Source organism: Bidens hawaiensis, unplaced genomic scaffold (assembly GCF_021521415.1).
Source record: "Bidens hawaiensis isolate Kalapana, Puna unplaced genomic scaffold, B.hawaiensis_p1.1 tig00028053_1, whole genome shotgun sequence".
NCBI lineage: Eukaryota > Viridiplantae > Streptophyta > Magnoliopsida > Asterales > Asteraceae > Bidens > Bidens hawaiensis.
The window spans coordinates 19,387-91,475 of record NW_027494561.1 but is presented as its reverse complement, the minus strand read 5'-3'; positions in this window follow the sequence as shown (position 1 = coordinate 91,475).

The window sequence follows — 72,089 nt, the reverse complement described above, 5'->3', positions numbered from 1 at the left end:
TTCACCCTTTGAACATGTTAACGAACAAAGCGAATGTCTAATTCAATGAGTTTTGTACGCTGATGTTGTATTGGATTCCCGGACAGACAGGGCACTGACTATCGTAATACACCAAAGTAGCATGGGAGAGTGGTTTGTAAAGCTCTAACAGGAGATTTCACAACCAACAGATTTCAGCCATAACATTTGCTCCGATACCATGAAAGAATATTGTTGGATCCAAAATCATTGCCCTTCTCATAATTAAACATGATCACTTATATAGGGAATGCAAATAAATCTCCTATTGTATTACATGGTCAAGTTATTATACAAAAGGCGAACAAAAATGAGAAGGATGATAAATGTTTATAGCCACACAAAAAACCCCTAAAAAATTTAAAAAATAAATAAATCATAACTCAAAATTTAATAAAAAAACGAAAATAGTAAAAACACAAAAATGTTTTCACCGTCATTCTCGTTTTCATTAAAAAAACACAATGACAAGTGAAAAAAGTCGTCGTATCTTTTTGTTTATCATTGTGTTGTGTTTTTTTCGTCATTGATTTTGTCTTTTTTCCTTGACATTGTGTCTTTTTTCATTATATTGTGTTATATTACATAACATTGTGTTATATTATGTTTGGCATTGTGTTATATCTTGCGATCTATTGTGTCTTTTTTAGTTATAATTGTGTATTTTGTTCATTTTCGTCATTGTGTCTTTTCGTCATTTTTTTTAATATTTTTTTGTATTTTTTTTGAAGGGGAATGATGCCGAAAATATTTTAGGTTTTTAGTTTTTTTCGTTTTTTTATTTATATTTTGAATTATGATTTATTATTATTAATTTTGAATTTATTTTTAAGGGGTTTTTTGTGTAGTCATAAATCATTCTCGCATTTCTCATTTTTGTCTCCGTTTGTATTTTAACTTTACCCTGTATTACAAAGATAATAAGATTATCTAATTAGTATATTTAAGAAATTTGGTGTGACAATATAGTGTCATATGTTTTAGTATATTTTGTGCACTTACACAAAAAATGCATTTAGTTGGATGGTTGTGGTATTTATTTTAGAACATGTGGGATGTTTACCGGTTCGAGGGTCCTCTATTGCATATGTAGATTTTTTTTCCAAATTTTTTAGTCTATGTGTTATTACTTTTCTTTCAACATTATATAGAGGTTGATGATAAAGCTTTGACCATAGACTTCTAAGGCATGTTTTAGTTCCGGTATCGCTCGCAATGAACATGAGAAAAACAACTAAATTCGTGTAGACTCGTTAAGTTTGTTTTAAATCTACTATCTCAACGAACGTAACGACAACCGACCAAAAGTCATTTTTTTGTTTTAATTCCGGTAACGTAACAAACGTGATGGAAACCAACTTAATTTAGGTAGGCTGACCACCACAACGCCTGTGATCCCAACCCTCGAGTTTTATTGATAGACGCCATCACATTGGCCCGTCTTGATTTTTATAATTTTTTTTATTTTATTTTTGGTTTTAGTTCCGGTTCAATAAAGTACGTAACCGAAAATGACCAGATTCATATCGACTTAGCGACTCAACACTTGGGTTTTACAACCACCTGGGTTTTACCGACCTGCCATAAAGCATCGCGCCGGTCAAAACACTAGTTATGATAAAAAATATATTCCTATTTTGTAACCCATTAATCTTTTGTTCTACAGACAAATGTATTCTAATATCACTTATGTTCTTTTCTTGATTTTTAACATCTTTTAGGAGTCTCAGGATCTGAAACCGAACTCTGATGCACCTTTTATGGGTCCCTTTGCGTGCGCTTCATCATCATCGTCGTAGTATTTTAATGGAGTATTTATTGGGCTAAAGAATGGAGGATATATGGGGCTTTTTGGCGTAAATATGATAAGTTCTATAGAGATAGGGTATCAAAAAGACCCAAATACCCTTAAATAACACCCGTGGGTCGTAGAGGAACCCCTCATATACCACTCGCGGGACATATGGATCACCTGCATAACATGGTAGAGGAAGAACATCCTTACACCACACGCGGAAGCATCCAGGCACCCTTAGAATTCATCCGCGGGACAGGACATCTGTCCGCCAAAATGACCGGAAGGCAATGCCAACTGGACAGCTGTCAATAACTATCTGCCCTCTAGAAGAATACCCACGATTGTTACATCAAGAATACGTGACTTGCCATCCAATGAGCGAAGGACACCTGGCCAGGTTGTTATAACCGTGTACATGGCCAGGTAAGATCCGTCCTATCATAAGGCGACGCGTGTCCAGGTTGTTATACCCATGCACATGAGACGTATAGCCCAACCTATCACAAAGGGACACACGTCCAAGCGGTTATCAAGATCTTCTAGAAGAGGACAGTTGGCCCAATCACCTTCCTACATCCTTCAGCTATAAATACCTTGTCAACCTGCATGAGGTATTCATTCACATTCACTCATATATACTCTCACTGTACTTACTCTGTTTACTTAGTACTTTCTCTCAAGAACTGTACTGATTCTCATGCCGGAGAGTGGTTACGAGAAGACCCCCCCTCTTGTCCTTCCCGTAACGAGACTCACGGTGTCTGTTTTGCAGGTTCCGGTCATTGGACTTTGGGAAGTTATACTCATATTGTGTTAGTCGTTATCATATCCTACCATGTGGACTCATTTAGATCTAGGACTCGTATAAGGGAACGGATCGGTGTTTCTTCATTGGCGCCATCCATTTTGGAGTTAGAACAACACAAATTTTCGTTGGTTTTTCGGTTCGTTTAGTATGAGTAAACTTCCTAAGGGGCCGACGGGAACTCCTGCACCTACTTCACGTGTTATTAACATAGAAATACCTGAAGGTTTCACTTCAAGTGTTTTCGCGCGTATCACGGCTTCTGGTTCACGAACCACCGGTACAACACAGGGTGGTCATACCCTTGAGCGTGTCACGGCTCCTGGTTCACAAAACAATGACATAACTCCTGAAGGTTTTTCCTTAGAGCATTTTACAGCACCAACCGGTCTTCCTCCCACTGATTTGGGATGCATTACTGCACCAGAAGGTTCTAATCTGGGTGACCTCGGATGAATTATGAGAGAAACCCGCCAAAATCGATCAGTATTGGATCTGGAAGATGATTCAGGTGATTCTGACATGGCGAGGTCTCATTGACATAATTCCAAATCTAGAGGACCGTTATCTCCAGAGGAGTGGCTTCGCATACAACAAGAAAGTTTAGCAGCTGAATATGAGCGTAGAGTGCGCAACGAACGTCTTTCTGCCCGCGCTCTGACTTATGAAGAATCTCTCCAGAGATCTCTTTCTCCTCCAATAAGTGGGAGTCAGATCCGTCACAGTCAACATCCGGAACAGGAGTTTGGCGAAGTACAGAGGTTGCGTCCTCATCCTCATATGGACATGCGGATGCCGTCTTACCTAGACGAGTATGATAGTTATGATTCAACTTATCATTCGGGAGACTACAGTTTCTATACGGGTGACAGTATAATGAGTTCGAGGGAAAGAAGTAGTCGTCCGCGAGACGTAGTCCGCCACACTGAGTATCATAGCGATGCAGAGGAGGATTTCACTAAACCATACTGTCCGGCAGCCTTTGCCGAGAAATCGAAGTTTATAGCAAGCATTGCTACAACACCTTTTCCCGTCAATGCTAAGATACCTACATCGGTGGGTAAATACAATGGCATGACTGATCCGAGCGATCATCTCCAAAACTTCGTGGCGGTAGGTGGTGTGAGCGGATGGACGCTTCCTTATTGGTGTTACATGTTCGCATTGAAACTAACAGGGGAAACGAGAGAATGGTTTGAAAGGTTACCTGACGGTCAAATCTCTAGCTGGGATGATCTTGTGAAGAAATTTTCACAACAGTTCAGCCAGCAGAAGAAGCACACGCGTGACCAGTCAGAAATTCTGGATGTTATTCGCCGTGATAACGAATCCATATAAGATTTTATTACCAGGTTCAACGGCGAAAGTCTGAACATTGGTGGAATCATCAAGGACATGCTTCGCGGTGCCTTCCGCAAAAATGTCAAGTGTGACGCTGTCACACCCCGACTTACGGCTTAGGCGTGTGACCAACAGTTGGTTCCTGTTTTGTAAATATATCAGAGTTTAGTGGAAGTCTTTAAAAAGTATTAATATATATTTTTTGAAATATAGTAACATATCTCTTAAAACATTTTATTTACAAATCTTTATTTTGTAATAATATTCAAATTTATTTAAAAAGCTTTTCGGATAATAAATATCCGAGTCTTTTTATTTATAAACCTCGTTTTATTTTACAAATCATATAGTTTATATTCTTTTAATAATTATAAAAAATGAGCCATCTCTACCTTGCGAACATCCACTTCATGAATGACTCTAATTCTTAATGCTGAACTTTTCCTGAAATGTTAAAAAAACACGTCAGCGATATGCTGATGAATACGTTGACGCTAAAAATATTTTCTTTACTTAATCACCTTTCGGGACTACGTAGGTCCCGACCCAACGTGGCTTAGGAATAATCAAGTTAAAACATACAATTTATAAACTCAAGTCTCTATACTCGGTTCTCCCAGCGAAACACCGCAGCGTTCGACTAGTTGAGTGCCTATACGTATACACAAGGTCAACTCCCCGCATGCGAGCGTAATTGTGACCAAGTGTGATGTGCCCACCACATATGAAAGGATCCAGACAAACGTATACTATAGCCTGAGGCCAGTATTTATTCCTTTGTTTATAAATGTTTAAGAGACACTTAGTCTCATGTAAAGTTTTTCATATAACACGTTTGACTTGTTTGAAAACAAGTTTGTAAAAGTTGGGCGTATTCACCTTTTCGATTTGGATCGGCTTCAATACACCGTCCAAGGGTCTTTCCCGTTACTACCTTGCACCTAAGGGTGGCAAACCCAACCCAAATGGGTTGTTTTGGGTCAAGATGGATAAACTTTAAAAGTAAAATGGGTTAGGACGGATCATAAAAATTCTACAAGTGGGTCAGGATGGGTTGGAAATATACAAGTGAGTTTCATTTATAGGTTAAAATGGGTCAAAACAAAATATCCAAAAAATTTATCTATTTCAAAATACCCAAACTATCATGTGCGAAACAAAACTCATCCGAAACCCAAAAAACGATCAAAACGAAACAAAAACCCCGAACTGACTAAAACAAAACAAAAACGAAACTGAACCGAAATAGAAAAATGACCAAAACGAAAAAAAAACTAAATGAAACCGAAAAACTGACCAAATCGAAACAAAAAATGCGAAATGCAACCGAAAAGCTAACCAAAACTAAACAAAAACACCGAATCGACAAAACTGAAACAAAACTGAATCGAAATAGAAAACTGACCAAAACGAAACAAAAAAATCGATATGAAACCGAAAATTTAACCAAAATAAAAAAAAAAAGCGAAATGCAACTGAAAAGCGGACCAAAACAAAACAAAAACACCGAACCGACCAAAACGAAACTAAAACACCGAATCGACCGAAACAAAACAAAAACACCAAAACGAAACTGAAACAAAATAGAAAAATAACCAAAACGAAACAAAAAAAAGTGAAATGCAACTGAAACCTGACCAAAACAAAACAAAAACACTGAACCGACCAAAGCGAAACAAACAAACCGAAACGAAACCGAAATAGAAAACGACCGAAACGAAACAAAAAACCGAATTGAAACTGAAAAACTGACCAAAAGGAAACATAAAAAAACTAAATGAAATTTAAAAACCGGACCAAAACGAATCAAAAACACCGAACCGACAAACGAAACAAAAAACTGAAACGAAACTAAACCGAAATAGAGAAACGACCAAAACGATAAAAAAAACCGATATGAAACCGAAAAACTGACCATAACGAAACAAAAAAAAGCGAAATGCAATCAAAAGGCTTACCAAAACGAAACAAAAAAACTGAAACGTAGCCGACTAAAATAAAACAAATGAATCAAAACAAAACAAAAAAAAACGAAATAAAACCGAAAAAACTGACTGAAACAAAACTGAAACCGAAAAAACCGAGAAATCGAAATCGAAATCATTGAAACCGAGCAGAACTACTGAAACCGACCGAAATGAAAAAAAAAACAAAACCGAACCGAAAAAAAACCCGAAAAACTCGAAATTGAACCGGAACAAAAAGTGTTTTTTTTATGAACGAGGAGGATGGGGGAATTTTTAGTTATTTTACATTTTGTTTTTTTTATTTATATTTTGAGTTATTATTTTTTTAATTGTTTTTTTTGAATTTTTTTTGAGCGGTTTTTAAAACTTTTGTATGTCAACCTTCACTTGGGTCAAGATGGGTTAGTTTTATCCATCTTGACTCATATCCATCATAACACTCTATTTTAAAAAATCCATCCTGACCCCATATCCATCCTAACCCATACCCATCCTGACCCATTACCCACTCCTATTGCCATCTCTACTTGCACCTATAGTACGAGTATAGCCTTTTCTTTTGGATCAGCTTCAATACACTGTCCGAGGGTCTTTCCCTCTTCTTTGTTATCTCGCACCATGTTTGGCTTATTATTTTCTAGACACTCGGACAAAACTTCGACGCTGGCACGTATATTGAGAATCTTGATCAACACTTCCTTGGCACGCAAATCGAGGCACACCGGTATTCAAGTCTCGTCGGCACGCACTTCGAGGCGGGTCGTCGGGTCGTCCCGGGTTGGCACGTCCTTCGAGGCGGAGTGTCGGGTCGTCAGGTCGTCTCGGGTCGGTGCGTATTTCTAGATGATGTCGTCGGTATATCGGGGTATCGTTTGTTTATTGGTATGGATTACGAGGTGGTCGGTACATGTTTATCGAGGTGATTTTTAGAGAGAGAGAGAGTGTGTATTCTAGAGAGAGAAAGTAGTGTGAGAAAATTATGTGAGAAATGATATGCTTAAAGTTTCTATTTATAGAATTTTCTGGAGAACCGTCGCGATACGCGATGGGCCTAGACATAGCCGTCGCGTATCGCGATATAGTTATGGTGAGTCATGATGTAGGTTTGCCACGTGGCGCCACGTGGTGACATGTAGCGAGTTTTATGCCACGTTGTGACACGTGGCAGGACACGTGTCACAGCGTTATGGCTTTACGCCACGTGGTGACACGTGTCAGCTGGTGTGCCACGTGTTGACACGTGGCATGACACGTGTCTGGTTGTCAGACATCGCCATCGCCATACGCGATGGCGTTGCGCCCAAGTACGTCGCGTATCGAGATCGGCCGCAAATTCAGAATTTTTCATTTTTGATCCTTGGACTTTTAACTTTGATTTTTTTTACCCGATATTTTCGTGATGTTACATCCTCCCCACCTTGAAATAAATCTCGTCCTCGAGATTGCTTCTTTCTAGAACGAGTGAGGGTATTTCTTTTTCACTTCGGATTCGAGTTTCCAAGTATACTTGGGGCCTCTTCGTGAGTCTCACTTTACTTTCACAATCTTTAGACTTCGTCCTTTTACTTTCTTGTTTTCGAATCTTTGAATTTTTAATTGGTTGTTCTAGATATTAAATTTTTATTTATTTCTATATCTTTTAAAAGGTATCGATAAAGATTCACGGTCTAGACATTTATGCAGATTAGAGACGTGGAATACATCATGTATCCTTTTCATTTCTTCGATTAATTTCAAACGGTATGCAATAGTACCGACTTGCTCGAGTATCTCAAGTGAGCTAAGTTTTCTTTTCTTACCAAAGCGAATGACATTTTTCTAAGGCGAAATTTTAATTAACATCTTATCGTATATATTATATTCTAATGGTTTATGATGGACGTATAACTCTTTTGGCGATCTTACGCCACTTGAATCGTTCACAGATTTGTAATACTTTATTCATCGTTTCATAAACTATTTCGGGTCTAGACATTTGGTTATTTCTTGTTTCAGACCAATATACGGATGTTTGGAATGTATGTTCGTATAATGTCTTCATAAGGTGTGGCTCGAATGTTTATATGGAAAATAATTATCCAACTTCCACTTAAACCTTTTATACTTGCGCGGTGCATAACTTTGTACGTCTGGATTATTCTTTTCACTTTGCCCATCTATTTGGGGATGATAGAAAATGCTAACGTTCAATCAAGTTCTTAATGTTTGTTGGAAAGTATCTCATAAATGGGATGTAATTCGATTGTCTTGATTGGATATTATGGATAGTGATATACCGTGTAGGGACATGATGTTGTTCACATAATTTCATGCTAATTTATCCATCGAGTATTACTCGTTAACTGGGAGAAAGATGGGTAAATTTTGTTAGTCTATCAATAATAACCTATCTTGTATTGTATTGGCATGGATTCTTGGGAGGTTTCGTAATACAGTTCATAGTTATCTTTACTCATTTCTACATGGGGAGTTTGGGTTGTTTAAAGTAATCCAAAAGTTTCTTGTGCTTGATTTTGACTTGTAAATGAATTTGATCTTTCATTACGTATGAAGTGATATGTTATTCGTGTTTTCCTATTAATAATTCGATCTAAGGTTTGTGGTATGTTTTATCACTTTTTGAGTGCATCTTGTACTTATGAGCTTTGTTCATTATCGTCTCGTATAGTTTTCCATTATCGGTACAAAATTTTGGTTTTCGAGTATAAGGATTTCGTCATCTCTCTTAACTTTAATAAATCGATTGTATCATAACATTTCTCTACAGAGATTTGATTTTTGTTGATTACTTACTCTTATGTTTTTCTTAGTTTTGTTTTGTCTATGTTTACTTAGAGTTTTAAACTTTTAAAACTCCAATATTCTAATTCTCCAGATCTTCTTATTTTTCCGTTTTTGGGTAACAAAGTCCTCAGACTTATCTTTAGCAACTATTTGGATATATTATCTTAAGTAGATGTTCTAATGCTATACCATCTTGTTTTGCATTCATTCTTTTATGCAATCTTATTTTAAATACATTTCCGCGATCTGAATAGATAACTTCCTTTTATTGTTTGACTTTTTACTAATATTTTTGAGTGTTGTAGTATATCCCTTTCGTTCGTTCTATATCTTTGGATGATATAATAAGTTTATATTTTAGAATGTCGTAAGTAATTGTAAATCGCTAAACACAGTGGCCAATTGTGTTTAATTATTTACCTTACCTTCAGTATTTTAAATATTAGCTAGATATTTCTCGAATTCAATCTATCGAATCTATTTTGCAGAAATCTTCATGACATACTATCCTTTTTAACTTACTAATTCGTGATAGCTTTCAAGATTTTCATACTTGTTTTACGTAATTTCTGTTGGAATTACGTATGCCCGAGACACGTATTTAGATTAATGTGGCTAACTGTGCTTGATCCAAGTCGGGTCATACCCAATAACGAGCTAGATAGACACCGGATTGTATTTGTTTAAGATATGATCTTTAAACGAATACCGAACACAAAGTTTAGGAAATCGGTTTTTCTAAAATTGCACTTGAAAGATTAAAATAAATAATTTGGATTATTTATTTATTTATTTATTTAATTATTTAATTGGTTAAATAATTAAGAAAAGATTATAAAATAGTTTTATAATAGTGTAGGCTAGTTTTATATATGTGATATATATAAATATATAAATCAAAAAAAAAAAAAAAAAAAAAAAAGGAGATGGGTGGCCGGTTTTGGGTGGGACCCATCACCACCCCAACAAGCCAATATGATCAAAGTCTCTTGGTTATATTTTTGGTTAAAATCCCACTAGCCTACACATGCATTGGTGCACCTTTCATTTTTTTTCAAGTGCAAGAAAACTCCCACTCTCCCTCTCTTTTTCCTCTCGGCCGAAACAAGCAAGGAAGGAGGGCTCGGGTGCTCGGTTTTCTAGTGTTCTTGTCCTAACACTCATCCGGTGTTGCTCGTGGGTATCACCTCTTGAGGCATCCTACTCTTGGAGGCTAGTCCATCTTCCTCTTCATATCATCCTACTCTTTTGAGGTAAAAGAGTTATTGTTATTATTAATTTTGTAAGCCTTTTGTTCTTGTAGATTGATCCTATTTCGGGTTTTAGCCTTGTTACATATTGGTATGTTTCATAAAACTAACAATAGGTTGTTGGTATTATCATGCTTCCGTTGCTAGATTAGTAAAAATGTTTCAACTAATACTCTAAAATAGATACTAAAACCCAACAATTGGCATCAAGAGCCGGTTACAAGGACATAGGTTTACTTTTAGTTTTTCCCCTTTGGTTTTATAAAATTAACATGCATGAGATTTTATAAAACCCAAGATCTTAACATATGGATGTTAAAGTTCAAAAAAAAAAAAAAAAAAAAATTTGGTTTTTGGCCAAATGGGCCGAAACCCATTTGGGCCGTGAGGTTAAAATGGGCCGAAGCCCTTTGGGCCGGTTTTTTTTTTTTTAATTGGGCCGAAGCCCAATAACTTTTGTTGGGCCGAAGCCCAATAACCACCGTGAGGGGTTTTTTAGTCTTTAAATATATATTTGGATATGTATTTATTTGTAAGTTAGTCCCTAAACCGAGCCTAGACCGATGTGGATGTTGTGATTGTGTGTTGTGATTTATCTATATTATTACTCATTTGGAATGTAATAGTAATTAGGGCTTGTATTTATTTTTTACAAATGGTTGTAATAGTAAATAGGTTGTTTGTAATTTTCTTTATTTTTAGACCAAATGTATTAGGATATATTTGTTGTAAATTGAAGAATTACAAGGTTTTGGTGGATTGGGCCTATTGGGCTTATTTGGGTTAATTGGGCCTCACAAGCCCAATTTGGGATTCAAAGCCCATTAAAGCCCAAATTCACATTTTGGGCTCAAGGAAGCTTATGGAAGTCCAAGGCCCACTAAGAAGCCCAAGTTGAAATCACAACAAATTAAAGAGGAGACACTTGAAGCATTGGATGCAAGATCAAGTGGGAGCATATCACTCATCCTTGTGTCATGTTTTGTCCCTTAGGATAAGACTAGGACACACACTTGTTTCGGCCAACAAGTGTGGTCCGCTTAGAGGCTCGTGTTTATGGTTGACCTTATGATGTTTGTATGCTTGTATGATTATGTTTGATTGTGTTTGAATGGTAGATATAGGATATCAATCCGTCACATAGATCTTTTAAAACAAACATATAAAATGGGTTCTAATAATTATTGGTAATTGACGTGACACGTAGTATTTATAAAATAATTAAATAGCCGTCTCACGCCTATAATAAAAATGGTTTTATTATAATTAGAACCGGTGAAAATCGTTTTCATATAACCGTGTTACTAAATGCATGTTAGAACATGGTAAATAGTTTCCTAAATCTAGAATATTGGAAAACTTAAAATCCCTTTTTTTCATAATTACCAAGGAAACAAGTCTAACACCATCCTTTTGTAAGACACTTAACGTATTAGGAAAACTTTAAATGGGATAAAGGTCACCTAACCATTTTAGAGCAAACTAATATACTTAAGGTAATATTAACATATTTGTGGGATAAAGGTCACCTAACCACTTGTATGTTAATCTTACACGTTTATACAAGTAGGATGACTTGAATTGGAAACCATGTGATAAAGGTCACCTAAGCATGGGGTCCAATGTGTTGATGGGATAAACATGCCAACACGAAATAAGGATTTCGAATGGTCCCATACCTCTAGAAGTTGCAAAGGGTTGCAATTGTCAAGTTGACTACCTTGTTAAATCAATAACGGGATAAAGGTCACCTAACCGAAATTTGATTTATCGTTGGATTCTAGAATTTAATTATTATTTTAAAATTTGGAATAAAAGGGTATTAATAATTAAATTGTTTATAATACTAAAAGGAACTTTGTTAAATTTTGTAGATGGCCGCTAACAATGCAAACACCTCTACCCATAACACCGTAACCTATCCTTAAGAACCATCCTTGAAAAGGATCGTCTAAACCATAATAACTTTATGGATTGGTATCGCAACTTGAGAATAGTTCTCAAGCAAGAAGAGATATCATATGTCTTAGACGATCCCATTCCCGACGAGCCTAACGTGGAAGATGAGGAGGCTTATAACGATTGGGTCAACTACACCAAAGATTCGGTGCAAGCCTCTTGCCTCATGTTAGCGACTATGATTCCCGAAATTCAAAAGGATTTCGAGCATCATGGGGCATACGACATGATAACTCAATTGAAGGAAATGTTCCTTCAACAAGCTAGAGCGGAACGTTTCGAAACGGTTCGAGCGGTTTCATGCATGTCGTATGGAGGAAACCCAAAGCGTCTCATCTTATGTCCTAAAGATGAAAAGCTACATTGAAAAGCTTCGTAGGTTGAATTGTCCCGTCTCAAATGAGTTGGCTACGGATTTGATCCTCAACTCTTTGACCAAAAGGTTTGAAACCTTTGTCATGAACTATAACATGAACGGGTGGGACAAAAGCATTGGTGAGCTTCACGCAATGCTAAGAACGGCCGAAGCGGGAATGGGGTAAAAGGGTTTACCCGTTCTAACAATCAATGAAGGAAAAAGGGGACATAACTCCAACCCCAAAAGCAAGTGTTGCTAAGGGCAAGGGCCACGTCCAAGGAAAGGGAAAGAGGAAAGCCATCACGCCCACCAAACCGAAGGAAAAGAAGCAAAAGGTTGCGGCGCAAGATCCATGCTTTGAGTGTGGAGAGATAGGTCATTGGAAAAGGAATTGTCCGACCTATCTCAATGCGTTAAAAGATAAGAGGGATGCGGGGCATACCTCAGGTATTATCTTTACTATACATATTGAACTAAATGTTATTTCTTCAAATACATGGGTACTTGATACCGGATGTGGAACTCACATTTGCAATTTGTTGCAGGGGTTCAAAAGAAGTAAACAACTCAACAAAGGGGACATTAGTCTTTTTATGGGCAATGGAGCAAGAGTTGAAGTCCAAGCCCAAGGAGACTACTTGTTAAAGCTTCCAAGTGGTTTGGAAGTAATTTTGAAGAATGTTTTGTATGCTCCTAAGTTAAGGAGAAACATTATTTCCGTGTCTCTTTTAAAACAATGTGGCTTTGATCTTAAATTTATAAATTGTGATATTCATGTTTTGATGAATGGCATGTTTTATTTTAAAGCTATACCCATGAATGGTATATATGAAATAGATCAAAGTGGTATGTCACATAGTAGTTCAATGTACAATGTCAACACCAAAAAACTCAAGAAGGACTTGGGTGATTCCTATCTTTGGCATTGTCGCCTTGGACATATAAACAAGAATCGCATGCAAACTCTTCGCAAGAGTGGTATTCTAGAAACCAATGAGTTTGATTCATTTGATGTATGTGAATCTTGTTTACAAGGCAAAATGACAAAGCAACCCTTTAATAAAACTTTTGAAAGGTCAAAAGAATTATTGGGTATCATACATTCGGATGTATGTGGTCCTTTTAGACCAATGACTAGGAATGGTGAAAGATACTTCATTACCTTTATTGACGATTATAGTCGATATGGTTATGTGTACTTAATGAAACACAAAGATGAAGCTTTTGAAATGTTCAAAGACTTCAAAGCTGAAGTAGAAAGACAACTCAAGACCACAATCAAAGTACTTCGTAGTGATAGAGGAGGTGAATACCTAAGTGGTATTTTTCAAGATCATCTTAAGAGTTGTGGAATTATTTCACAACTTACTCCACCTGGAACACCACAACATAATGGTGTGTCTGAAAGGAGAAATCGTACCCTATTAGATATGGTTCGATCGATGATGGCTAGAAGCACTTTACCTCTATCATTTTGGGGCTATGCTTTACTTTCCGCTGTTCGCATATTGAATATGGCTCCAACCAAGAAAGTGGAGAAGACACCTTTTGAAGTATGGCATGGAAAGGCTCCATCGCTATCATTCTTAAAAGTTTGGGGTTGTGAAGCTTATGTAAAGCAATACACCCCAAACAAATTAGAAGTCCGATCCACTAAGTGTATCTTTATAGGTTATCCTAAAGATGATTTAGGATATTACTTTTACGATCCTAGTGAGCAAAATGTTATTATTGCTCGAAAGGGTAAGTTCTTGGAAACTAAGTTCCTTGAGGAAGGAACTAATAGTAGAACAGTGAAATTTGATGAGGATCAAGAATCACAAGATGATACACAATTGGTTGATACTAGCACTCAACAAGAGGTTGTTGAAAGTGATCAAGTGGTTGATCAAAACACACAAAACGTTCGCAGATCTGGTAGAATTAGCAATCCACCTGAAAAATATGGATTTTTTGTAGAAGGTTGCTACGTGGTAGATTCGGATGAACCGACCACATACCGTGATGCAATGTCCAAGAATGATTGTGACAAATGGCTTGAAGCCATGAACGTTGAGATGCAATCCATGTATGACAACCAAGTTTGGGAATTGGTTGAACCACCACTCAACTCCAAAGCTGTTGGAAGTAAGTGGGTTTTCAAAAGGAAAACTGATATGCATGGAAACTTGGATACTTATAAAGCAACACTTGTAGCTAAAGGTTTCACTCAAACTCAAGGGGTTGATTATGATGAAACTTTTTCGCCTGTGGCAATGCTAAAGTCTATTAGGATATTATTTGCCATAGCTGCACATTATGATTATGAAATCTGGCAAATGGATGTCAAGACCGCTTTCCTAAATGGATATCTTGAGGAAGATGTCTATATGGTTCAGCCTGAAGGTTTTGTCGATCCAAAACATCCTAATAAAGTATGCAAGTTAAAGAAATCAATCTATGGATTGAAACAAGCATCTAGAACTTGGAATCATCGTTTTGATGAAGAAATCAAAAGTTTTGGATTCATCAAGAACGCTGATGAGGCTTGTGTGTATAAGAAAGCTAGTGGGAGTATAATTACCTTCTTAGTATTGTATGTCGATGACATTCTACTATTTGGAAATGACATTCCAACCATGGAAAGCGTTAAGGCTTGGCTTGGAAGTAGATTTTCCATCAAGGATCTAGGTGAAGCTGCCTATATTTTGGGAATAAAGATCTATAGGGATAGGTCAAGGCGCTTGATAGGTTTGAACCAAAGTACATACATTGATAAAATCTTGAAAAGGTTCAAGATGGAAAACTCCAAGAAAGGTTTTGTACCTATTCAAAGAGGGACCATATTGAGTTCAGCTCAATGTCCAAGCTCAAAGGGTGAGCAAGACATGATGAAACAAATCCCATATGCTTCTGCTATAGGATCCATCATGTATGCGATGATATGTACTAGACCGGATGTGTCATGCGCTTTGAGCATGACAAGCAGATACCAACAGAATCCAGGAGACAGTCATTGGATGGCTGTTAAGAGCATATTGAAATACCTTAGGAGAACTAAGGATATGTTTCTGATATATGGATCTGGTGAGGAGGAACTCGCTATAAAAGGTTACACAGATGCGAGCTTCCAAACTGATCGAGATGATTCTCGATCACAATCTGGGTATGTGTTCACTCTTAATGGAGGAGCTGTCTCTTGGAAGAGCTCAAAACAGGAAGTGGTAGCATTGTCCACTACAGAATCAGAATACATCGCCGCTTCATTGGCAGCTCAAGAAGCTGCATGGTTGAAGAAGTTCATTTCTGATCTAGGGGTGGTCTCTTCCATTCAAGACCCCCTAGAAATCTTTTGTGACAACGAGGGTGCGATTGCACAAATCAAGGAACCTCGTTCGCACCAAAAGACAAGGCACATAGAGCGGAGATTCAACTACATAAGGGATGAAGTTGAAAAAGGAAAGATATGTATTCGCAAAGTTGGAACTGATCAAAATCTTGCGGATCCATTCACGAAGCTCCTAGAAAGACCGAAACATGAGCGTCATGCGAGTGGCTTAGGACTTCGATATTCTAGTAATTGGATTTGATCTATTTTGTATTAAAGTTTAAAAGACTTTTGTAATTTAACTCTTTTATATGATTATGGAATCTTGAGTTAAATTCTAATTTTGCATGTTTAATCCATGAATAAGTTATCTTATTCAAAAAGTCCGTAGTCGATCACATTTGTGGGAACAAATATGAAGCAAGACTATTATGAACTAGGATTGGTGGATATTCATAAGGAATGAATATGGAGCATAGGTTTGCTGCCAAAGTTCATAGATATTTGTGGGATACAAATATTGGACTGACCCGCTCTCAATATTACTACATGGAGTCGATTGACTTGATCATTAGTAATTTTGAGTAAAGGAGAATTTCATATTATCCTTAGACCTGAGATGTATACTGGGTCTTGATTTTCACCAAGTATTACACTTTGACTCTCCCCTTTGCTATTCGTAAAAGATGGTACATAAGGATGAGCTCAGGTGGAGTATAAAAGTGATAGTGAGAGGCGTATACAGTCAAGAAGGAATTTGTTCCTCTTATGTGTTGAGAGTTTAGATGTCTAAGGCCTGATAAAGTTGAATTGAAAAGAGAATGATCACCTATGTCTCTTAGATCCAACATGACATCTAGTAACAAAGAGATATAATGATAGATTCACCTAAATCATATCAAGTAAGGGACTTGAAGGGATGATGTTATTGAATGGCACTTCGTCAAACACATTAGGGGTGGTGAACTGTTGTTAGGCGGTATTCACCACTTGCATTAATTTTCTATGTATCTCGTGCAAGTGGGAGATTGTTGGAATTACGTATGCCCGAGACACGTATTTAGATTAATGTGGCTAACTGTGCTTGATCCAAGTCGGGTCATACCCAATAACGAGCTAGATAGACACCGGATTGTATTTGTTTAAGATATGATCTTTAAACGAATACCGAACACAAAGTTTAGGAAATCGGTTTTTCTAAAATTGCACTTGAAAGATTAAAATAAATAATTTGGATTATTTATTTATTTATTTATTTAATTATTTAATTGGTTAAATAATTAAGAAAAGATTATAAAATAGTTTTATAATAGTGTAGGCTAGTTTTATATATGTGATATATATAAATATATAAATCAAAAAAAAAAAAAAAAAAAAAAAAAAGGAGATGGGTGGCCGGTTTTGGGTGGGACCCATCACCACCCCAACAAGCCAATATGATCAAAGTCTCTTGGTTATATTTTTGGTTAAAAATCCCACTAGCCTACACATGCATTGGTGCACCTTTCATTTCATTTTTCAAGTGCAAGAAAACTCCCACTCTCCCTCTCTTTTTCCTCTCGGCCGAAACAAGCAAGGAAGGAGGGCTCGGGTGCTCGGTTTTCTAGTGTTCTTGTCCTAACACTCATCCGGTGTTGCTCGTGGGTATCACCTCTTGAGGCATCCTACTCTTGGAGGCTAGTCCATCTTCCTCTTCATATCATCCTACTCTTTTGAGGTAAAAGAGTTATTGTTATTATTAATTTTGTAAGCCTTTTGTTCTTGTAGATTGATCCTATTTCGGGTTTTAGCCTTGTTACATATTGGTATGTTTCATAAAATTAACAATAGGTTGTTGATATTATCATGCTTCCGTTGCTAGATTAGTAAAAATGTTTCAACTAATACTCTAAAATAGATACTAAAACCCAACATAACTTAGATCTCTCTCTCACTAAATTATGAAGATGAGCCGCCTATTTATAGACCAAAGCTCCATTCGTTAGGTTAGCCTCATTCGTTATATTTTAGTAACAAATGAGACACCATTCGTTATGCCTTCATAACGAATGGTAATAACTTAACGAATAGCCTAGTTAACTAACGAATGGACCCATTCGCTATACAAACCATAGCGAATAACCATTTTACAATAAATATACAATCTAGACTATCTATAACTTATTCGATTACTACAAACACCAAAATCGTGCACTAACAGATCGTCTCATCTCCTGGAAATGCAAGAAACAACAAACGGTGTCCACATCCACCGCCGAGACTGAATATGTTGCTGTGTTAGATTTCTGCTCACAGGTTATCTAGATGCAACATCAACTGCTGGATTACGGTTTGGAATTTCTTGACACCCCTATCTTTTGTGATAATGATGCTGCCATTGCAATTGTTATAAATCCGGTTTAGCACTCAAAAACCAAGCACATTGATATCAAAATTCATTTTATTCGTGACTGTTACGACCGTAAATTGATACATCTTGAACAAGTTCACACTGATAATAATATGGCGGACTTATTTACAAAACTGGTCGGGACAGTCAGATTTAATGTGCTTGTAGGTTTTCTCAAAATGCTTCATTTCGAGGATTGAGTCTCTTTGAAGTAAAATTTGTACATATTCTCTTAATTTGCACAAATTTAGGGGGAGAAATTTTAAAAATTCAAAAAGAGTGCGTGTGTTTGTTAAAAAAAATTATTAAAAGGTTTTTATTCACTGTCACATAAAATTATGCCGGTCGCTCTTGTTGGAAGGATATATACTTGTATATGTTTGGTCCTGTCATCTATTCGTAGACTCACAGGATAGTCATTCACCTAAAGACTGAAAGCATCCGAGGGGATTGTGATGCGGTTGTTTTTTAAATTCTTTTACTTAAAATTATGTTGGTTATTCTAAGTTGGAGGGACATGTATTCTTATATGCGTTTGGTCCTGGTAACCACTTGTGGACATACGGGATAGCCATTCACCTAAAAACTAAGGGTGACCGGGGTGACTGAGTTTTAAATATGTGTCTTCTATAACTCTCTGGGAAGTGATATGATTATTTAGTTAATAGCTTTTTAGAAGCTTTAAAGTATTTTCAAATGAAAATTGATCCAACCTTTGGAAACTGATAGATAAAATGTTTTTGTGTGCCTAACGGGTGAAGTTATTAAGCTTAAAAGGTTCTAGAACAGTCATTGATTTGTATGATAGCTTTTCATGATGCGTAAATGATAAACTGATGTAAATAAAATTTTCTAAACTCACCGTGAAGAGTACTTTTGAAGAAATGTGCATGTCTCTATACACATCTCTCCAAATGATAGGCAGAAAAGTAATTACCCAGTCATACACGAGCCCGTTAGTGTCTTGATCACCAAAAATATTGTGTTGTTTTGTTTATTAAAAAAAATTGTTTATATATATATATATAAATATATATAATATTGAATTGTTAAATCCTTGGTTTTATTATTTAAAAGCTTAAAGGGTCAAACTATAACTACAAAGGTGGGAATTCAAATAAGTCCTAAACACTCTGAATGAAAGACATGTAAGTCTGGATGGCTTGTAAGTCCAACGTTCAACTTTAAAGCTTAAATGTTATCTTGCTTTTTATAAAATTTTTGATCAAGCACTAGGGGGGTGGAGTCAAACTGGGGTGATATGGGGAAAGCCAAATATGCTTTGAAAAGAGATATGAGGCATCACAGGTCCATAAGTGATGTCCGTCTGAGATTTATGCCTAGCTGAACCTAACCCATATCACTGACGCAATGAAAATCATACTAAGTTTATTATGCCTGCTATCCACATGTCTCTTTATGTCATAATAACGCCGAACATGAATCCTTGTGAAAGCACCTTAATCAATAAGATTCCATGTTCGGATCTTTCCATAAAGGCGGCTTTTTATCAAAAACTGAAATTTGATCCCAAATATGCTAAATTACAAGAAGACCGGTGTTTCATGTTATTTTTTTGTGTTTCTTTTAGTTTTCCTTTTATTTTAGCTATTTTGTTTATTATTTTATTTTATTTAACTTTCATCTCAAACGTACTCTCATCGAAATAAGTGCTATAAAAGGGCTATTTTTTATTTTGGTTAAAATGTTTTAGGCCTAAGGTTTGTTTACAGATTGCGTGATAAATTTGATTTGGGCCAAATATCTGGTTTGGGCTTGTCTTATTGGATTTGTTTTATCTGGGTTCTCGGCCCGGATTGCTTTGGGATATAAAAACCACTTTCATTCTCCATTGTTGATATTATTTTCAAAATATCTTCTCTCTCTTGTATCCCTAGCCGAAAACCCTAATCTCTTTGCTAATCTCATCGAATCTGCTCTTGTGTTCTTTGTTCAATAACAGGTAAGGAACATAATGGATGAACCGTTTGATTCTTGATGGTTTAAGTGATATGTGATATCGATACTAGATGGGGTTTTCGTTTGACGACTCAAATAATGAAACTGTATTAAGTTGGACATTTGATTGGGTTGATGCCATTGTTAGATTTAGAATTAGTTGCAGGTTTCTTGGTCCATGGTGATTTCGATTCTTCTAGAGAAGATGACACGAATCACGAAGTAGAACTCAAGGGTTTTCTTTCAGTTAGTTTGACCGAAAACTCTTGGTCAAACCAAGAGTTCTCGGTTGACTCTGTTGACTAAGATCTCTAATTTTTGACCGAGAACTCGTTGTTCTCGGTGGGATTGGACAGAGAACACCTTATGGACCGAGATCTATCAGTGTATACAGAAAACTATCATGTGGACCGAAAACTATTTTAAAAACATTATTATTTTTCATTTATGGTCCATATAATCTGTTTCTGTTTTAATTGGTCCTTGATGTCTTGGGATTTAAATATGTGCCCTCAAAACTTATGTTTGTTGTCTAAAATAAATAAATGATTTCTAACATAACTCGTTTGTTGCAGTAATGACTGATCAAGCACCACTAAAGTTCGTTGATACTCATAACATAACTGGACATCTGTCGGTCTCAACACTTGTAGGATTTCTCACGCTTTACGAGAAACTCATGTCATATGCAAGAAGATGATCACGGAGTTCTGGAATAATGCTTCTATCAACCAACGAGGAATAGGTGGAGCTGTTACTATCGACTCCAAAGTTCAAAAGAAGCCAGTCGTCATCTCTGAGGCCATTATAGGCGAGGTTCTTTTATCGGGAGATTAACCTGACAGTCCAATGGAATATCAAACCGATGCTGTTACGGAAGTTTTAGACGGTATGGGTTGCGAGGGATCCTATCCTCCTGCAATAAAGAAGTTTTTTCATCCTTAATGGAGGTTTTTCATACACACGTTCTTTACTTGCGTATCAGGACGTAAAGGAGGATTTGATGAGATTAGCCACATTCAGATGTCAGGGGTAGTTTATCTGATCATGGACTGGAACTACAACTATTCCAAATTTGTGTTCGATGAGATGATGAGCAACTTAAAGGAAAAGAGAAGGAGATTTTCCTTATGTATCCTCGGTTTCTACATATGATCTTCGATTCACACTATCCTGACCTTGTTAAGTCTATAGAGACGCTGGATGTAGGTTCCCAGCCGGATCTACACGGAAGTATCTCGTACTACGTAGGTGCGGAATCCCTACGTAAGACGATACGAGCGTAGGATGCGATATACGTTAAACCCAAGCACAAATATACGTTACAATACTCAAAAGACACGTTGTATTGCAAATCCTTTAACACGTGATATGCAAATCACAATTACACGTTCTGAAAACTTATTTACAAACAAGTCGTAGCCAAACATATATAGTTATCGACAACTTCGCCTAACAGACTAGGCGAAGTTGTTGATAACTTCGCTTGTCCACAAGTTCGCTTATATCAGGCGAACTTGTGAGACAACTTAACTAAAACATAACAAAACCAACTAACACGATTACAGACACTAGATACTGAACTACTGACATCATGTACCAACAGACTCCCCCTTGGCAGTAGCTTCATATCTAAAACTTCAATCACGTGTCTTGTAATACCAAAAACTGGAGTCACCCATTTTCAAGCATGAACGCCTTCTCTGACACAAACAGAAACTACTCTCTGATATTTCTTGGCTTCAACTTTCCATGCAGGAATATAGAATATCTTTTTCTCGTTCAGCACCTGCAAGTCGGCTTGAGATAAATTCACCAAGTGCATTGGATCATACACTCTCAGCAACTCTTGTTCATCTTCATCCTCCATCACCGCTTCAGCTGTTTCACTATCGACATACCACCATTTCAGATTCTTTAAGACATCCTTGGGCATTTGTTTCATCGGCACTTCTTTTAAGCACCGGATCGGCTTATACTTCATTATCATCCAAGGTTTGCCATCAGCTCTCATACCTATGTCTTTGTCTTCAACGAGCTTTCCTTTCTGCGGTTTTAACAAGTCGAACTTTTTATCTTTTATACTTTCTTTCCAAACGATCTTCCCAATAATCCTAGCCATATTATCATCACTCTTGTTTATCAACCCCAACTTCGCTAAATCCTTCACCTCACACTCCGGCAAGGTATTCAACGATCTCAACAACCACTTGAAATACTGAACTCCGTCAAAACGTTTGATCACAAACAGCCTCAACTGCTCATCATACAACCAGCAAATAATCCCCTTTTTCGATTCAGCATACCCTTTGATGTTGTAACTCTTCTTGAACATAGTAGGAACCGCCAGTTTCTTTGTCTTTACGAACCATTGAGCGTAGCCTTCTTTCCATCTCGGCTGCTCTTCCCATTCAGTCTCATCACTTCCCATATCTTGACCCATATCTGACTTATCAACTTCTGGAATTTCATGCTCAACGTTTTCCTCCACAATCTCTCCCTCTTCAATCTCACTATCAATTACAATGTCAGCTCCTATCTTCTCAACCTCTTCAACCGGTAACACATCGTCGTCACCTACAATATCATCATCCAAACTTTCCACATCATCCACTACCACCACATTATCACCCCCTGATTCACCAGTTGCACCAGTAGACTCCCTCTGAGATGTGGAAGTCCCAATAGCTTGTTCAGTTCTTGGCAACTCACCACCTGCACCTTTCGATGCATTGGAATCATCGTCTCGATCATTCCTCTTCTTCGTCCTCAACTCATCGCCCTTGCAGCTCGTCTCCCCTGAGATGCTAAGAACTGTTGTAAAGCATCAAAAAGTTTACCATGCTCAATCTGGAGGGACGACTGAATTTGATTTTCTGCAACAAGGCGCTGAATAGCATGGGTTTGGATCAGGTTTATTCTTGACTGTTCTGCCACGACCCTCTCAAGAACTGCTATCCTGTCTGAGTCAGATAAAGTTGCATCAAAATCAAACCTCATATGAGAAGTGTCTTGAGCATACGGAGGAGGGATTCCCAAGGTAGCCGGAACATCAGAAATAGGTTGAAATGTAACCACAGGTGGTATTGTAACAGATAAACCTGCAGTGGCAACCAGTGTCGACTCAACGAATCTTGCAACAACCTCCGATGGAGTAAGCGTAGGAGGTGGCAAGGAGACAATTTCTGGAGCCGAAAACTTTAAAGTAGTGGGTGGAATGCCAAAGGAAGATGATGTAGACATAACAGGAACGTCCGAGGTGATTGGTCCTGTCACAGTCATGGATGCAGGGACCATAGTCATACCAGATAAAGCGGGCGGAGAGAAACGAACCACCCTCGAGCTTTCATCAGCTCCCGATCCTTCACCCGTTCTTGCCCTCTTCGATCGACGAACCAACCGATCTAACTCCTCCTCAAAATCAGATTCACTGTCATCTGTATCTTTCTTTCTTTTTCCATGAATCCTTTCTTGAGCGACCAGTATCTGTCTTGCTTCAGCAACATCATCAGTTGAGGAGTCAGAGTCGGTTCATTCAGAATCAGCTACAGACGTAGCTACCATCGACACTTCAACACCAGATACCTCTGCAACTGAGACCTGAACCTCTGCCTCAGGATCAACACGTTCCATATCGAAAAATCCTTGGCCACCAAAAGCAGCTTCAAGGTCTACTTATTCCTCCGGTGCCACAACAGGAGCAGCAGGCAATGCTTGCTGTACCACAGGTGGTGGTTGAGAGACAACAGCCTGTTGCGGTGCCGGATCCCGAAACTCGTCACCACGAGGAGCAACATACTCCTGGTTTATCAAGTACCCAAATAGCGGAGTTTGTCGCGGATGAAGCTCTGGTTTACTTCGAGCACTCGATGATCTGCATTGTGCAAATATCCTCTTGCTGACACTCTCAACATAGCGAATTGGACGGCGCTGAGGTAGCATAGGAGCCACATGATTCAAGATCATTTGTAGAAACCTTGGATACATCAAGAATCTTTCACGAGCCACCGCACGTCGCTGACCGTCTATCTCATAAAACACCATCTGACTGAAGCTGTAAGGCTTGTTGTAAGTCAGTGCTGTCATTGCCGATTGCATCATGGCACCCATACCGTCCGTTCCAGCCTTACGACCCGACATGCATACGATCATCACGTGCATGAGATAACGCCATTGATCCAACAAGAATCCTTTACGTCTCTGAGTGTCACCCAATGGACCAGAATATCCCATTCTTAAAAATGCACCATCTCTGAATGGAGCAACAAAATCTGTAGGATCATCTCTCGTTTCATTCCCAAGCTGCAAAGCGACCCTTATCTGTTCCAATGAGAACTGCACCTCTTGATTGTTAACTGTGGCGCGCATGACTGGGGGCTTGACTCTACAATCGTATTCAACCGTCTGCCAGAAGTCTTCTATGTTCGGCAGAGAAATAGGCAGAGTTGTAGTAATAGCATGGAAGATACGCGAGCGAATAAGAAAGGTGATGATCTCGCGATAATCATCAACACCACTAGCATCCGGGTCCAGTGTGATGTACATATTGTGTCCCGGAAAGAATTGACGGTGGTTATCACCACCTTCATCACCACCAGCACCACCGGCTCCTGCTACAGCTGCCATATCTGCACCACAAACGGTCTAAGTTAAAAAAATCGTCAAAGCAAATCATAACTTCGCCTATTACCATGAGCGAAGTTAAGATAAACTTTAGAGTGCAGGCGAAGTTAGACATAGGGCGAAGTTGAGCACAACTTCGCCTATACAATAACTTAGCCTGACAACAGATTAACTTATAAATAATATGTAAAGCACCAGGCGAAGTTAGGGATAAGGCGAAGTTAAGGATAACTTCGCCTAACCATAACTTCGCCCCTTGAACAACTTCGCCCATGATTAGTTAAAAATTAAAGTAACAGGCTAAGTTAAGCCTTAGGCGAAGTTAAGAATAACTTCGCCTAAACTATAACTTCGCCTGAACTGAAACGGCGACAGTCCAGAAGGCCAAACGAGGGTTTGTTTGTTGAAGTTGATGATTGTGGACACTAAAGAACATGTTATTACAGAGATCTTGACGATCAAGTTGGTTACGAACACGTTAAAAACAAGTTTGAAAAGCGGGTGTATAAGGGTTAGCATGAACAAGGTCCCGAATCGGACCAAAACGACATATGATTAACATGATCGACAAGAATTAAACGTAATATCGACCCTACACACCTTTAACACGGATTAGAAACGAACAAGAATGAGGTTTGATTCGAGGAAATAAGTTCGCCGAGGTTGATAAGTGATAAGTTCGCCTGGGTTGTGAAAATGTGTAAACAGTTGACCAAGTTGACCTTTATATAGGATTAAATATGCACAGGCGAAGTTAAGGTTAACTTCGCTTACCCTTAACTTCGCCTTTTAACAACTTCGCGCAAGCATAACTTCGCTTAGTATTAAACTTTCAAAAACAGGCCCTTATACGTTAGAACAATATGCAATTCTCTTTTAAAACTTCCTTTAAAGATTTAAATGTTAAAGTCAAATAACCAAGTAACCAAGCTTTGAATCGTAAAATGACATATGCAATGAAAATTTTAGAAATAAAATACACGGGATCAAATTTCAGTCTTGACAGGGACTAATATGTTTTAGAAAAGATCCGAACAGGAATCATACTAATTAAATGGCTGTCACATAGATCCATGTTCAGCGGCATTATGACATAAAGAAACAGGTTGTAAGCAGGTAAACAACTTATTATGGTTTTCATCGCTTCTGTGATACGGATTAGATTCAATTAAGCTCAAAATTTAAACGGACAACACATCAGAGATTGTGATGCCTCCCATCTATTCTCAAGGCTTATTTGGCTTTCCCGAAGTCACCCCGAGTTGACCTCGACCCGTAGTGTCTGATTAAACAGTAAGTACATCTTGATCTTTAGAGTCTTTTGTCCGTTCTCTTTCTTGCCTCTTGATTGATAAGTATAATATAATAGGCTTCAGAAGGCTTAATTTTTTTTTTTTTTAATAATAATAAAGATTTACATATCTACAAACCGTAGACTACTGCAAGTCCCGAATCTGGATCACTGTAGGTACTTGACACACTATCTTCTCGGACATCAAAACACTCACGGGCTCGTGTATGACTGGGTAATTGCTTTTCTGCCTATCATTCGGAAAGATGTATATGGAGACATACACAACTCTTAATGAGTCTTCCCTTTAAATCGAGAAGATTTAGTTAGTATCACTTTAACTTTTACGCACCATAAAAAGCTACCATAACATACAATGACTGTTCTAGAGTCTTTTAGGCCTAATAACTTCACTAGTTAAGCACACAGAAATAGTTTGTGTATCACTTTCCATGGTTGGATCAATTTTCTTAGAAACATTGTATAGAGACTTCTTTCGAAGTTGTAGACTTGAAAAATTATATCATCTCCCAAAAAACAATTTTAAATTCTATCGCCCCAATCAAGTCAAAGTCTTCAGGTAAACGGCTATCCTGAAGATCCAATGGATTAGCTGGACCGACCACATACGAATATGTGTCCCTCTGACTAAGTATGAACGACTATTTTTCAGCGAAAGAATAAAACCACATCTTAAACCGCCCCGGTCACTTTCAGTCATCCAGTTAATGGCTATCCTCATAATCTACTGGTAGAAGTGAGGACCAAACACATCCGAAGATATGTCCTTCAAACTGAAGCAACCGACATAATTCTAAGCGATAGTGACGTTTTTTTATTTTTTTTTTTAAGTAAAAACGAAAAATACGGTTACTCGGGATTGATCATCCCATTAAGCTCAACGAGATTTTGAAAATGAGTTCTGTCAAACGCTTTAGTAAAAAGATCAGCGAAATTATCTAACGAATCAACCTTTTCGAGCACAACTAATTTCTTCTCAGCACAATCCCGTATAAAATGATGACGAATGTCAATGTGTTTAGTTTTGCTGTGCTTTACGGGATTGTTAGTTACTGAGATTGCAGCAGTGTTATAAATGCAAATAGGAGTTTGAGTGAAATTCAGACCGTAATCGCGCAATTGCTGTTGTATCCAAAGAACCTGGGAGTAGCAGTTTGATGCTGCCATGTACTCTGCTTCACAGGTAGAAATGGCTACAGAGGTCTGCTTCTTGCACTGCCATGACACCAATCTTCCTCCCAGAAACTGACATCCACCAGTTGTCGATTTCCTGTTCTGATTGCAACCTCCATAGTCAGAATCTGTGTAAACGACCAAATCCAAGTCTCCCCCTTTCGTGTACCACAATCCCAGCTTAGGCTTGCCTTTGAGATACCGCAGTATTCTCTTGACTCCCTTCATGTGAGATTCCTTTGGGCTAGCCTGAAATCGAGCACAGAGACAAACTGCAAACATAATATCAGGTCTAGATGCAGTTAAATACATTAAAGAACCTATGATTGCTCGATATTGGGTGGGGTCCACGTCTGCATCACTGTCTGAAACAGCACCCAGTTTGTGGTTAACACAAACTGGAGTATCAAATGGAGTGTTGTCCTCCATCTTGAAGCGTTTAAGAACATCTTGGACATATTTAGTGTGATGGATGAACATCCCATCTTTCTTCTGATCGACTTGCAATCCTAAAAAGAAAGTTAATTCACCCATTGCACTCATTTCAAACCTCTTTTTCATGACTCCTTCAAAATCCTGACACATGGCGACTTTTGATGCAGCAAAGATGATGTCGTCCACGTAGACTTGAACTAGAAGAAAATCTCCCCCTTTCTCTTGACAAATAGTGTGTTGTCGATCTTTCCTCTTTCAAACCCATTCTCAAGTAAATAATCAGATAAGGTTGGGTACCAGGCACGTGGGGCCTGATGTAGTCCATATAGCGCTTTACTCAGCTTGTACACATGATCAGGAAAGTCAGGGTCAGGAAAACCCGGAGGCTATTCAACGTATACTACCTCATCGACTTTAACATTCAGAAAAGCACTTTTCACGTCTAACTGGAACACCTTCATCTCATTGTGTGCAGCAAATGCCAAAAATAGTCAAATCGCTTCCAATCTAGCCACAGGAGCAAACACTTCATTGTAGTCGATCCCTTCTTGCTGATTAAACCCTTTTACGACCAGCCTTGCCTTGTTCCTTATGATTATCCCTTTCTCATCTCTCTTACATTTGAAAACCCATTTGGTGCCAATTGCATGCACATTCTTTGGTTTTGCAACCAATTTCCATACTTCCATTTTCTCGAACTGGGCTAACTCTTCTTGCATGGCTTCGACCCACGAGCTGTCCTATAGAGCCATTTGATAATTCTTTGGTTCAATCTGGCTGATGAAGCAGGTGTACAAGCATTCATTTATGATACTCGTGTCTTTAATGCTTGCGTAAACACAGGTGTGCTCATTCAAACTTCTTCTAGTTTGAACACCGTCAGACAGATCACCTATCACGTTCTCCAATGGGTGATTTTTGTGAATAGCAGTAGTCTGAACCGGACCGACTTCCAGATTATTTTCCAAATTCGAAGAGAGTTCTTCAATGGGTGATTGATGTTGAGAGTAAAAAGGGTTGTAAATTTCTTCTTCAGTAGAGGCGGCAGGAGCATTAACGGCACTTGACGTGGAAGGTTGACTTTCATCGTATCGTGGATGTTGCACAATATTTTCCTCCTCGTCATACATGATCTGTGAAGCAATTTTCTCATCAACTTCTGCACAATCCAAGTAAGGCACATTAAAAGATTTGAACAGTCTATCATAGTCAAAAGCCTCAGCGGGTCCCATGCTAGGCTTTGGTGGTTTGTAACTCGTGATGTCAGTGTTACATACCACTTCAACCCTGCTGTTCGATATATTAAAGACTCTTCTGTTGGGTGTCCCAACAACATATCCGACTAAAATACCTTTGTCGGCTTTCTCACCAAATTTTGAGTTTGTCTTTAATATCGTACATGGGGACCCGAACGGTTCGAGACCATTCAAGTTTGGCTTTCGGCCATGCATAAGTTCATAACAAGTTTTATTTAGCCTTTTAACAGTTAAAACACGAATAAGGATATAACAGGCTGTTGCAACTGCTTCAGCCCAGAACACCACGGGAAGTTTAGCATCAGCCAGCATGGTTCTGGCTCCTTCAATTAGCGTCCTGTTCTTCCTCTCAGCCACTCCATTTTGTTGCGGAGTATACGGGGCGTTGTACTGGTGGTCTATCCCTTTCTGTAAGCAGAACATCTCCATCTGGTAGTTCTTGAACTCTGTCCCATTGTCACTCCTGATGTACTTAACCTTTCTCCCCACAATATTTTCAACCATGGTAATCAGGTTAATTACTAACTGAACCGTCTCATCTTTTGCCTTCAGAAAGTATACCCAAGAGTATCGAGAGTAATCGTCAGTTATTACCAAGCAATATGATGTTCCACCTAGACTTTTTACATTCACGGGACCGAAGAGATCCATGTGAAGTAGGTCTAGGGTACTGACTATTGAATTAACCTTCTTGGAGAGATGGGGTTTCTTGTGTTGCTTTCCCTTCTTGCACGATAAGCATTGGTCTTCAAAGTTGAAATTCTTCAAGGGAACACCAAGCACCAGCCCATTCTTGACAATGTAGTTCATTTTTCTAAGATGGATATGCCCCATTCTTCGATGCCTTAACTCGGACTCTGATTCAGTTGCTTTTGACAGAAGACATGATTTTCTGTTGCCATCTCAGTTGACCTCATATCCATTACATATGTGTTCTTTTCCCTTGGATATTTCATCACCACCCATGCCTCTGGTATCTTGAAACCAGGATACAGAACAATTGCTTCATTTTTAGTAAAGTGCACTGTGTACTCTTTGTCACAAATCTGAGACACGCTCAACAAATTATGCTTCAACTCCTCAACAAAATTCACCTTCTCTAACTTCATTTTAACATTTGTCACAGTTCCAATACCAGTAATTCTACCACCACTCTCTCCAGCAAAACTTACCCTACCTCCTTGAACAGGTTTCCATTCGTGTAACAAATTCTTGTTACTAGTCATGTGCCGGGAACAGCCACTATCCACAACCCAACGATTGTTTACAGTCCTGTTCAACTGTTCCTGCACAGTTAACGAAAAGATTAAAATCTGGGGACCCAAGACCTACTGGTCTTGGGTCGATTAAATCTGTTAAACGGCATCCCGTACTTTGACTGCCCAATGTTAGTTTGAGAGTGATTTCTGTAAGTTCTGAAAGGATACCTTCTTGAGAATTGACTATGAGGCTATCCAAACCTTAGTGGATTAACTGAGTTATAATTGTTGGTTTGGTTGTTAACTGGGAAAAACTGAGATCGATTTCTTTGAACTCTTGGATTAGTCCAATATCTGAACTTTGGTGAGTAAGCATTCTTACCATTAGAGTAATTACTATTCATTTTATTCTCAGTTTTCGGAGGCCTCATACCTCTGAATCTCTGATTAAGAGGACAATTCGCAATCAGGTGTCCTATTTGATTGCATCTGAAACAACTCATGTGTTCAACCTTCGTCCCAACAGTTGTTTCAGATGTTGAGGTTGCATTACTATTCGTTTGTCTAACATATGGTGGGACAAACGGGTTTAGGGGAGAGTTCTTTTCAATTGGCTTATATTCCTCCCCACGTTTTAGTAACACTACCTCTTCTTTTATCTCACTTGATTCGGATGTCTTGTCCGAATTTGATGAGACAAAACTAGGAGCAGAAATCTTAACATTTGAAACAGGTTTACATGTTTCGCTTTTACTAATTTTAGGTTCTTTAATCGAAACTTTGACAGGAACTGTCTGACTAATTTCAACATCAACAGATTTCTGATTACTAGGATCATACATATAGTTATGGTTATATGGTGGTGGAACTTCAGAAAATCCAATTCCCCCTTTGTTAACTGGGGAACGTTGAACGCTTACGATGTGATCAAGCATTGCTGAGGAGTTTCTAAACTGTTCAATTTTTCTGTTTAATTCCACCACTTTTATCTGATAATCAGCTATCTGTTTATCCCTTTCAGCAATTAGTTTGGTTTTTTTCCTCTAACACTTCATAACTAAGATCAATAACTTGTATTTTCTCAGCTAGACTGGCTTTAAGACTTCTGATATCCTTTTCACTAGCTTTTATTTTTACTGTGTAAATGTTTTCTCTAGTTTTAGTATAGTGATAATCTTCTTTTAACGTTTTAAATTGAGCGTCCAAACTAACAAACTGATTAGTTATTGTTTTCAATTGTTCAGACAGATTTTCATATTACATACAAGGGAGTTCAGAACTTACCTCTGAAAGCTGATCGTTCAATTCTGCCATGTTAGCTTGATTTTCACCCGTCTCCCTCTCGCTTCCTCCAGTTTCGATGTTAACTAAGTTAGCCTGTTCGAATACTTCCTCAACTTGCAGATTCCAGTCGTATCCCCCATTCTGTCTAGATACCATAGCCCTATTCTCACTACCTCCCCCATTCTGTTGTGCAGGCCTGTTCTGGCTACGTTCGACTCTCTCATTTGTACATTCCTTGGCAAAGTAACCGTTTTGTTGACAGTTGTAACATCTAACCTTTGATTTGTAAAAACCTGGTCTTTCGCCAACGAACTTTCTACCCGTTTTCTTCATGAATCTCTTAACCCGTCTTACTATCATAGCCATCTGCCACTGCAGATCCATCTCTTCTAGATCATCAGCATCAATCTGATCATAGTCTTCATCCAAAGTTGCGGGATCGACTATTTTACCTTTGATATAATTCTCATAAGATGCAATGAAAGATGCATAGAGAGCAAACTGCTGTTCAGCTGATTTAACACTCATGGGCATCTGTGAGTAGTTGTTGGATGGAACATTTGATGAAAAATTACCAGTTGTGGCTTGAGGTTTTGAAGAATTATTTCCAGCATCTACGAAACATACATCACCATCCATGTTGAGAGTCACATGACCATCCTGTGTTGAATTTGAGTGTGAGTCTCCCTTTGAGTAATATGCAGAGGATTCTGACTTTGAACTTGAACTTGAAGTAACTTTTGCACCATACATTCCCGGATCCTGAACCTGATCAGTTGGTGTCTCTTTCCGAACCATGTTAAGTTCAAAAGTTCTTAATTTATTGACTGTTGTTTCCAAATCGATATTGGCAAACTCTTTATCTTCTCTCATCAACACCGTGTACATTTCCCATTTCGGTGGAAGAGCATCAAGAAGTTTCTCTACTATCTCCTCTTCTTTGTATACATGGAGTAATTGCTGAGTTCGGTCATCAGGTGATAATATCTTGTGATGATATCATCAAGTGATTCATTTTTCAATTATTTAAACACCGAGAATTGGGTTTTTAGTAGCTTAATTTTGGATGCACGTATCCCCACATTACCTTCATATCGATTTTCTAGCGCTTCCCATAGCTCTCTAGCGGTTTTGTATTTCCTGAAGGTGTGAAGAATCTCTTGTGGAAGAGCCATGGTGATAGCCGCATAAGCTTTACTCTCTGCCTGATACATTTTTCTCTCCATCTCATCCATCTTACTGTACTTCTTTATTTGATCACAACCCTCAAACAAGGCTGTTGGTGGAATGTATCCATCTTGAATGCACACCCACATCTTAGCATCTTGATATTTAACATACTATTCAAACCGATCTTTCCAAGCAACGAAATCGGTACCCTTAAGCATTTTCGGAGCCTTAGTTGCTGAACCAGCCTCAACTTCCATTTTCACCAGTTCCGTAATGTTTATCGAAGTCATCTCCGAAAGAAACACAACTCAAAACACGAGGAAAGTATAAAATAATTTTTTATTATTTTGAACAGTGCCCAGTAGGCTAAGTTATGCTTAACTTCGCTTAAGCTTAACTTCGCTTATACTCAACTTCGCTAAACCTTAACTTCGCTTGCTTCTTAACTTCGCCTGATGTTAACTTCGCCTGATGTTAACTTCGCTTAATGACAGCGAACTTGTGAGACAAGCGAAGTTAATGATAACTTCTCTTAAACTAATATCTTCGCCTAAACCCTACGAACAGTGACGGCAACTTCGCCTGATGAACACAAGGATTTTGCAGGTTTTAATTTGACGTATTGCGAGGTATGCGATGGTATAATGGGTTATATTTGATAGTGGTAGATGAGTAGCACACAAAAACTCGGTATTTCAACGTAAACTCGTCCGGCGAATAGTCGAACGGAACGATTTCTACACTCGTGTGATAATCCCGAACCACACAATCATGAGAAAAAGCTCTGATACCAATTGTAGGTTCCCAGCCGGATCTACATGGAAGTATCTTGTACTACGTAGGTGCGGAATCCCTACGTAAGACGATACGAGCGTAGGATGCGATATACGTTAAACCCAAGCACAAATACACGTTACAATACTCAAAAGACACGTTGTATTGCAACTCCTTTAACACGTGATATGCAAATCACAATTACACGTTCTGAAAAATTATTTACAAACAAGCCATAGCCAAACATATATAGTTATCGACAACTTCGCCTAACAGACTAGGCGAAGTTGTTGATAACATCGCTTGTCCACAAGTTCGCTTATATCAGGCGAACTTGTGAGACAACTTAACTAAAACATAACAAAACCAACTAACACGATTACAGACACTAGATACTGAACTAATGACATCATGTACCAACACTGGATATGAATTCAATGGGACCCAACAGTTTTGGATTGATGAAACACTCTAGGAAGGGGTCAAAGGTTGTTTATCAAGGCCTTCACGAGCTAGAAATCGGCAAATTTGCGGAAACTGAGACTATTTCTATCAGTGCTCAGGTTGCTGAGGAGCATGTGACGCCGGTTCAGGGGCGTACTGATACGTTTGAGGTCATTTCAGATGACGATGAGATGGAACACCATGAAACAGAAACTGCTCCTTCTACTGAACAATTAAAGGAGTTTGAGAAATTCAAGGAATTACTTCAGTCAACTGATTTAAAGCCTCCTCAAGCAGCTGCTGAAACTCATGATGATACTCCAAAAGAATCAAAAGCTGATCTTATTCCACGTAAAAGGAGAAAGAAAGATCCAAGACCAGGCATATTGATTACAGAAGCCACAACTACAACAACATTAAGCCAACAAAAGGAGCGTGAGTTGGACACCACTGAGACTCACGTTGACACAAGTCCATCCACAACTGAGCTTCAATTTCAGGAAAAGATTTTTTGATGATATAGTTCAGGAATTTGATTTGGAAGCTGATATTCCAGTCTTTGACGAGCCATCGGGATCTTCCAACCCGACTAGTCAATCAAGTTCTATTGCTTCAAAGAAGATTGCTCAGATTCTTGCCATGCAAGGCACTTTTTTGGAGAATAAAGTAAAGGGGGTGGTACTTGAAGATGCTCCTGTGGATGTGCAGGCTTTACAAAGTCGAGTCTTTGAACTCGAACAAGACTCAGTTGTAAAGGATGTGCGTATTCAAGAACTTGAAGCGAGCAACCCTGACATAGATTCAAAGATTAAAGAGCCTCAGTCCAACATGGATGGTTTGACTGATGTGTACACAGACCTTCAACAGAAACTCGTTCAGAAGTTTGGGGACGAATTCAAAAGCAGTGAAATCAACCACCGCTGATCAAAGCGGGAGCTCCGGTGCACATACCTCTACACATGCTGACGCATCTGAGTCACTGGAGCACTATCTCTCCATCCCACCCAAATATGTAGAACAGTCTGATCGACTTCAAAAGAAGATTCTTGTGATGAAGAATTCTAATCAGAATGTGGAGTCTTCCAATCATCCAGGTAAGTTTATTATTACTTTAAAGAAGGGTTTTTTCAGATAAATATGGTGATCGTTCTGGGGTTATGTCATGGGGTTTTGATACTGACAATAATATGTGGTGGGTGAAACGGAGGTCCGGGACTATCGAGTACTATAGGAAAATGAAGGATTTTTTATCCTGGACAAAAGTTGATCTCAATGACCTCATTAACGCTCCGTTACATAATTCAAGTCATGACAAGAAGGCTACAGATTTCTGAGACTTTTTAAATAGGCAATTTGATCAGGGATTTCCAAATATGACTACTACTGAGTCATTTTTGAAGAAAAGCTAAAGGAGTTCAAGATCCATGGACAGGAAAAACAATGGTGAACGTTATGTGGCCTACAACAAATAAGGCAACTCACATTCATGTGCCGAGTGCTATTCCAGATGGTTCTATTGAGGATATGCAATTCTGGGCATTTGAAAGTGAAACTGCTACAGTTGTTATACGTCTACAAAAGCGGCAGTATCGATTTATTGATCTAAAAGACTTGCTGAAGCTGGGTGAGAGAGATATCAAGACACTCAGTAATTTCTAGATTGTTGTTAAACCCATTTTCGAAGCCGCTACCAAAGAATATACAAGGATGGTGGCATCGATTATCAGAACAGGATTTTGGGCTGGTGTATTGAAGGATGCGGATGTGAATATCTTGGAACACGATTAAAATACGAAGCTACAAAGGGGGAGATTGTTGGGCCTACTTTTAGTTGGTTTATACTTAGTTATAGCTTAATGTGATTCGTGTTTGGATGTATGTATGTAAACCGAGATCTCCTTGTGATCTCAGTGGGCTTGGGCTTTATGTTGGGCTTGGTTGTGTATTTCCCATATATATAGATGTATTGTATAGGGTTTAGGTGTTGGCCGTTCATATCATTGTGGGTGAACGTGTGTTTTGTGTAACCTAGTGCTTAATCACCCGACATTAATCAAACGTGTGTTTTGAAGCATTATCTCATGTTCTTTACGTATCATACTTGTTTATCTTGAATCACCTTACGTTATATTCCTCAATAACGTTGAGCTTGTTGATATCATATTGAAAGATCCAGATTCGGGACTTACACCCTTAGTTCATTATTACTTAGCGATAAGTTTTAACAAATTACTCGTTCGTTTCCATGTGTTACGAATGAGATAACGAATTGGCTAATTAGTTAATTTTGAATTAACGAATCAGCTGATTCGTTTTCATGGGAAGTGTGCTGATTCGTCTTATATAAGGAACAGTGGAGAGCGATTCAACTCATTCGCTCAATACTTTTTCTTCTTTCTTAAGCAAACCCTTGCCAAATATTTTTAGAAAAAATCGATCATCACAAAACCATATTTTGTTCATCAATTAAGATTTGTAAGGTAATGAGGATCAGAACGCAATAAGTTTTGTCAGATTTCATAACCATAAATATAAACTTAATAAACCTAACTTATAAATATAAACTTAATAAACCTAACTTATACTGAGTTTTTGTCAAAATGGGAATCATATATCGGTTATCGACAAGTTTCCGAGATGATTAGTGTAATTTGTAGATCATTACATCGTGTTACATGGTGTAATTTATTCTAGGTTGCATGTTTGACCTTAAAAGTTCATCCCAATTTTTACTTTGACTCCGGATTAGTCAAAATTGTACATTATTGGTGACCATTCGTTATGTGTTAATGAATTGACACTCATTCGCGTTCAATTCGTTACATATACCATAATGAATCAACTCTTTCGTGATTTTGATAACGAATTACACCTCATTCGTTCTTTAGTTCGTTACTCAGTTAAGTGTGATTCGTTATGTCTAACGAATTAAGCAATTAGTTATAACGAAGTACCTAATTCGTTATAACGAACCAGTAACAAATTTTTAACGAATCACACTTAGAATTATTTTGAAAATTTAAAATTAATAAAAATATTTATTTTATTTTATTTTCGTTATTACTAAATCTCGGGTTTTATGTATTCTCAGTTATGCCAAACGAAGTTATTCAAGAAGTTCACGTTGCTGAGCAACAACCAGTGCTACAACAACAGGAGCCAGAACCCCTGTTGTTGTCATTTGACAAAAAGCATAATATATGTGCTTTCGTTGGGACAAACTTTGCTGACGAAGGTTTGTATCACGTGATGATAGCTTTTATACACTGATCCTGTATAAGCTATGCCGTCCAGCAAACCCGGAGATCCGTTTTAGCATTATACGCCCTTTTTGGAATTCATCTCAATAGATTGAGTCTGAAGACCATATTGTTGCTAAGGTGAACAGGAAGCCGATCGTAATTTCAACAAAAGTGATACAAAGGGTGTTACGGTTTGGTGATAACATGGACAACCCGTGTGAATTCGATAAGGGGTTGATCTGAGGCTTGTTTTGTCGTGTGTTCTATGCTGGCGAACTTGACCGGTCTATGTACAACAAGGCTTACTTGTGCCCCACGTTCATGTATTTATAGCATGTGCTTATACACAGCCTTGAAGGTCGTAAAGGTGGATACAACGAGTGTCGTACCATGTTACAATCGGCATTCGTATCTTTGATTTTGAACAAACCGTTCAATTTCTCGGAGATGATTTTCTATCATCTCAAGGAAAATTGCTTGGTCAAACACCGACGCAATAAATTCCTTATGTATCCACGGTTTATTCAGTTGATTATTCAGGAAGCTATTCCTGATTTGGAGATTGATTCGAAGCTTCGAAACGACGTGCTGAAGCTGGAGCATATGACTGCTGACACATTAAAGAGGATGATGCAATTTCGTCAAGAGATGTCGAGGACCAAACCTTTGATTGGTCACATCTCGAATCCGGTGTATGTATGTCCTTCTAATGATCGTTGGATCCACGATGATTTGGATTCCGAACGTGAAGAGGGTCCAGGTGGGATCAAAGGTGGTGATGATGGATATAATGGTGATGATGGTGGTCAAGGAGGTGACCAACGACGTATTGACGTTGTGGCGGCAAGTTCATCTGCTGCACAATGAAAACGAAAGGGAAAGGAACTTGCATTTGATCAACCGCCCAAATGTCGTGTGGTGCATGGACCTGGGGTGGAAATAGGTCCACGTGAGCCTAGGTCGTCAGATATTCAAAGACCGGTGGTGCCGCTTACTACTAGCACCCCGGAATTCACATTGACAACTACGCTGACTTCTGATCCTAGGCTTGGTATGATTCCTCAATCTGTCTTATCTTCGATACCAAGGCCTACTGCTGCTACTTCGGTGATTCCTCCAACACCAACCATGATGCCGACTCTTCCTCCGGACGTCTCGCCTATGAGAATTAGTCGTCCACAAGGTCCTGTGCAGTCGGAACATCAATCTTTTCATGCTTTGCCCACGGATAATTAAATGAACATGCTCTTGAGTTTGATTCATCTATATGAGAACAAATGGCGGCCGATCGTCAAGCTCAAGGGTAAGTTTAATTAATCAAAGATGTATGATGGGTTTTGTCTCTTATTGTGAAAAAGAGACAAAAGAGCTTCATGAAATTTTCACGGCTCAGGAGGTGAAGATCAAAGAACAGGAGGATCTCATTCTTTAGCGTACGTGCAAAGATGATCAATTAAAGAAGCTAAAGAACGAAGATGATGATCCTGACGCTTCTGGTGCTGGAGGTAGTGAGCCGAAACAAGTTCACGGCTCATCCTCTGTTGCTGGTACGAGCGGCGGTGAAGGCGGTGATAGACAAATGGTGGTCTATCATGACTCGAAGAATGTTCAACCAATCGAGTCGGTCAAAGCTAACGCCATCCTGTTCATGGATCAGAAGAAGGGCATCGTGATAAGTTCTGCCAACCTTGATGATATTGAAGAAGAGTAGTTCATCGATCAATCCCTAACACGTGAACAGATTGCATTATTACTTGGTCTAAACGATGAAGAACTTAATGCTCTGGAAGCCGAGGATGATGTGGAGGTTGTAAACGACGAGGAAGTCTTACAAGATATGAAGATTCCTCAGATGAATACGTCATTTATTTATGAAGATGAAGAGATCGAGATTGAGGATGCGACAACAGAGGAATACCCCAATCTTTATCAACGATCCAATGTTGATGAGGGTATTCCTACCTTTACTGAAGAAAATGCTGAAACAAGTTCACGGCTCATCCTCTGGTGCTGGTACGAGCGGCCGTGAAGGCGGTGATAGAAAAATGGTGGTCTATCATGACTCGACGAATGTTCAACCAATCGAGTCGGTCAAAGCTAACGCCGTCCTGTTCATGGATCAGAAGAAGGGCATCGTGATGAGTTCTGCCAACCTTGATGATATTGAAGAAGAGCAGTTCATCGATCAATCCCTAACACGTGAACAGATTGCATTATTACTTGGTCTGAACGATGAAGAACTTGATGCTCTGGAAGCCGAGGATTATGTGGAGGTTGTAAATGACGAGGAAGTCTTACAAGATATGAAGATTCCTCAGATGAATACGTCGTTTATTTATGAAGATGAAGAGATCGAGATTGAGGATGTGACAACAGAGGAATATCCCAATCTTTATCAACGATCCAATGTTGATGAGGGTATTCCTACCTTTACTGAAGAAAATGTCAAAGCTGCTGAAGATCACTTAGAGTAGGTTTCGAAGAATAAAGCCAAAATATCGGAATGTGATACTGATCCGACTGAGGCTGACATTCCTGGTTGGTTCGAGTACCGGATCTAACGGGCTCGTAAGATTATTGAGACGTACAGGTATGTGAATGAAGAACAGAAGCTGGATGTGATCGCACGTGCTAAATCTAATCAGAAAACAACTTTCAAAGCCATGTCGACTGTGAAAGGTGATATCCTTTCCTGGCTTTATGATTCTGGCTAAAGGTCTGTATCGTCAAATGGGAGAACGGTGTTCAGTGTTATCAAAACATCACTGACGTTCTCTCGTTACTGCGTTAGGATGTTCGTACCCTCGCGATTTGACCTTTCATTAACCGCGGTGGAGATCGTCGAGCAGAATGGTTTCATCAACATTTTCTCTTCGAGGTAAACCGTTGGTGTAAGTTCTTTAAGCCAAAGATTCTAATCTGTAAACGTATTGAAGAGAGTGATACACGAACGGGTTGGAGGAAGCTCGTGCTTAAGGTTAAACCACCAAAGACGATGAAGTATGTACCGGCGAAGACATTTCCATACGGTCTTCACCTAACATTTAATCATTTGTACTACGACAATCGTACCGATGAGGCCGTCATTGTTCTTCATAATGGCTTGAAGACCAATTTTATTAAAGTTATCGACCCGATGGGGCTCGTTAACTTATCTGAAATTGACAATAACGTGTTATTCAAGAACAAGATTTTGATTGAGTGCCGGGAAGACTAAAACCTAGATATGCAGTTCGAGCGTGTCATACGAGTATGTCACGAGTTCGGGATTCATAGTGGTCGCGAGTGGCAGACAAAGCGCTTCAAATAATTTATAGACAAAGAGCTCAAGACGAGGGAGTGTTTGTTAGTGCACGGTTTTGTCATCTCGAGTCTTTGTAATTATCGTTTGTAATTTATAAATATTTTAATGTTAAGGGTATTTATGGAAATTAAGTTAGTTCGTTAATGTAAAGGCTAATTCGTTAAGGATGTTTAACGAATTCGCCAGTTCGTTATATGTAAAGTCAATTTGTTAAGGATTTTTAACGAATTTACTGTAGTTCGTTATGTTTATTCCCATTCGTCATGGAATGTTGACGAATAGGGACATAACAAATCAAGTGATTTGTTATGCTTTTCCTTTTATGTCTTGTTAGTTAACGAACTGGAGCCAATTCATTGCAGGATGTGTAACGAATTGGTCTCCATCGTCTACATATAGGGTGTTCATACTCTCATAATTTAAGTTTTGAGTTTAACGTATCGAAACTCTGCTGGATTACTCTCTCGCTCAATTCTTCCTTAATCTATTATTAATATACATACTACAATTACTAATACATATATACAACTAATTATAAGCATATCATAAAATAGATCCTTAAGGTATTAGATCTAATCCGATAATCAATATTGATTAGATCTAACGTATTTACACTATCAAAGGGGCGATTTGGTCAGAAAAGATCCAATGGCGGTTAATCATTACGGGTCGATAAAGTAAAACTAAAATGCATCCACTTTGGTATGTCTAAACATACCAAAGACCAATGCTTCAAACTTGTCGGTTTTCTCGAGTAGTGGAACGATGGCCACAAAAAGGGGAATAAAGAAAGTGGAAAGTAGCCTCCACCATTGGTAACTCAGAGACCACCAGAATCGGCGGCAACCTACATGTTACCGGATAAACGAATGATAGCTTTGGTGGCATTGCATCGGCTGGAGGTGGAGCGAAGACATAGGTAACGGGATTGAGAAACTATTCTCAACCCCGTTCTTTTTACACCCTAACTTCTTTAATCCTCCGTATCAACTGTTATATGATTCCTCCAGACAATTGAAAATTACACCGTTAGCCAAAGTTTTGAAGAAAGTTTTAAAACAGCCCCTCGAGACTCTGACCTTGGTCAATATAATCTTAAATGTTCTAATTCTTTTGAGATATTAAAACAGCCCCTCGAGACTCTGACCTAGTCAGCTTTCAAAACACCTAAAACAAATAAAAATCACAAGATTTTGTATTAAATAAACCTAGCCAAATTGAAATGTTTGAAGAATCTAGAATTGAAATAAAAACTCAGATCCCATTAGACAAGCTCACATGGCCAATAGTTGTGTAGAATTAGATAAATTATGGATATTCGATAGTGGCGCTACCGATAACCTGACTTTTGAATTATCCGACCTAGTTTTAAGTACTACACCGAAATTTAACCCCATCAAAACTGCTAATGGGGGAATCGTTCCGGTTAAAGGAGGAGGAACTATTCAAATTTCTCCAACGTTGAAACTTTCAAATTTACTTTATGCATCCTTGAATTATACTGTCTTAATGCATCCTACCTTTTGTATCGTACAGGTGATCAAGACGGGGACTATCATTGGGCACGGCACTGAACGCCAAAGGTTTTATTATGTGGAAAAAGTGGCTCAACATGAAACTGTGATGTTGGCTCAGGGAACAACGCATAGAGAAGCCTGGTTATGGCATAGAAGATTGGGACGCCCTTCTATTGGTTGTTTACACCTCCTATTTCCAAAATTATGTCCTTTAAATGAAACTTTAAATTGTTAAACTTGTGTTTTGGCTAAAAGTTATAGACATACATTTCAACCAAATAACACAAAGTTGATTCACCATTTTCTCTTTTCCATTTGGATGTATGGGGGAAGGCAGAAGTTCTTGGTGGACAAAACTTTGGTTTTTTCGTGCTTTTTGTTGATGATTGCACTCGTATGACATGAATTTACTTTCTACAACAAAAATCTGAAGTTTTTGATAAATTTATTATGTTTTAAACCATGATACAAACACAATTAAAATCCAGCATCCAAACTCTTAGGTCCGATAAAAGGGAGATTTCATAAATGATTTATTGAAACAGTTTTTATAAACGAAATGCATAATTCACCAAACGTCTTGTTCATACACTTATGAACAAGACAGCACTGTCGAATAAAAAAACGCATACTCTTAGAAATTACTCGAGATCTTCTAATTGAATCTCAAGTTTTGAAATCTTTTGGCCCAAAGCCCTCGCTACTTCCACATACCTTATAAACCGGCTAGCAACCAAAGCTCTTGACCTAAAACCGCCACTCCAAATCCTTTCCGAATTTACTAAACTCCCACCCACACTTACATTATAACCACGAATATTCGGGAGCTCTATTTTTGTCCACAAGCCCAAATTCCACCGGACCAAACCTGACCCATGTGCCAAAAAATGCATTCTTATAGGCTATGGTGTCAACCAGAAAGGATATCAATGTTACATGTAGACGACCATGAATTGTGACTTCCTTGAGACTGAATTTTTCTATCCCCCCAAAAACAATGGTCAGTGGAAGATTAAGTATGACACACTGAGTTGGCTGAAATGGGTTCCAAAGTGGGTATCATCATCCGAAGAAGTCAATCACTGTATCCAAGATGAGTCACGAGCTTTAGAACAACCTAATGGCCAACAATCAGTGTTACATGTAACCAAAATACTCCCGACCTAGTGTCTGAGGTAAGTAATTCTCACACACATGAAGATATACAATATATTGAATCTCGTGAAAATAAAAATATTGATAACCATGATATAGCAATAGAGAAAACAGTACACGATGAAAAAATTGAAGAAAAAACGAGGCAAGGTGAAACAATTGAGAAATTTGTTCTACCAAAAAGTGCCAACAAAGGAGTCTCATCAAAACGACACTCTCCAAAACAACAGTCCCGATCATCCAAATACCCCATAGAAAACATAGCATAGAGGAATTTATCCACGAAGCTAGACCTTTAATTCTTCACTATATGCTGAATAGATTCCAAACTTTATGGAACAAGCCATAGAATCAAAGAATTTTAAGAAGGAAATGGAAACAGAAATGGAGGCCCCAATGAAAAATGATGCACGGGAAAAGTGTAATTGTCCGCCAGGAAAGAAACCAGTGGGATGCCGATGGGTTTTCATGATCAAACACAAACCAGATAAAACTAGTGAAAAATATAAAGCACATTCAGTGGCTAAAAGCTATACCCAAACATACGGGATAGACTACTCAAAGACATTCTCTCCGGTAGCCAAAATCAACACAATAAGGGTACTTCTTTCGATCGCTGCAAATGAAGGATGGCCTCTTCATCAATATGATGTTAAGAATGACTTCTTACACGGAGAGTTAAAACAAGTATATTTGGTAGTTCCACCCGGATTCACGGAAATTCTTAAAGCAAAGTAAGTATGTCGGTTAAAGAAATCTCTCTATGAGCTTAAACAATCTCCTCGAGCTTGGTTTGGCAAATTTATTTTAGCAATGAAAGGATATGGATTTCGATAGAGCAACACCGACCATACATTATTCCTTAAAAAAGAGGTAAACTTATAACATGTTTAATTATATATGTTCATGACATGATCATTACAGGAAATGATGAGGAAGAAATGAAGAAGTTAAATACAAAGTTGTTTACTAAATTCAAAATGAATGGACCTGGGGAGACTAAATTATTTCCTTGAAATTGAAGTACTAACGTCTAAACAGGGTATCTTTATTTTCCGGAAGAAATATATTCTTGACCTTTTAGCTTAGACAAGAATGATCGACTACTAAGCGGCCGATACTCTATGATGGTGTAACTTCCCGAAATTTCCATGAATAATATTAAAATATTATTTTCGTTGGAAGAATTAATTTGAATAATAATAATAATAATAATAATATAATGAAAAGGGTAAAAGGATGGTGGGCTAGAATAGATAGAATTGATTATAGACTGATGAAGATGGGCCTGAGATTCATGGGCTTGGGGATTATAAATACCCCTTGAACCCTAAGTCGTTTTCATCTCCATCATTTTACACCTTAGCCTACACCATCGATAACATACACTTAAACACTGTCTACTCTATCCTATTCAACGATCCATGACAAACCGAAAGTAAGTAATCATTTATTTCAGCTGACTCGACATTTTAGAACCCGACACCACAGCCCGGGATGCCGAATGAGCCATTTAAATCTAGATCTAGCTTATTTCGGGTGTTTAATCAACCAAAAACCAGCTTAAAGGTCACCTTAGCTCAGATCTGGACACCCCGAAGCTACCTGGTGTCACACCCCGAAAATCTTAATTAAGACAGCGGAAGACTTTAGCTTAAGTCATTCTGGTCAAGACAGATATCGATAGGCAACTAAAATAGAGCAAAAATATTTAATAATAAACTTTTATTTAATAAAATATCCATTACCTCATCAGAGTTATACACGTGCTACTGCATGGTTTATTAAAAATCCTGGTTTGTACATTAATCAAACACACATCCAACGCTCTCTTTTCCTTGTCCCCTCGAAGCCATCACTTCCCTGAAAAGCATATTAAAATAAACGTCAACACGAATGTTGGTGAGTTCTCTTTAGTGAAATTAATGTGTGTGTGTGTATTATAATGAAAATAAGGCAATCGAAATTTCCATTCAAGTCGTCCTAAAAAACATCATAATCAACATTATATAAAGTTATCAAGAAATAATGTACACGAATACTTATAAATTCTTTCCATACAATGGTTCAACGACCATTCATTTATCAGCTATTACCATAAGCAACGGCAGTAATCTTTTCCTACTGTTCTTTTAACATGGTAAGTATATCTTTCAAAATTCTCAATAATCGAACTTGCCATAAAAACGAAACATTTTTTTTCTTTAAAAGAATCATACTTCTATAGACTAGCAAGGAATACAACAAGTGTATGACTATAAAAATTGATAACTCGATACCTACCATACTTAAATATTTCCCATTTTTAACCCAACGCGATTAGAAATGGGGGCGTCACCCCGATATATCTACCAATATTTATGTGCCCTTATTAATTCGGTTAATAGTTGTTTAACCAATTGTTGACTCGTCCCACTTTTTACACGGATTGTAAAACAAAATGCTTTATAAAAATTTCAATAAAATCAATAGAAAGAATATTGTTTTCCACCAAAACACAATAAAAATCACTTTGAAAACGAGGGGTCGATAGAGAAACTCACGGTTGGAGCTTTTCGTTCCCAAAATCGTGTGTCCTATATTAGTACACATTTAAACTTGGCTTGAGTTTTAGTTTATAAAAATCATTTATTTGTTAATCCTAGTCTAATGACCACACAAGCACATAAACAAGTAATTTCCTATCTAGACAAATTAACAAGTATAGTTTGGGTTTCGTTATCTATTGTTTTTAATAACTAAATAAATTAATAAACAAATAAAATATATAAATATAATAAAATTTTAAAGTTTCAGTTTCTGGAAAGTTTTAAGAAAATATAAATTTATTATTTTTCATGAATCTTGTTAGTTTTGTCGGTATTGTCGGTTTTGCGTTTAAAAACGAACCGTTTGACTTTACGTTTAAAATATAACTTTTAATTCTAGAAAATTACTTGTTACATATATATTAGTCAATTTTTATAAGTTACTTTACAAAAATACGTTATTTTCATTTTTGTTAATATTTTCTTAAAATAGCAATTTTTTAACGTTTAGGACTAAGTTTTGTTACCATGTCCTCTTGTCATATATTAAATTATGCTATATATGAGTATTTTACAACTTTTGGGGCTGTTCTAAAACAGTCCCTAATTGTCGTGTCGGATCACGTTTAAAAGCAGATTTTTCGACCGTTAAAGTTACCGATAAGTAAAATGAGTCAAGTAAGTTCACACCAATAATCCTATGAACTAAATATACAATTTTAACACATAATTCATACTTAATTCTATATTTGTTCACATAGTTTCACATTACACATTTAAATCAATTTCAAGCTTCTCATTCATAACTTAAGTTTATTAATAATGTCACTAATCAAGCTAATCATTTATTATATGAACAAACATTATAATAAGACTTAAAAATCCAGATTTCAACCTAATATTATGATTCCCACAACAAGTCAAATCAATACTTTACAACTATATTCTTTATTCTCATTTGGAAGGTTCTAACATGTGTGTAATCATGTAAGTTCATTTCAAGAATCAATTAACAACTTTGTGTTCATTCCTATCATTATCTAATCATCAAGTCATTCCATATCATCAAATAATCAAATCATTAGTTCATGTATTTCACAATTCTTATGAATTTCCTAAGTGTTTAATTAACAAGTTTCCTGTTATATTAACTTTTAGTTTTTGATAATTATATTTAATTCAATCTTCCAATCATGATTAAGTATGAATCTAGGTTTATCTCATTCAACTAGTTTGATATAGTTTCATGCACTCTAATTTTTATTCAAGTTTTGATATGTCAATTAATCAAGCTACAAAGGTTCTTTTTCTAGTAAGTAAGTGACAATTTGATCAATATGCTAAACCAATCTATACTTTAGCAATGCTTCCTATCTTAGTTCAAATATGCAATTCATTATGTATTAAACGCATATATGCTAAGTATTCATATCAAAATCAAGGATTCAACTTTTGATTCAACAAAGTTTCCTTAATTGGCAATCTAGCAATTTCAACAATCTTCAAGTATTATCTAATAGTTTTATGAATTTACTAGCATATACCATATTCAGTATCTAATAACATTATTCCATATCACTTTCAAGTTTCATTTATCCACCAAAATCATCAATTCATCCAAGAAATTCAAAAATCCCTAAATTCCACATTTATGAACAAGTTCTTGCTATATACAACTTTAATACTAACAATTCAATGATTTATGTTCATATCATCAATCCTAATGATCAATAACTAACCAAGATTCATCCTAACATCAAACTTTAACAACAATTTCACCCATGATTATACCCAACTATCAACTATTCGAATAATGCTTTTAATAAATCTTAGTAATCAATGTATGAACTTCAAGATGAATGTATGCATGTGTAAGTGGGTTCAATCCTTCCTCTTACACATACATACATATACACGGCTCACATACACACACACCAACATCCATAATTTCAAACTTTCAAGCTTTGTCTCAACAACAACACCTAATCTAACATATTTAGCCCTAGAAATCAACTTATGAACAAAACTTACTTGTGTTCTTGAAGATTTTGAGATGAGGATAGAATGTGGTGTGAGTGTGATTATCCTTCCTCCTAATCTTCTTCCTAGTTGTTTAATATTTTGAACTCTTGAATCTAGGATTACGAGTGTGTGTTTGAAGATTTGAAGTGTGAATTTTGTGTGTGATGAATGTGAGTATGTGTGACGTATTATAGAGAGAAAGAAGAGAGGACGTTGAGTGAGTAAGTAATTAGAGTGTAAGGTGGATTAGCTTAGGAAATTACAACACATAAGGTTTGTAGAAGATGTATTGATTGGTGAAATGAGTTGGTGGGTGGGGATTGGGAGAGAAAGGAGGTGGGGTGGTGAGGTGTAAGGTGGGTCGGCCAAGGGGGGGTTAGGAGATGAAGGGTGGGGTTAATATAACTCATCTTGGTTAATTGGTTTAACGTATTGCGATTTTTAAATAATCAATCGGATCCCGATTTTAATAATTTTTATCATACTTTGAATGAAATCAAATTCCTTGCAATATGGACTGTAAAAACTATTTCCTGAAAATAGTTTGTGTCTGGTCCTTTCCGGGATTGTACTGACATTTGCTTACTTATTTCTCAGTTTTTGCGATTTGATCATTCTAAATTATTTTATACATTGTCTCCAATGTTTTAACATATATTTTATATTTTGGGGCCATTTAATCATATTAATGATTTATTTAGTTTCTAGCCCGCTGCCCGAGTTTATTTCACGCTATGCTCGTTACGTGTCAAAATCTGGACTTTTTTGTTGACCTTGAAAGATATTAAATCATAATAAAGGAAGATTTTATTCATAAAATTATATTATGATGCTAATCATTATTACATTAGTGATAAGTTTTGCCGAGTGTTACATTCTCCCTTCCTTTAAGAAATTTCGTTCCGAAATTTAGGAAGTATCACTGGATTTAGACTCTACTAGAAATAGATGAGGATATTTTTGTTTCATCTGGTCTTGTCGTTCCCACGTGAACTCAAGACCTAGCCTTGAATTCCAACGAACTTTGACTAGCTTGATTCGATTTCGTCTAAGCTTTTATATTTTCCAGTCCATGACCTCTATAGGATCTTCGACGAATCGAAGCTTATCGTCAACTCGAATAACCTTAACAGGAACAATCAGTGATTCATCGGATAGGCACCTCTTCAGAATTGATACGTGGAACACACCGCGTATTCCGTTCAACTTTGAAGGCAGTTCGAGTCGATATGCTACCGGACCAATTCGATTGGTGATTTTGAATGGTCCAACATATCGAGGACTCAAATTTCCTCTTTTTCCGAATCTGATCACTCCTTTCCAGGGTGAGACTTTTAACAGTACGTGGTCTCCTACTTGACATTACAATGGTCTCCTGCGATTTTCGACATAACTCTTCTGTTGATTTGTTGCAGCCTTCAACCTGTATTTGAACTGGAAGACCCTTTGGGTGGTCTCCTAAATAATTTCAGGTCCCGTTAGTATCTCGGCCCAAAAAAGAGGGGATCGACATTTTATCTCGTATAAATCTTCAAACGGTGCAGCTTTAATACTAGAGTGGTAGTTGTTATTATAGGAAAATTCAGCTAACGGTAAATGGGTATCCCAACTTTTGCCGAAATTAAGAACACAAAACGCAATATATCTTCCAACGTTTGGATAGTTATTTTGCTTTGACCATAGGTTTGGGGGTGATAAGCGGTGCTCATGTCCATCGTGTGCCTAAGGATTCGTGCAAGGATTGCCAAAATCGAGAAACTAAATGACCGTCTCTGTCAGAGATAATTGAGACAGGTACACCATTTTTGGCTATAATCTCTTTTAGATAAAGTCGAGTTAATTTCTCTAAGCTATCCTTTTCATGGATGGGAATGAACTGAGAGGATTTTGTCAATCGGTCCACAATAACCCAAATAGAATCGTGATTACTGAGGGTATTCGGTAGTTTGGTCAAATATCCATGGTAATATTTTCCCATTTCCATTGCGGAATCTCAGACTGGTGTAACAGTCCAAATGGCTTCTGGTATTCAGCCTTCACTTTTGAACATGTCAGACACTTTCTAACATAAATCGCTATATCACCCTTCATATTTGGCCACCAATAGAATTCTTGGAGATCCTAGTACATTTTGGTTGATCCTGGGTGAATTGATTAATTTAATTTATGTGCTTTATCCATTACTAGGTTTCGAAAATTCCCAAATCATGGTACCCAAACTCGGTCGATCAAGTATAGTGTACCATCAGATTTTGCTATGATGTCACTCTCAAGACCTCGCAATCTATCGGCTTTTATGTTCCGAGGTTTCAAAGATTCTCTTTGTGAATCGTGGATTCGAGTGGTAAGACTTGTCTGTATTGTTAATCATAATGCACGGACACGAAGTGGTTTTCCTCTTTATTTTCTACACAAGGAATCAGCTACAACATTTGCTTTACCGAGAAGGTAGCGAATGTCGAAGTCGTAGTTTTGAGTAGTTCTACCCACCTTCGTAGTCTCATATTAAGATTTGATCAAATATGTGTTGGAGACTTTTGTGGTCGGTGAAGATCGTGCACTTGGTGCCATAGAGGTAATGTCTCCAAATTTTGAGTGCAAATGCCACAGCTCCTAGTTCCAGATCATGGGTAATGTAATTTTTTCGTGCACCTTGAGTTGTCGTGATGCATAGGCTATCACTTTATCTCGTTGCATAAGCACTCATCCAAGTCCTAATCGTGAAGCATCAAAATAAACTACAAATATGTCTATTCCTTCTGGAAGTGACAGGATTGGTGCATTACACAAATCTGCTTAAGTAGCTGGAAAGCTTCTTCCTGCTTCTCAATCCAATCGTATTTCTTGTCCTTATGGGTTAACTGAGTTAAAGGTTGAGCTATGGAGGAAAAGTTTTCAATAAATATACAATAATAACCAACCGATCCCAAAAATTGTCGCACTTCAGTGGGTGACCTTGGTGTCTCCCAATTCTTAATTGCATCAAATTTTTTGGGATCAACATGGATACCGTTTTATTGATCACATGCCCTAGAAAGTGAACTTCTCGAAGCCAGAAATCAAATTTAGAGAATTTGGCATATAATTTTTATTTCTTCAGTAACTCTAGGATTAATTTAAGTGTTGCTCATTCTCTTCCTTGTTTCGTGATTAAATAAGTATATCATCGATGAATACTGCCACAAATTTATCTAAGTACGGCTTACAAACTCTATTCATAAGGCCCATGAATACAGCCGGTGCATTCGTTAGACCAAACGGCTTGACCAGAAATTCATTATGACCATATCGAGTTCTGAAGCAAGTTTTATAACCACACTCTTCTGCATCTCATAGTTGGTGGTATCCGGATCACAGATATCTTTGAGTAAAAACTGGATCCTTACAACTGGCCAAACAAATCATCACTCCTTGGTAGTGGGTACCAATTCTTAACGGTGAGTTGTTCAGTTCTCGGTAATCGATAGACATCCGAAAAGAGCCCTTTTTTCTTTTTCACGAATAAGACTGGAGCTCCCCAAGGTGAGAAACTCAGTCTTATAAATCCTTTATACAATAATTCCTAAAGTTGATTAGATAACTCCTACATTTCCGATGGTTCTAATCTATACGTAGATCGAGCTATCGGAGTGGCATCTTGAACCAGATCGATTTTGAATTCAACCTGTCGCTGAGGAGGTAATTCAGGAAAATTTTCAGGGAAAACTTCTGGAAAATCTCGGAATACAGGAATATCGTCTATTTTTCGCTCTTTGGCTTTTGTATCAATTACATTAGCAGCAAAGCTTCCACCGGGTCCTCTCGCATTAGCAGCAAACATTATTCTGGCACCAAAGTTCCTTTCTAACTGTCAACCAGGTTTCCCATTCAACTTTTGCTTGAGTTCGCCAGGTTTCTGATTCACAATGGTAGGATTTCGTTTGGGTTCTCGGGTGATCCTTTTCTTTCCAGTGTCCTTCAGTATCCCCATACGAACTGCATCATCAGTCAAGGATTTTTCCAGTTTTCTGGCTGACTGGATGGTGGCTAGTTTAGATAAGGTGACCATTCCTCGGATCTCGGGGGCTAAGCCCCAGATGTACCTCTCTATTCGTGCATCTTCAGGTGTAACCAGTCAGGGTACTAGTCATACCAATGCATTGAATCGCGAGGTATATCCTCCGATATTGGCACCTTCCATCCTTAAACTGCCAGAACTCATATTCGATTTTATGGAGTTCGTTTCGGGAACAGTTCTCTTTCAGTAACATCCCTTTTAATTCTTTCCAGGTTAGACGGTAAGCGGTGTCTTCTCCTAAATTTTGGATTAAGGAGTTCCACCATTCGAGTGCTTCATCACGGAATGAACATACCCAATATTTTATTCTTTCAAGAGTGGTGCAATTACTGATATTCATGATGGATACATTTTCTCAATCCATCTGATAATTTCTAAAGGTCCTTCAACTCTGATAAATTCTTTCGGGCCACAACTTTGAAAGGTTGTGTATGAAAATCCGTGTACCGTGCTACCTAAGGGATTATCGTTTAGAGTTTTAGTTCTGAGAGTCTCTCCGGTTTCGTTATTAGTTGGGTTTCGAGTGATTTGGCTGGGATTACGGTTAGCCTCACGTTGATCGAGTGTCGTGTCTACATGTTGGGCGATTAATTTTGCTAACTCTTCTTGAGAAGATGGTAATCAGGATGCTTGATTGGTAGTAGCTCGTCTTGTTTAGGCGCCATGATTTCTTTTAGAAAAATAAATATATATTTTGTTAGTTTTGAAAAAAAATGATTTCATAACTAAAATATTAACATATCATAACTCATAATCTAAACATCCATACAAGGGGGGGTTCTATTACTACCAAAAATAAATTATACAAAAATATTTGTAATACATACTACACCATAATACCATCTACCCACCATACTTTAAAGTAACAAAAGATAACAAGTTTTAAATTAAGTACATAACATCCTGCATCAACTAGCAAACATTACTTATGAGCCCATTCTAATGTAGGCCCATCAAGTAATGTACACAAGGTCCAATAACCTCATTCTTGGACTCCAAACTTCCTATTCGCGCCTCCGTGTTCACCCCGCAATTCTCGATGGCAAACACATAGTGACACAGGGCGTTGTACGACTGGTAGTCTCCACCATGTCTGAGTTCAACCACACCAAGACGGTTTATGAGACCATGGACGATGATCTCATAGGCCGCCACCCTCCCTTTGAGGAAGGTGATACGGTTACCATCGGTGGAACATTTCACTACCACCGGCTCCTATGAGAAAGGCGGTGATGGAGGTGGGGCCTCAGTCAGGGGTGGGGTCATGGTAGAGGTGTTCGCTTCATAGTTAGCTCGGGTTCATTTTTGAGAGTACACCCTAGGGGTGTAGCCCTGGAACTCGAACCAAGATTACTTAAAGCGACCACGGGCCGGAACACAATCGAGGATGCTGGTGCCCCGTCATCACTAGTCTCTGAATCTGTCACTTTAACATGTGGTGGCACCATCTGAAAAGCATATTAGACAAAGTTAGTAATAAATACTTATACATATATTTTACCTTCCAGCTTCGCGAGACGGGAAAAGGGTGTGTGTTTGAATAAACGGTTATAGTTTAGAAAATTTTAAATTTTCTAATTCTTTATAACAACTGGCTCTCACTACGTGAAAATGACCTTTGGTCACACGAACAAAGTGTGGTCGTAGGCCTTTAGCCACACACATCTGGTTCAGGTCATGTATGACCAAAGGTCGCGACATCGTAGGTATCATATGGCCACATACAGTTTTTAGTGACCTTATGTGGTTATAAGTGTGGCTAAAGGGTACTAGCATTAGTTGCTGGCCATCAAGAAACCTATCCAATAAGTGTGGCTAAATGGTAGAAAATGACCACATGACTATTTACTAAGCGTGACCATTTCACGCATAGAGCCACATGAATTCATGTTCAGCCACATGAATTTTATAATAATGTGGCCTATAGGGTTGTGGTAAGCGAGCATTGTGACTTATACCGTGTGGCTATAGCAAAGCATTGGCCACTTGTATTTAATAATGGTGTGGTTAATTATATCATATAGACACTGGATGTTATATTAAATGTGGCTAAAAATGTTTACTTGCCATTCAAACACTCCTTTGTAGATTATAGTGTGGCTATTGTCTTACCGTTTGTCACACATAATGCTTTTCGTAATTTAAAATGTGACTACTGTCAAACTTTTTGTCACACATAGTGACGTATTGTGTGGCTAATCATATCATTTAGACACTGGAGGTTATTGTCAATGTGGCTAAAATGTGAACTTGCCACTCAGACACTCTTTTGTAGTTTTTGGTGTGGCTATTCTCTTACCGTTTGTCACACATAATGCTTTTGTAATATAACGTATTGCAATTATTATACTTTTGGTCACACATAGATAAATGTGGCTATTTCATAAGTTTAACAAACCCAATAACATAAATTCAAAACGAGTTTACATTACCAAACCTTCACTAATAAGTTACAAATTCAAAATATTTGAAACTATTACTAATTACTACAGACCTCAAACTTTCTCATAAACTCATCAAATTGTTTTTGCCTCCTTTCTTCATTTTCCTTAAGTTCTTTTTCCATTTGTTCCATTTGTTGCACTCGTTCTTCCAACTCGTTTCTTGACTTCCTTTCATTTTCTAGTTCTTTTTCCATTTCGGCTTTAACTTTTTGAACCTAAAATTGTTAAAATATTAGCATCATAACTGTAAAGGGTTAATGTGAGGCGAAATCTCAAAGCTAAGTAGGGGTGTTCACGGTCCGGTTTTCGCGGTTTTTTGTCAAACTATAAATCAAACCGTTGGTAACGGTTTTTGATTTATGTAAACCAAAACCAAATTGTATAACTTTTAAACCGAACCAAACCAAACCAAGCAGATATAAAATAATTAACTAATATATTACCTGAAAACGAGCAAACATACGAGCGATCACATTCTTTGGCACCATTCTGAATGTAGCCCAAGGTTCATCATAGTGCTCGATTAGTATTTTTATGATATTCCTATGAATCTCATGACTCGCAAACCAATAATATTGAAATAACCAAGTAGGTATATTTGTAACATAAATTATGAAAATGTTAAAACTAAAAACATACTCCCCTGAGGTATCCCGAGGCATGATAGATGACGTGTCTCCCACAAGTATACATTTGTAGACCATCGACATCGCCACTACCAACACCATACTCAGGTGATCCAACAAGTGATGCCCCACCATGATGGTTTTCACCCTTCCTAGGTATTGTGGTACGTCCACGCCTAGCACGACGACTATCATGCACAATCACATTAGACATAAGGTATACACAAACACAAACTTAAATCAATGAACCGTTGGTGATAATAATCAATGTCAACTGTACTAAAAAGTCCTAAAATGTATTCACACATCATATCATGACAAATCAACCAAACATTCATCATACAACTTAACTTACGATCACTTAGTTCACGAGACTGATTATAGCATGTCCAAACTGATTTTATTCACTAAGAAAAGATTAAGTATAAATTCTACAAATTACCACAGTAGAATATATGAATTAGGTTTCTCAAACAATTTTATTATATTTTTTTCATGCATAAAAAACTCACAATAATTCAACCATTATAGATATGTACCAACAGTTCAGCAGATTACGCAACAAACACCTGTTTAATGGTTCTATCAACTCATTAATCTAAATTACGCAAGACCAATTGGGTTGTCTTCAAAACTCATAATACTAATTTTCAGAACTATAACTAACCCATTTGGTTTTGTCATTAGGTAGTTATGGTTTCGGAAAGATAGACCAGAATATAACTCCCTGAATCAGCTTTGACCAATGTTTTTGTAAAATCATAAAAACTAATCAATACTCGTCCAAAAATTACAAACTTTACCTTTCTGGAAACTAGAATCATAGTACTATATCCTAGAATCAACAATCGTCCAATAATCATCGTTTAACATCAATTTACTTACATACCAAAAATAAACGAAAATGAATCTGTCAGCAAACTGTTGTCGTCAAAACTCAAACCCTAACATATTTATGGCTTCTCTAGGGTTCTAATTCATCAATTAAACTTTAAGCGATGAAAGAATATGTACTAAGCTTCATTTACAAGTGAAATACATACCTTTTTAGCGATAAAAGAAGATGTACTGCTTCAATTACAAGAAATAACACTTAAAATTGAAAATCCCCAAACTTGGTTCTTAGGGTTCTTCACACTCAACACGAATCCAGCAAAAATCGAGATAGAATTGATGGAAACCGACACCACACGTGAATTCCTCTCGTAAAAATAATAAGATTAGAGCTCGGAATCAAAGGATTTGGTTAATAATTGAGTGAGTTAGAGAATTAAGGATGAAGGATTATGGTGGGTGTAGAGAGATGATGATGATGAAGAAGAAGAAGAAGAAGGAATGAAGAGAAAGAAAAAAATGTATGTTAAATATGTGGTCAAATTAGATTTAAGAATGGGAGCGTAATTCAAAATTTATTGAAGAAAAAATAGAGTGTGAATTTCATTAGAAATTTTGAGGGAAGTGAAATTAATAGAAACTAAATAGAATTAAATTTTTTTTATTTTAATAATTAAAATAAAGAGTTGTTAGTGTGTGTGTGTGTGTGTGTGTGTGTGTGTGTGTGTGTGTGTGTATAACAACTAATTAAACCTTAAATAATATAAGAAATTGTATTTTAAATATAAAAACATATAAAATAAATACAAGTGATATTAATAGTTACTCTAAAAGAGTTGTATAAGAGTGTAGTAATCAGTTTTAACGCCCAATAAACAATACGTTCATTAGTGGGTCATACTAGTTCTTGATCAGTGTTGTGTCCCATTAGAGCATCTATCATGTCAAAGTTGCTCTAAAAGAGTTGTATGTGAGTGTCATTAGTCATGGTTAGGTGTTAATGCCTGAAACACACCATACTTGGCTATCATTAGTCCAGTTAGATGGCTATCATTAGGTATCAATAGTCATGTCAATAGGCCTTATTTGGCTATCATTAGTCATAGTTAGATGTTATTGTCCCTTGGTTATAGCATCTATCATGTCCCTGTTGCAACAAAGGGTTGTATATGAGTGTAGTGAGCCATAGGCATGTGTCAACACCCAATAACATGTCATACTTTTTTTAATGGGCCATATTGGGCCTTAATTGTTGTTAATGGCTAGTATGGTCTCTATCATGTCATAGATACGTTAAAAGTTTGTATAGGAGTGTAGTGAGTCATAGTTGGCTGTCATACTATGCATTACTGGGCCGTCTTGGGCCTAGATTGTTGTTAGCGACCCATTGTAGTCTCTATCATATCATAGTTTCTCTAAAAGGGTTGAATATGAGTTTAGTGAGTCATAGTTTGGTTAACGCCCAATAATATGTCATACTTTCATCAATGGGCCTTATTGGACCTTAACCGGTGATTGTGGCCCATTATAGCCTTCATCACATCATAGTTACTCTAAGAAGGTTATATAGGAATGTCATTAGTCATAGTTAGATGTTAATGGCCGATAACATGTGATACTTTCATCAATAGGTCTTATTGGGCCTTGTCAGTGTTAGTGGCCCATTATAGCCTTTTCTTGTCATAGTCGCTCTAGTGGGCCATATTAGGGCTTGAAATCTCTTAGTGGCCTATTATGGCATGTGTTACGTAACATTAGATATTTAAGGGTTATATCGTGTAATATGGAGTCATATTAGACCATAATAGACAAAAACAAGTCATACATGTCCTAATAGACCCTATTGGGCCTTGAAATCTCTAATGGCCCATTATGCATATAATTTTAAATTGTGTCTTAAGAGGTACAACTCGCCTAACCCGTCGATATAGATTAAACATAGGGGTGGCGAATGGGTTGGGTTGGGTCGAAACGGGTTATGGGTTGAAACGGGTAAAGGTCGGAACGGGACAATTAAAAAAAGGGTTTTTATGGTTCGGGTCGGATGGGTAGGGTCAAAAGGTTCGGGTCATAACGGGTCCGGGTCAAAATGCGTCAAGGTCAAAACGGGTTTCGGGTGAGGTTTTTTTTTTTTTTTTTTTGAACAAGGACATCGCAGGAGATGTTTTAGTTTTTAACTTTTTTGGGTTTTTAATTTATATTATTACTTATGATTTTTTATTATTATTTTTTAATTTTTTTAGAGTTTTTAATCTCAACTAAAAACACCTTAGAAAAAGTTCAAAAAAATTAATAAAAAAAATCATAAGTAAAAACGAAAATGGTAAAAACAAAAAACTAAAACGTTTTCTCCCATGTCAACGCTCAGCAAAAAAAACTGAGAAATGAGCCTAAAGCGAAACCCAACTCGTCGAGTGCGAACACTCGTGTTGGCTCGTTTCAACACTTAACAGCTCGTTTTAATAGGAAACAGCATTTTAAACAGCTCGTTTCAGCGAGTTTTCAGTTCGCTTCAGCACTTAACAGCTTGTTTTTACACCATGTTAAACAGCTCGTTTCAGCTATTTTCATTATGTTTCAGCATGTAACAACTCATTTCTCATAACGCGTTTTGACCAGTTTGCATCAATTCAGCAATACAAAATCAGCAGTTCAGCTCGTTTTTGCCTGTTTCAGCAGTTACATAACCAATACTTCAAAACATTTTGTGTTTTCAATCCAGAAAAAAAGTATAGGCAAACGTTTAATGTTTTCAAAACCAGTATGTAAGTATGTCTGTGTTTTCAATCCAAAACCTGGTGTCGCATGTAATAGAGTTTTCTCAAAACCGAATGAATGCATTTGACTCGCTAACTGTTACCTAATACAAGTATTTTAAGTTAGGAGAGTATGTTCAACAACACATGACTCTAAGACCCAAGTATGAACTCACACACAAACACAAACTTGACCCGACGAATCGTTGGTGATAATAAGTAATGTCAACAGTACCAAAAGTCCTAACATGTATCCACACATCATATCATGGCAAAGCAACCAAATATTCATCATACAACTTAACTTATGATCATTCAGTTCACGAGACAGATTCTGGCATGTACAAACTGATTTTATTCACAAAGAAATAATTAATGATAAATTCTACAAAATTAACCATAGAATGATATATGAATTAGGTTTCTTAGAAAAAATTTATTATATTTTTCTCATGCATATAAAACTCACAATAATTCAACCATTACAGATAGGTACTAATGTTCAGCAGATTGCGCAACAAAAACTATTTTATTGGTTCTATCAACTCATTAAACCAAATTGTGTAAGACCAATTGGGTTATCTTTTAAACTCATAATACTAAGTTCCAAAAGTGAAAATTACCCTTTTGGGTTTGTCATTAGGGAGTTATGGTGTCCGAAAAATGGACCAGAATATAACTCCCCGAATCAGCTTTAACATATATTTTTGTAATATACTAAATTTTATTCAAAACTCATCCAAAAATTACAAAATTTCCCGTTATAGAAACTAGACTCAGAATAATATATCCTAAAATCAAGAATCGATCAATAATCATTGTTTAACATTGAGTTACAGGCCGATCAATAAACGAGAACGAATCTGTCAGCCAACTGTTTTCAACAAAACTCAAACCCTAACATGTTTATGACATCTCTAGGGTTCTTATTAATTATGTTAAAAACCCCCCATTAGATTTGATCGCAGGATGGTTGATGTAGTTTGGAGAAAGATGCAAAGTGATGAAGAAGAGTAATGAGCTTCAATCGATGTTTATGAATTAGGTTTGTAATTGGGAGGAGGTGAAGGTGATGGTCACATGAAGCATAAGGTGTGGCCATTAACTAATAATAGTCACGTCTGTTGTTTTGTTGTCACTATTAGCTTTTAGCCACACATCAAATATTATAAGGTACTATCAAATAATGCTTTATGCTCACATAAACACGTAAGCGTGACCATATATATTAGCTTTTAGCCACATATGAAATAATTAAAGTGTAACCATTAAATGTTAACAGTCACGCGTTTTGTTTTAATGTCATCGTTAGCTTTAAGTCACACAAAAAATTATATAAGTGGCTAACAAACAATGTTATATGGTCACATTGACCCGTAAGTGTAACAATACATATTGGCATTCAGCCACATCATTGAAACCTATTGTGGTCGTAGATCACATTCGGCAACACTTTTCTAAGTGTGGCTAGTAACTGTCACACCCCAGACCACGACCTAGGCGTGCGACGCTCATGTTGGTACCGCTTTTGTAAATATATATCAGAGTTACGATTTAAAAGCGGAAGTCTTTAAAAACATATGGATTTAAAATATAATATTTATATTCACAAAACACGGGATTTAAAAGTTACCGTTTAGTGTTATAAGATTAATTGTTTATTTACAAAACCACCATTCAATTATATTAAAGTTTAAAAAAAAGATCCGAGCCATCAGATATCTTGAGTACTTCGTCATCCCAAGCCCTAATCTTGATTACCAGCAAAATGTTTAGAAAATACGTCAGCATCACATGTTGGTGAATATGCTAATGCTAAAATATTTTCTTTTACTTGATTACCCCTCGAACATAGTTATGCTCGGCCCATATTGGCTTAGAAATAGTCAAGCTTAAAACAACTCAATTATAAACTCAAGTCTCTACACTAAATACCTTAGCAAACACCGCAACGTTTGACATAGTTGTGTATTGTATGTATACACATGGTCACACTCCCTGCAGGAAAGCATCACTATGACCAGGTGTGATGCGGTGTGCCCACCGCGTTACCACATATGTAAGGATCTAGACAAACGTATACTACAGCCTGAGGGCAAGGCTTATACTTTTGTTTATAACATTTTAGAGACACGTAGTCCCATGTAAATAATTTTCATATAATTCATTTGACTCGTTTAAAAACAAGTTTGTAAAGTTTGGGCCGTATTCACCTTTTTTATTTGGATCAGCTTCAATACACCGTCCGAGGGTCTTTCCCTTGCTATCTCGCACCTATAGTACGAGTATAACTTTTTGTTAGTCAGATATACTATATATCTGGCTTAAGACCTTTAGTCTTTATAATCTTTATCTCAATTATTTTCTTTACTTTAAAACCTCGGTTAAAAAGCATTTTTTTCTTTTTATAAATTAAAAGTCTTTCTTTTAAATTATTTTCTTTTCTTTTCTTTATAAGATAAACCTTTAGTTGTAATCTTATATTGCTTTTCTATAAAACCCTACGTTTCTTCTTCTCTGAGAAACGTATTCTTTTCATTTCTTTATTATTTAAGAATAATCAATATTACCTAAATAATATTCTAGAACAAAGAATCATATAATATAATCACATTGATATATATATATATATATATATATATATTTCTTTTCATTTCTTTGTTATATTTTCTTTTATTTATCGAGGTATCGAGTATAACCTCGACTTAGGGTTTTAAGCCATTTTAATATTTTATTATTATTTTATTCGGGCATCATGCCTACCATTGTCGTCATATGAAACCCTACACACTCGGAAAACACTCCAAGTCCGCCCACGAGATAACCAACTAACTCCATCGTGCTGTCGGCCGTTTGTGGGAGGTGTGACCTCACCATGTCGCGGATTTCCCACAGCAATTCCATATGTAACGTGTCACTTTGCTGGACTCAGGGTTAACCAGCTGGGAACCAGTCGGCAGCACTCGTTAAATTTGGTGTTATATTCATGCAGATTAGTTCCTATGACCTTATGATTAAGAAACTTAGTTTGGATCAGGTTGGTTTCATACATCGGACATAATTTCGCCATCATCATCTCCTTGAATTCTTCCCATGACAGATTGTACAACTCTTGTTGACCCTTGCTCATAATCAGTGTGTTCCACCATTCTAACGCTTCGCCCTTGAACATTTGGATAGAGTATTGTATCTTCTCTTGATCAGAGCACTTGCTTATAGTAACGATTGACTCCATCTCCACGAGCCATCTAACTGCCGTAATGGCGCCTTTGTCGCCATAAAACTCATTTGTCTAAAATACTTAAAGTCATTGAACGAGCAACTATCAATCTTCATTTTCTTGAACTTTTGTTTCACCTCACCATCAGCATTCGACTCATGAACACTATCCTCAACGTGAGATGGTATCGGACGACATTTGACGGCCTTACGAGAAGGTTCAACAAATTGAGAGTGTCTAGATTTCCTAGACTGAGTTCGAGCTTCAGATTCTACCCTAACGGCTTCTTTGATCATTTGTTGGATTTGTTTCATATATTTGTCGGGTATTTTCTCTTGTTGTTATTTTTCTTGCTCTATCTCTTTTTCTTTTCTTTTATCAGCTTCTTTTCAAGAAGCTTCAGCATTGTTAATTTGCTGCGACATTTTATTCTTTTTCAACTTTTTCTTATTAGCTGAAATTTAAAAAAATTTTCTTTTCTTAACACCCATGTTTTATTTATCATTAAAGCACTTATATATATCAAAATTGATATCTCTCTCTCTATATATATATATATATATATATATATATATATAATTACAATACACATATTTATATATATACCTATCCTTATTCTTAGGACGGTTCAACGCCTTTTATCATACTCACAAGATAACAAACTATCACGTACATCATTACAACACAATCAACATCCCTTTTCAATTCTCTTCACGGGTTCTCATTCCTTTATGTACTTCTTCACAATGTTGGTCAATTAGTCACCTCATCAATGGCTACCTTCTTCTTCAAGTCATCAGTTTCGTTTGGATCCCTATCGAGATGTTCCTATTGCGACTGTGGGATCTCGTTCGGGTATCCATATCTTGGTGGTGGATCACGATACCCCATCATGACTACATCGTAGTGGTTCTTCGGGTTTGGGTATGGTGATGATGTCACGTCGGATGGTTAGTTGAATAATGCCTCAGCAGCTTCATTTTGCTCACGGATCTCATTGGCTTGCTCTTCAATTGACGGGATCGTGCCTTATTATGGCGTGAAACTTGATGATGCTTTGTTCTTGAGTTCATCGAGGTATTGCACATAGGGATCGACGGAGCCATAACTCAAGTTCTTGTGGAAGAGTGGTTGTAAACATTATTGCCCAGGCGGGCAGTCACAGTCGGACGGTTCTTCCATTGGTGTTGTCACTTCATTGGGGTTTTCTTCCTCAAGGTCCTCTTCTTCAGGATCCTCCTCCTCCATCAATTGGGCAGTCTCCTTTACTATCAGGGGCATGCGGAAACTCTCATACGGCATCATGACCTTCATTCTTGGCTTATGGGAAGGTCATTCACGGGTGTTGAGGTGAGAGTCAACATAGTCAAAAGCAGAGGTTTCGGTGTACCATCTTCGTTGGTCAGAATGGCATTGCATCCTATCGGAAGAGTCGGATTCGGGCTCCTCCTTGATCTGTCTGTTGGAGAGGAAGTCGTACAATGGATGAGGATTTGGTGGTTGGTATGTTGGAACTTTGGATCGATGGTACGTTGCAATCCCGGAACGGTGATATTTTGGGATCTCAGATGGGTGGTATATCGATATGCTTGACGGATGGTAGCTTGAATGTCTTGGGGGATTATTCCTTGGAATTGGTCGACTATCGGGTAAGTTAGTCGGACATTGCTCGGTTCCGGGAAAGTATATTGGTTTGGTTCGGTCAATGAATTGGTCTTGGTTGAAGAAAGACTCGTAGTAATCCTCACTCATGTTATATTTTGGTAGAGGTTCAGGGATTCCAGCTCTTCGTGCATCCCGCATAAATCCATCCATGAGCTTCTTGAACGACATCTACAAGTCGGGTGGTTTAGATTGGGGAGGGAACGAAAAGGTTTACCAGCCTATCTTATCCCTATTTATAAACAAGTAATAAAAAATTTTTCCTATACTTGGATCGAAGATTAGGTATTATCATTTAATACCTAATTCGCTAAGATCGATATCTTTGATACCAACACTTGTCACAACCAAGACCACGGCCTAGGCATGCGACGCTAATGTTGGTATCGCTTTTGTAAATATGTCAGAGTTACGGTTTTAAAGCGGAAGTCTTTAAAAACATATGGATTTAAAATATAATATTTACATTCACAAAAGACGGGATTTAAAAGTTCCTGTTTAGTGTTATAAGATTACTTGTTTATTTACAAAACCACCATTCATTTTATATTAAAGTTTAACAAAAATATCCGAGCCATCGGATATCTTGAGCACTTCGTCATCCCAAGCCCTAATCTTGATTACCTGCAAAATGTTTAGAAATACGTCAGCACCACATACTGGAGAATATGCTGACGCTAAATATTTTCTTTTACTTTATTACCCCTCGAACATAATTATGCTCGGCCCATCTTGGCTTCGGAATAGTCAAGCTTAAAACAAAACAATTATAAACTCAAGTCTCTACACTAAATATCTCAGAAAACACCTCATCTTTAGACATAGTTTTGTACCTGTATGTATACACATGGTCACACTCCCCGCAGGAAAGCATCACTATGACCAGGTTTTGGTGCAGTGTGCCCACCGCGTATACCACATATGTAAGGATCCAGACAATCGTATACTACAGCCTGAGGGCTAGGCTTATACTTTTGTTAATAACATTTTAGAGACATATAGTCCCATGTAAATCATTTTCATATAACACATTTGACTCGTTTAAAAACAGGTTTGTAAAGTTTGGGGCGTATTCACCTTTTTGATTTGGATCGGCTTCAATACACCGTCTGAGGGTCTTTCCCTTGCTATCTCGCACCTATAGTACAAGTATGACTTTTTGTTAGTCGGATATACAATCCGGCTTTAGACCTTTAGTCATTATAATCTTTACCTCGATTGTTTTCTTTACTTTAAAACCTCGGTTAAAAAGCATTCTTTTCTTTTTATAAATTAAAAGTCTTTCTTTTAACTTATTTTCTTTTCTTTTCTTTATAAGATAAACCTTTATTTTTAATCCTATTTTGCTTTTCTATAAAACCCTACTTTTCTTCTTTTCTAAGAAACGTATTCTTTTCTTTTCTTTATTATTTAAGAATAATCATTATTCCTTAAATAATATTCTATAACAAAGAATCAAATAATATAATCACATTGATATATATATATATATATATATATATATATATATATATATATATTCATATTCCTTTCTTTTCTTTGTTATATTTTCTTTTATTTATCAAGGCATCGAGTATAACCTCGACTTAGGGTTTAAGCCTTTTCAATATTTTATTATTATTTTATTCGGGCATCATGCCTACATTTTTCGGCTTATGAAAACCGACACACTCGAGAAGCACTCCAGCGCCACTTCTTCTTCTTTATATTCTTGATCAAACCCTTCCTTTCGATATATTTTCCTTTGCACGCAAAACGATACACCAACACTTCCACGTCGGCACACTTTTCGAGGCGGGTCGTTGGGATGTCGGGATGGAAACACCGTCTTTGTTGGAACGTCGTCGGTATCATGGCACGAATATTGAGGAAATGTCGGTATTTGGGTGCGGAAATCGAGGAATTTGGGCACGTTTTTTGAGGTAATCGAGGGTACACTTTCCAAGGCTTTAGAGAGAAGTTAGAGAGAGATATTTGTGAGATTTGGTGTGAGAAAAGGTTCAACCCGAGCTTGCTATTTATAAGCAAGGCAGGGGACCCATCGCGATACGCAATGGCACCTTTGGCTAGCCCGTCGTGTATCGTGACGTAGCCCTGCCATGTCACCACTAGGCTTGCCACGTGGTGACACGTTGTGGACGCGGTGCCACGTGGTGACACGTGGTGATACATGGCGACACCATGTGCCACCGACTGACACGTGACGACACTTGTCTTGGCTTTTCAGACCACGTCATCGCGATACGCGACGACGTTGGTCCTTTGCCGATCGCGTATCGCCATTGACCAGCTTTTCAGGATTTTTGACCAAGCCATACGTGATACGAGATGGGCTTGTCCTTTGTCCCGTCACGTATCGCTATGGAACAGAAAAAAAATTTCATTTTAATCCCTTAGGTTTTGATTTTGACATTTTTGGTCCCTTGACTTTAAAACTTGGCAACTCTGATCCAAAATTTTCACGATGTTACATCCTCCCCACCTTGAAATAAATCTCATCCTCGAGATTGCTTCTTTAGAATAAGTGGGGGTATTTCTCTTTGATTTCGGATTCAAGTTCCCAAGTGTATTCGGGGCCTCTTCGTGAGTCCCACTTTACTTTCACGATTTTCAACGTTCGTCTTTTTATTTCTTTGTCTTTGTATCTTCAATTTGAATTGGTTTTTCAACTAATTTTAAGTTCTCGTTTACTTCATGTCTTTCAATGGCAATAGACAAAGATTCATCGGTTTAACATTTATGCATATTTGAGACATGGAATACATCGTGTGTCCCTTGCATTTCCTCTAGTAGTCGCAAACAGTACGCGACAGTCCCTATTCTCTCGAGTATTCCAAATGGTCCTACGAATCAAGGGCTAGGTTTTCCTTTCTTATCGAAGCGAACGACGGCTTTCCATGGTGAGACTTTTAATAACACTTTGTCACCGACATTGAATTCTAACGGCTTACGACGGACATCGTCGTAACTCTTTTGGCGATCACGGCCGTCTTAAGTCGTTCTTGGATTTGTAGGATTTTTTCGGTTGTTTCTTGGACTATCTCGGGTCCAAATAATTGATTATCTCCGGTTTCAGACTAACACACGGGCGTTCTATATTTTTAACCATATAACGCCTCGAACGGTGCGGCTTGAATACTCGTGTGATAGCTCTTGTTATAGGAGAATTCCATTAGGGGTAAGTGGTTGTCCCAACTTCCACCTAAGTCTATCACACAAGCGCGGAGCATATCTTCCAATGTTTGGATTGTAACACTTTGCCCATCTGTTTGTGGATGATAGGCGGTGCTAAGGTTTAACTTTGTACCAAATGCTTGTTGGAAGCTTTTCCAAAAGTGAGACGTAAAATGACTGTCTCAATCAGAAATAATAGACAGCGGTACTCCATACAAAACAATGATGTTGTTCACATAGATACGTGCTAGTCTATCCATTGAGTATGATTCATTGATGGGTATGAAGTGAGAGGATTTTGTTAGTCTATCCACTATAACCCAAATAGCATTGTGTTGACGAGTCGTTTTCGGGAGTTAAGTGATGAAATCCATGGTTATTAACTCCCACTTCCAAACGGGAAGTTCGGGTTGCTGAAGCAATCCCGATGGCTTTTGATGTTCAGCCTTGACTTTCAAACAAGTTATACATTTCGCAACATGCGAAGTGATGTCCTTTTTCATCCCATTCCACCAGTAGTTTGGTTTGAGGTTTTGGTACATTTTGTCAATACCGGGGTGCATCATGTACTTGGACTTGTGAGCTTCGTTCATAATCTTTTCATGCAAGTCCCCAACGATTGGTACCCAAATCCGGTTTCCCATTCTAAGAATACCATCGTCACCCTTGACTAGCGAGTCAATGGTGTCGTTACGTTTTTCGTCGGAGATCTTGTTTTCATTGATCGCTTACAGTTGCGCATATTTGATTTGTTGGATTATATCTACTTGAAGTTCTAACCTTAACGCTCGGACTCTTCTTGGTTTTTCATGTTCTTTACGACTCAAGGTGTCGGCCACAACGTTGGCCTTACCCTCTGATGTGTGGGTAAAAGTACATGCTTTAAGTGTTTTATATTGTGTGTTTTACTTGTTTATATGTATCGAACACAAATACTTTGATAGGTTTTATGTTACAAGTGTGCGGAGCTTAACGAAGCTTAAAGAAGCTAACTTGGAGCATTCATGATGGAGTGAAAATGAAAGTAATTATGTATAAGATGATAGAGAATTGAAATACGAAGACGTGGCCGCAAACGGGGAGGAAAACATAGTTGAAACGAAGATTTTATGAAGAAAATAGTTTTGGCCTAGCAGGACCGTAAGGCAGTGGGTGCAGAGCGTAAGCAACGGTCTGACCGTAAGCTGCGGTGGCCAGACCGTAGCTTACGGTCTGGTCTGACGGAAATTGGGTTTTTGGTGATTTTCTTCCATATTTAAAGCCCAAAAACCCTAAGGTCGATTCTATTCATTCATAATCAGTTTTGGGACTTCTTGGAGGCTATCTTACACCATTAACACTCATCCTAATCACAAGATTGACCCATGAACACCATCTCCAACATCATAATCAAAAGCATGAAAATCAAGATGCAAGGCTAAAGGCTTCATAACCATCTCCGGGTGTAGGGTTGAGTTGCTTGTTAGGTTTTGATGTTCAAAACTTTAACTTTGGATTTGTAATTGATTAATCCTTCGGTTAATCAATTCTTTGTGTTTGCTTTTGTGCTTAAACAGTTTTAATTAATTGATTACTTAATCTTTTGTCAGTTAATTGATTTATGGTCATCAACAATTAGGATTAAGTTCATTCGTCATTGACCCATTTATCGTTAACCATATTATTGATTTTGTGTTTCAACAAGTAAAACCGATTATAAAATAGATTTTCATTTAACTTTGTCAATTGTTCGGATTCAGTTCTGACGATCAACACAGTCAATCGTTAAGTCTTTTGATTTACATATTTTATAAGAAACCGTCCAAAGAAGTTTATCAATTCCTTAACTTGTTGCAAAACCCGAACCCTGGAGTTTGGTTATTTTCACATAATTGTTTACAAACTACTCTTTTAAACTGCTTGACATCGTTTGTCCACTTTAATTATTTTTACAATAAAATTTGAGTTCCACTTGCACTTTCCACTAATTCCCTGTGGATTCGACACCTTACTTGCCCTAGCTAGTAAAGGTATTTTTATAAGTATTTTTGATTGACTTTTCGACATCGATCAAAATGGCGCCGTTGACGCATGTTCAGCTCTTTTTGATCGAGTATGTGTTTTACACTCATTTGATCGGTATACACGATAAATTTTACTCCATAGAGATAGTGCCTCCATACTTTAATGCAAAGATTATGGCGCCTAACACTTAATCGTGAGTTGTATAGTTCTTTTCGTGTACCTTGAGTTGACGAGAGGCGTAAGCGATTACTTTCTTTCGTTGCATTAGTACGCATCCCAAACCGGAGTGAGACGCGCCACTAAAGACAACAAAGTCCCCATTATCTTTTGGCAAGGCCAGTATAGGTGCTTGGGTTAGTTTTTGTTTAAGTATATCGAACGCCCCTTTTTGTTTAGTTCCACATTTATACTTGATGTTTTTGCGAGTTAAAGAAGTTAGGGGAACAACTATACGAGAAAAGTTTTCGATGAACCTTCGATAATAGCCAGCCAAACCAAAGAAACTTCGGATCTTGGTTGGCGTCTTCGGGATCTCCCACTTAGAGATAGCTTCAATCTTTGTAGGGTCCACTTGAATACCATTGACGTTTATGATGTGACCAAGAAATTTCACTTCGTGCAACCAGAACTCGCATTTCGAGAACCTGGCGTACAACTTCTTGGTTCTAAGTATTTCAAGTAAGGATCGGAGGTGATTTTCATGATCAACCTTAGACTTTGAATAAATAATTATATCGTCGATGAATACCATAACAAATTTATCCAAGTTTGGCTTACAGATTAGATTCATCATATCCATGAATGCGGCTGGCGCATTAGTGAGTCCAAACGGCATAACCTTGAACTCATGATGTCCATACCTTGTTCGGAATGCGGTTTTCGGAATATCCTAGGATTGGACTTTGAGTTGATGTTAACCGGAACGAAGATCGATTTTCAAGAAGTAACTTGCACCTTGGAGTTGGTCAAAAAGATCGTCGATTCGAGGGAGTGGATAACGATTCTTTATTGTGACTTTGTTTAGGGCTCGATAGTCGATACAAATGCACATTGATCCATCTTTCTTCTTGACAAATAAGATTGGCGCTCCCCGAGGTGATGAACTCGGTCGGATGAAACCTTTCTCAAATAGTTCGTCTAATTGTTTCTTTAATTCCTTCATCTTGGTTGGCGCTAAGCGATACGGAGCCTTGGCGATCGGAGTAGTACCGGGAATAAGATCGATCCAAAACTCTACTTCACGATCGGGAGGGATTCCAGGAAGTTCGTCGGGAAAAACATCGGAAAAATCGGAGGACAATAGGCACGTCCTTTATCTCCTTAGGTTCGGATTCTTCGGTGACGTAGGCCATGAATGCTAAGCATTCTTGATTCAAACATTTGTTAGCCCTAATCATTGAATTTATCCTAACTTGGCCAGCGTCCTTGTCTCCTTCAATTCGAATGGTTCGTTTATCGAGGGCTAGAAGTTTGACGGTTTTTGTATTGTAAATGATATGAGCATGGTTGTTAGATAACAAATACATACCAAGTACAATGTCAAAACCAGCAAGAGTCATTGGTAGCAATTGAATAGGCAGAATATAACCATCAAGCAAGATTTTTCCGTTTTCTAAAGCTTCGGAGATTTTAATGATTTCGCCACTAGCGGTCTCGACGCTTACAGTTTTATTAAGTTTTGTTAATGGTTCATTTAATAGACAACAAAAACTATAATCTATGAAACTTAAGTTGGCACCAGAATCAAACAAAACCCTAGCATACGTGTCGTTTACTAGGAACGTACTGGTGATGGTTTCCGGTATATCGGCCGCTTTTCAGGCATCAAGCATGAAGACTCTTGCATTGCCTTTCTTGGCTTGACCTCTTCCACCCGCACCACCAGTTGTGAGTTTGTTTTTAGGACATCCAAAGCTTAGATGTCCCATTTCCTTGCAGTTGAAGCAAGTCATCATCTTTTTCTAGCAATCGGCCGATCTGTGGCCGGGTCTATGACATGAGCCAACAACAGTTGTAGTTGAAGATGGAGCATAACGGCATTGACCACTATGATGCTTTTTGCACATATTGCATAGTGGATCATTAGAGTAAATCCAGTTCAGTGTTGGTTTATGCCCTTGCCCCTGAATCGGGCGCTTCCTTCAGTCCTCCTTTGGTCGTTGGTCGACACGACCTTCTTGTCTTTCTCCTTGTTGCGAACAAGGCCGCCCACGAGATAACCAGCTAACTCCATCGCAGAGTCGACCATTTGTGGGAGGTGTGACCTCATCATGTCGCGGATTTCCTGCGACACTTCCCATATGTAACGTGTCACTTTGCTGGACTCAGGGTTAACCAGCTGGGGAACGAGTCGGCAGCACTCGCTAAATTTGGTGTTATATTCATGCAGATTAGTTCCTATGACCATATGATTAAAAAACTTAGTTTGGATCAGGTTGGTTTCATGCATTGGACAGAATTTCGCCATCATCATCTCCTTGACTTCTTCCATGACAGTTTGTACAACTCTTGTCGGCCCTTGCTCATAATCAGTGTGTTCCACCATTTTAACGCTTCGCCCTTGAACATTTGGATAGAGTATTGTATCTTCTCTTGATCAGAGCACTTGCTTATAGTCACAATTGACTCCATCTCCTCGAGCCATCTAACAGTCGTAATGGCGCCTTTGTCGCCATAAAACTCCTTTGTTCCAAAATACTTAAAGTCATTGAACGAGCAACTATCAATCTTCATTTTCTTGAACTTTTGTTTCACCTCACCATCAGCATTGAGATGGTTTCGGACAAGATTTGATGGATCAATCTTCATTTTCTTGAACTTTTGTTTCACCTCACCATCAGCATTCGACTCATGAACACTCTCCTCAACGTGAGATGGTTTCGGACAAGATTTGACGGAGTTACGAGAAGGTTCAACAAATTGAGAGTGTCTAGATTGCCTAGACTGAGTTCGAGCTTCAGATTCTGCCTGAACGGCTTCTTTGATCATTTGTTGGATTTATTTCATATATATTTCGGGTATTTTCTCTTGTTGTTCTTTTTCTTGCTCTATCTATTTTTCTTTTCTTTTATCAGCTTCTTTTCGAGAAGCATCAGCATTATTACTTTGTTGCGACATTTTTTCCTTTTTCAACTTTTTCTTATTATCTGAAATTTTAAACAATATTCTTTTCTTAACACCCACATTTTATTTATCATTAAAGCACTTATATATATATCAAAATTGATATACATATATATATATAATTACAATACACATACTTATATATATATCGTTATACGATATATATATATATATATATATATATATACGTATCCTTATTCTTAGGACGGTTCAACGCCCTTTATCATACACACAAGATAACAAACAAACACATACATCATTACAACACAATCAACATCCCTATTTAATTCTCTTCACGGTTCCCAGTCCTTTATGTACTTCTTCACAATGTTGGTCAATTTGTTACATTTACGAAGAAGCTTGTGTCATATCTTCTTCTTTTTCACTTCATCAATGGCTACCTTCTTCCTCAAGTCATCAGTTTTGTGTGAAGCCCTGTCGAGATGTTCCTCTTGGGACTGTGGGATCTCGTTTAGGTATCCATATCTTGGCGGCGGATCAAAGTACCCCATCATGACTTCATCATAGTGGTTCTTCAGGTTTGGGTATGGCGATGATGTCACGTTGGATGGGTAGTTGAATAATGCCTTAGCAGCTTTATTTTGATCACGGATCTCATTGGCTTGCTCTTTAACTGACGGGATCGTGCCTTGGTATGGCAGGAACTTGATGCTGCTTTGTTCTTGAGTTCTTCGAGGTATTGCACATAGGGATTGACAGAGCCATAACTAAAGTTCTTGTGGAAGAGTGGTTGTAAACATTCTTGCCCGGGAGGGCAGTCACAGTCGGACGGTTCTTCCATTGGTTTTGTCACTT